The sequence below is a fragment of the Salmo salar genome, chromosome ssa02 (assembly GCF_905237065.1).
Source record: "Salmo salar chromosome ssa02, Ssal_v3.1, whole genome shotgun sequence".
In the NCBI taxonomy this organism is placed as follows: domain Eukaryota; kingdom Metazoa; phylum Chordata; class Actinopteri; order Salmoniformes; family Salmonidae; genus Salmo; species Salmo salar.
The window spans coordinates 49,186,229-49,258,317 of record NC_059443.1 but is presented as its reverse complement, the minus strand read 5'-3'; the positions used below and the strand labels follow the sequence as shown (position 1 = coordinate 49,258,317).

General features: G+C 42.8%; 2 protein-coding genes and 1 long non-coding RNA gene across 8 annotated transcripts; 1 reads left to right on the top strand and 2 right to left on the bottom strand.

Annotated features, from left to right (window-relative positions):
* Positions 1-1,863: 1,863 nt before the first annotated feature.
* On the bottom strand, positions 1,864-10,518 carry LOC106584899 (DNA-directed RNA polymerase III subunit RPC6). The gene is made up of 9 exons (XM_014170556.2): positions 10,357-10,518; positions 8,272-8,389; positions 6,955-7,022; positions 6,769-6,836; positions 6,283-6,395; positions 5,966-6,109; positions 5,483-5,590; positions 3,139-3,330; positions 1,864-2,068 (listed from the first exon to the last, which is right to left on the bottom strand). Exons 1-9 carry the CDS (start codon positions 10,413-10,415, stop codon positions 1,991-1,993), a joined length of 948 nt encoding a protein of 315 aa, XP_014026031.1. The 5' UTR covers positions 10,416-10,518; the 3' UTR covers positions 1,864-1,990.
* A 10,857-nt stretch (positions 10,519-21,375) lies between these two features.
* On the bottom strand, positions 21,376-28,792 carry LOC106584902 (cysteine-rich protein 2-binding protein). Its single transcript, XM_045705256.1, has 12 exons — positions 28,525-28,792; positions 27,434-27,719; positions 26,988-27,109; positions 26,575-26,696; positions 26,149-26,330; positions 25,354-25,779; positions 24,851-25,060; positions 24,457-24,809; positions 24,072-24,205; positions 23,394-23,569; positions 22,871-23,061; positions 21,376-21,951 (listed from the first exon to the last, which is right to left on the bottom strand). The coding sequence occupies exons 2-12, from the start codon at positions 27,690-27,692 to the stop codon at positions 21,778-21,780; spliced, it is 2,349 nt and encodes a 782-aa protein (XP_045561212.1). The 5' UTR covers positions 27,693-27,719; positions 28,525-28,792; the 3' UTR covers positions 21,376-21,777.
* A 15,793-nt stretch (positions 28,793-44,585) lies between these two features.
* LOC106584914 (uncharacterized) lies at positions 44,586-60,619 on the top strand. Of its 6 annotated transcripts, XR_001323865.2 has the most exons (13): positions 44,587-45,124; positions 47,810-49,239; positions 49,402-49,537; positions 51,582-51,704; positions 52,255-52,403; positions 52,741-52,859; positions 58,425-58,551; positions 58,751-58,791; positions 59,008-59,095; positions 59,200-59,292; positions 59,627-59,716; positions 60,081-60,179; positions 60,454-60,619. It is a non-coding gene; the product is annotated as an uncharacterized lncRNA (long non-coding RNA). The 6 variants fall into 6 exon arrangements; XR_001323864.2 differs by having other exon boundaries at positions 44,586-45,124; positions 47,810-49,537; XR_006761305.1 differs by lacking the exon at positions 47,810-49,239 and having other exon boundaries at positions 44,783-45,124.
* Positions 60,620-72,089: the final 11,470 nt, after the last annotated feature.

Sequence of the window (72,089 nt, the reverse complement as noted above, 5' to 3'; positions counted from 1 at the left end):
TCATTTGTAGAGATCAATCAAATGAGGAAGTAGTGTTTGACATTGCAGAGACCCCATCAATATAATTTAATGTGCTGATAATCTGCGACTGCAATGTAAGCAGTTTGGAACACGCCCGTTAGGTCTCCCTGTGTATCTCTTCACTCAGGATATTTTAGCCGGCCATGGGAGCGGGAGCAAATGAGAAGAAACGTTGGCACATTGTTCAGTTTGGCTCCAAGGATGACCCCTTCCTGCCTTGGGAGGAGCAGCAAGTTGTGGCCGAGGGCTTGGGCGCGGAGCTGCACAAGTACATAGAACGAGGAAACTTCCAGAACACAATTCCCTGAGCTCATTGACACAGTGAGAAAGCTGAGGGCAGCTGCTTAAAAAGCAGCAGTTGTCCGCCATTGGAATAAGAAACACAATGAGGACAATAGCCCAATTACAATTCTCTGTTCAGTTGCTCCCTTCATTCTGTGTCCCTCTGGGGAATCCTCATGTGGACCCTTATGATTACGATATGGATATTCCAATTTAACAAGTGTAGTTCAATGTCATCAACGTGCTTATCCTTTGCTCCATTACTTTGAGTGCTCTATGGAAGACTCGCCAGTTTTGATTCACCTCTGTTTCCATCAGTTTGAAAGTTTCAAGCAAATATTTGAAGAGTCGCCTACATATGCACATTTTACTGACAGCCGTGAGTTTCCATCAAACTGGCTCCTTGCGAATAAAATGCTGTGTAAAGATGTTTTTATAACTAATAAACAGAAGTTCTATGTATTTCCATCCCTTAACTATGTTGATGGTTTTGGCACAAAAAGCCTGCGACAAACAGCATGTGTGCCCACTCTGATCTTGGCGCTTGCGCTCTAACAGAATATACAGACAAATCATTAGGGTAATCACTTGCACATGCTAACATCAAACTCAGGTATAAAAACACATGCTATTGGGACCCTTCAATCCAACACTGCCAAACAGGAATAAAACTGATTACAGTGATCTAGTGTACCCAAATTATCTACATCATACCACTCCTTTTCTTCAATCAGATTGAGATCCATATAAGGCCTTCAGAGTCATGAAGGAACATACCACAGTCAGCCTTACCAGATCCCTGTGGATCTGAGCCAAAATCCCTGAGATACTTCATATTCCCAACAATCTTCCAAGATTACAAGCATGGGATTGTCTGAAGCACTACCCTTCAATCTGTAAGCAAGGGTTTTGTAGCATCGTCATAACGCTCAGTCTATTTAAGAGTTGCCTCGAGTGATCTGTTCTTGCAGACACACATTTTGATTGCAAACACATTACACTAACAGCTTTAGTTTAAGATATTTTACCTTTTTCGGTGTTTTTGGTGAGACTTTGCTAGTGTCTTTTCTCTTACGTCGCTCCCCAGAACCTAATCGAGCATCTGACAAAATTACGGAAGATTTTAGTTCTGGGCTAGATTTTGCAGACATTGCAGGTAAAACCTTGAATTTGTGATTTAGTTTTACTTACGACGGCAAGGTGGAGATGACCATCATCGCGGCCAAGGAGGGCACTGTGGGCAGTGTGGACGGACAGATGAAGCTGTACAGATGAAGCTGTAGTTGCTATAGATAATGGTGTCTACTAAATGACTGACTTGACCTTTGAAGCTAAGAAGGTTCATTTTGAAACGCTGTCTGACAAAAAGATTTAGGCTATTGCAATGCTGTGCTATATCATGTGTGCTGAAGAAGTAAAACAATCTGTTTATTTCCAGCGCAAAAGGAATGCTCTTGAAAAACTTGTCCATCTTCAACACTTTCATAAGTGCTAGATGAAAATGTAACGGCAGGATACAATTGAGCTTGTTACATTTCCAAGGAGAGTAGACGTTCTAAATCAGTCTTAAAATATTTATTAAGCCCTGTATAAATAAAACTATCTTCAGATGCATCAAAGGTTGCTAGAAAAAAAAAATATACATGAAACTTTCTCCACAGAGAAACTAAACAAGCCAAGTCACTGGTCAAAAGTCCAGCCACTCTGCCATATACACACAGTTAGAGGGGGATATCTCGCCTCCTTCATGACAGTCATCAAACACCTAAGAGAAGAGATGTAAGTAAATGTACACTCCTGGAAGAATCCTGCATCATCAAACCTACATAATACTTACTTTCCCTTTTTCTAGCACTTCCTGCTGGCTATCTGGCTACAGGTGAAGTACTTTGAATAGAATTGGTAAAACACTTAGGATCATGCAGGTCTCCTTTTTATGCAGGTCTCCTTTCTTTCTGCCAAGCCCTAGGTCAAAACATGCCTTTCTAGTATTTGACGAATGACTGGGCTCTCCAATGTCCACACTAGCATACCACTTACGGCCAAACTATACAGGGCATGTGTGTTTACGTGTTTTCTACACGCGTCTCTGAAACTTTCTCAACTGATAAAGTGGCTGGCGCTTTTGATTTGTGCCTCCATTTGCTGCTTTTGGTGCAGCAAACTATAAACAACGCTAATGAAGGAAACCACAACACTAGTGATGAAGTTTGGGTGTTATACACAGTGTACAAAATATTAGGAACACCTTCCTAATATTGTTGCACCCCCCTTTTGCCCTCAGAACAGCCTCAATTAATCTGGTCATGGACTCTACAAGGTGTCAAAAGCATTCCACAGAGAGCCATGTTGATTCCAATGCTTTCCCACAGTTATCAAGTTGGCTGGATGTCCTTTGGGTGGTTGACCATTCTTGATACACACAGGAAACTGTTGAGCGTGAAAAACCCAGCAGTGTTGCAGTTCTTGACACAAACCACTGCGCCTGGCACCTACTACCATACCCTGTTCAAAGGCACTTCAATATTTAGTCTTGCCCATTTACCCTCTGAATGGCACACATACACAATCCATGTCTCAATTGTCTCAAGGCTTGGAAATCCTTCTTTAACCTGTCTCCTCCCCTTCATTGACACTGATTGAAGTGAATTTAACAAGTCACATCAATAAGGGATCATAGCTTTTACCTGGTCAGTCGGTCATGGAAAACAGTGTTCCTAATGTTTTGTAAACTCAGTGTATATCCCGATTGCAATGTTTAATACCAAGTGATATGCTGGTATGGATATTGAAACAGAGCCACTTGGTTGCTGTTGCCTGTGAAGGGGGACTCACCGGACAGAGGCCACAGGGCGCCTTGACCAGGCCTGTGGGCTGGATGATAGGGTTGACCCCTCTGTACAGCTTCATCTGGCCGTCCACACTGCCCACAGTGCCCTCCTTGGCCGCGATGATGGTCATCTCCACCTTGCCGTCGTAGATGAGCGTGTTCAGAATAGTCTCAATGTCCTCCAAAGACAGGTCCACCTGCACAAAGTGCAATATTCAGACTTACAACGTCCATAGGAAATACAGTTGAAGTCGGAAGTTTACATACACTTAGGTTGGAGTCATTAAAACTCATTTTTCAACCACCACAAATTTCTTGTTAACAAACTATAGTTTTGGCAAGTCGGTAAAAACATCTACTTTGTGCATGACAAGTAATTTTTCCAACAATTGTTTACAGACAGATTATTTCAATTATAATTCACTGTATCACAATTCCAGTGGGTCAGAAGTTTACACTAAGTTGACTGTGCCTTTAAACAGCTTGGAAAATTCCTGAAAATTATGTCATGGCTTTTGGAGCTTCTGATAGGCTAATTGATATAATTTGAGTCAATTGGAGGTGTACCTGTGGATGTATTTCAAGGCCTACCTTCAAACTCAGTGCCTCTTTGCTTGACATCATAGGAAAAAAAATTGTAGACCTCCACAAGCCTGGTTCATCCTTGGGAGCAATTTCCAAACACCTGAAGGTACCACATTCATCTGTACAAACAATAGTACGCAAATATAAACACCATGGGACCACGCAGCTGTCATACCGCTCAGGAAGGAGACGCGTTTTGTCTCCTAGAGATAAACGTACTTTGGTGCGAAAAGTGCAAATCATTCCCAGAACAACAGCAAAGGACCTTGTAGATGCTGGAGGAAACAGGTGCAAAAGTATCTATATCCACAGTAAAACGAGTCCTATATCGACATAACCTGAATGGCCACTCAGCAAGGTAGAAGCCACTGCTCCAAAACCGCCATAAAAAAGCCAGACTACGGTTTGCAACTGTACATGGGGACAAAAATCATACTTTTTGGAGAAATGTCCTCTGGTCTGATGAAACAAAAATGGAACTGTTTGGCCATGATGACCATCGTTATGTTTGGAGGAAAAAGGGGGAGGCTTGCAAGCCAGAGAACACCATCCCAACTGTGAAGCACAGGGGTGGCAGTATCATGTTGTGGGGGTGCTTTGCTGCAGGAGGGACTGGTGCACTTCACAAAATAGATGGCATCATGAGGGAGGAAAAATAAGTGGATATATTGAAGCAACTTCTCAAGACATCAGTCAGGAAGTTAAAGCTTGGTTGCAAATGGGTCTTCCAAATGGACAATGACCCCAAGCATACTTCCAAAGTTGTTGCAAAATGGCTTAAGGACAACAATGTCAAGGTATTGGAGTGACCATCACAAAGCCCTGACCTCAATCCTATAGAAAATTTGTGGGCAGAACTTAAAAAGCGTGTGCGAGCAATGAGGCCTACAAACCTGACTCAGTTACACCAGCTCTGTCAGGAGGAATGGGCCAAAATGTACCCAACTTATTGTGGGAAGCTTGCGGAAGGCTACCCGAAATGTTTGACCCAAGTTAAACAATTTAAAGGCAATGCTACCAAATAATAATTGAGTGTATGTAAACTTCTGACCCACTGGGAATGTGATGAAAGAAATAAAAGCTGAAATAAATCACTCTCTCTACTATTATTCTGACATTTCACATTCTTAAAATGAAGTGGCGATCCTAACTGACCTAATACAGGGAATATTTACTAGAATTAAATGTCAGGAATTGTGAAAAACTGAGTTTCAATGTATTTGGCTAAGGTGTATGTAAACTTCCGACTTCAACTGTACACAGCAACTGTATGCTGAAAGGTGAGACTGTTACAGTTGTTACATTTGACCCCCTCACATTGTACCCTTTTCACCTTATTTGTACAGAGTACCAACCATACTGTAATGAAACAGCAGGGAGCAGGTCTCGAACCCTCAACCTTCTAGTCCGAAGTCCAGCGCGCTATTGACTGTGCCGCAAAAGCATGCTCGAGCGGCAGAGTCGATATCCACGCTTATAAACCAAGGTTCGTTACAATACTTTGTTGGCTCTGATATTTTCTTTTCGCATGGACCTTTCCAGCCTATTACCTGCAACTATGGCAGATTCATAACCAGGCCAATGCAGACAGTACAGCTCTGTTTGGTCAATAGTGTGAAAATAGTAATGTGGACAATTATGCCCCGGTCCTCACCAACCAGTGGAGGATTCCACCCTGGTCTTGACAACTTTGGCCGTTATCTGCAAAAACGTGACAAAATTGCGGTCAAAACCCGAACAGAATGTCGCCAGCAGCAGTCTCACCTTGCTGATGCCGAGTTCACAAATATACTTCCACACTTCGTGAGAGGTGGCGAAGGAGCTGTTTCTTTGCACCATGGGGTTCTGCTTGCTGTCCCTCGCCACCTCTGCCTAGAGGGTGACAAACAAACCAACATGAACGTAGAAATGATGTCCTAATAAACTCTTAGTTACCAGATAGCCAGAAACAACTCTGGCTCCAAGTTATAGGCTATGTCAACCAGCCCTGCATTTAGAATTGGAAGAATTTTAGGGTGCATTCCAAAACAAATGCTAGTGCCCCAGAAGCCGTATAGATTTTCTTTATGGCATAATCTATTAGATTGAAGCATGCTTCACACTGTTCCCAACATTGATGTGCTCATATAAAATCAGTTAATTAGTAACTTATTTCCAAACATTTACAGTACAGAACACACCCATTTAATTTCTGTGATTTGTCCATTGTAAGACATTTGTCCCACTCCCATTCAGTGGACCCCTCACCTTACTCTGAAGGAATTTGAAACACTGCTGATTGAGAACCTCCACAAACTCAGACTCAAAGTCCTGGTCACTGTACCAGGCTCCCCCAGTCACCGAGCGGTCTGGCTGCAGGTTGTATAGCATGTAAACCTTCTTCTTTGACGCCTGGACAAACAACAATAACTCCTTATAGGTGAGACTAAACACTTACAGAGTTTGCATAGCTTGACTGCTGATGCATTCATATTATTAAGTGGTACTTTCCTTGAGTCAACCATTTATCTCTGGTTTTTAAAACATGTATTTTAGAATATTTTAGTGTTTGGCGCTCGACTCACAGCCACTGATTTCACAGCCTTGATCAGCTTCTTGCTCTCTAGGTTCTTGAGGATCTTGTTGATCTCTGTCAGAGGAAGGTTGCTCTTATATCTTATGTCCCTACTCCAGATCCCTGTGTGAAAGCAAGAGGACAGTTCATGAATATACAAATGGAAAGAACATTTCACAAAGAAATACAATAACAGAAAATAAATGTTGTGGTGGTGGATACTGTGAAGTGTCAAGTGTGAACTGGGTGAGTTGGCCAGGTTTGAATGGACTTTGAATGGACACCCAAAGACAACACCCATGTCTTACCCCCTAGCACTTGAGTAGATCTGAGAGGATTGGATAGATGTAAACAATATGCGGAAAATGTCACCTAGCCTAGGGAAAGGTGAAGCATTTGCTTATACCTATCCAATTCCGTCTGATCTACCCAAGTAGGCTACCTAAGGGTATAGGGCTAGGGTGTTGTCTGGACAGGACGCCTCTGAAATTCCTACCTTTGTTTCCTGCATCCTCAATGACCTGATAGACCAGCTTCTCTTGATTGTCAGAGCCTTTCATTTTGCTTTGGGACATAATAAAACACAGTTAAAGTTCCCAATCATCCAGAAATAAAAGTCCTTCCTAAAGGCTTCCTTAAAAAAAAACATTGTTAAATGTTTAATGACGATGCTGACATTTACCCTGCTGTCTGGGCATCCTTCATGCGGTATAGAAGTCCTGAGCTGTTTCGTAGAAGGTCCAACTGACCCTGTGTGCACAAAATTAAACTTGGTTACAACATTCCCATCCTCAGCATTGCGCTGTCAACCAGAACTATTGAGCCAATGTTTGGAAAATCTGATCATTAATGAACACATGGATCCATCATGCATCATGTTCTTTACCCTTATGTTTTTGTTACTGACCAACATTTACATTTGAGTCATTTAGCAGACGCTCTTATCCAGAGCGACTTACAGTAGTGAATGCATACATTTCATACATTTTTTTTCTCCGTACTGGTCCCCCGTGGGAATCGAACCCACAACCCTGGCGTTGCAAACGCCATGCTCTACCAACTGAGCCACACGGGACTAACATGAACATGAGGTCATGACAACATTATCATCCAACCATATTACGACAGTATCATTTATTGAGGATAATTGACAGCTATCGTCATTGGTGACAACATTGTGATGTGACAGATGATAGCCTAATCTATTTCAACTTGACTGGCAGTAAAGTGCAGAGTCAGGCAGCCCTCAGCAGGAAAGCGCATTGGTGGACATTCTGAGTAAACTGCCTATATTCCTATTTGCTAATGCACACTCCTTAACTAACCTGTGTCTACCCATTTTAAAAAACACATTTTCCCTTTAATAGGAATACAACTTTTGGCTATAGGCGTACATTCACTTTCAGTTTTATGCATTCTGGCTTTCATGCAATGGAACAGTGAATTAATCTAACGGAGTCCCCTTTCAGAAAGTTGTTTGAATTGCTTCAAAACATAATATAGGGGATTCATAATTTGAAAGACAAACAATAGTGGTCTATAGAAAAACTGTTGAAAAAAATCCATAGGCCTACAGTTGAGCAACGCTTACTAAGAAATAAGTTATCCATGCCAGGCCAGCTTAATCGCTCCATGCGAATTGGCCCAACAGTATATCCTCCTACCAGGCCGATCACAAAAGCTTTAAGACAAGTTAGTTTAAACAGTGTATAGCCTAAGAAATTGTGCTAAAGTTGCCACTTTCAAAAATACACAAATTTAAGTCGTAGGCATGTTCTAAGTACATAATCACGATGGAACTAAGGTTGATATCGCCCAACCCTAAATGTACAAATCCACTCAACGTACCCATGACAGTGAGATCACAAACTCCTCTGTTTGTGATCTTGTCAACGCCTTTCTCATTGTCAAGCCAAACATGTTTGGCATGACAATTACATAACGAGTCGTTAAGAGAGCAGAAACGGACTGGCACCCAGGCTACACCTGTGCCACTTACCAATGACAGTAGTCTGTTGATGGCCATGGCTCTCTGTTGAGCCTCCAAATTAGGCATGTCATTCTGGATCACCTGGTCTGTTATTCCATGAGGGAACTGTTGACAGAGCGCCTTTATCCTTTATAATATAAAAAGTATAATATAACATTACATTAACGTTAGTTAGCAACCTAGCTAGTCAGGACATCAGATTTACTATAAGTTCAACTATAAATGTCTTACTGCTTACTCATAAATTAAGATTGATGTAGCTAGATAGCTAGTCTAACTAGTAGATGAAGATCATTACAGTAGCTAGTTCGTGTATTATACAGTCGTGGCCAAAAGTTGAGAATGACACAAGTATACATTTTCACAAAGTCTGCTGCCTCAGTTTGTATGATGGCAATTTGCATATAGTCCAGAATGTTATGAAGAGTGATCAGATGAATTGCAATTAATTGCAAAGTCCCCCTTTGCCATGCAAATGAACTGAATCCCCCCAAAACATTTCCACTGCATTTCAGCCCTGCCACAAAAGGACCAGCTGACATCATGTCAGTGATTCTCTCGTTAACACAGGTGTGAGTGTTGACGAGGACAAGGCTGGAGATCACTCTGTCATGCTGATTGAGTTCGAACCTGCAAGGAAACACGTGCTGTCATCATTGCTTTGCACAAAAAGGGCTTCACAGGCAAGGATATTGCTGCCAGTAAGATTGCACCTAAATCAACCATTTATCGGATCATCAAGAACTTCAAGGAGAGCGGTTCAATTGTTGTGAAGAAAGTTTCAGGGCGCCCAAGAAAGTCCAGCAAGCACCAGGACCATCTCCTAAAGTTGATTCAGCTGCGGGATCGGGGCACCACCAGTACAGAGCTTGCTCAGGAATGGCAGCCGGCAGGTGTGAGTGCATCTGCACGCACAGTGAGGCGAAGACTTTTGGAGGGTAGCCTGGTGTCAAGAAGGGCAGCAAAGAAGCCACTTCTCTCCAGGAATAACATCAGGGACAGACTGATATTCTGCAAAAAGTACAGGGATGGGACTGCTGAGGACTGGGGTAAAGTCATTTTCTCTGATAAATCCCCTTTCCGATTGTTTGGGGCATCCGGAAAAAAGCTTGTCCGGAGAAGACAAGGTGAGCGCTACCATCAGTCCTGTGTCATGCCAACAGTAAAGCATCCTGAGACCATTCATGTGTGAGGTTGCTTCTCAGCCAAGGGAGTGGGCTCACTCACAATTTTGCCTAAGAACACAGTCATGAATAAAGAATGGTACCAACACATCCTCCGAGAGCAACTTCTCCCAACCATCCAGGAACAGTTTGGTGACGAACAATGCCTTTTCCAGCATGATGGAGCACCTTGCCATAAGGCAAAAGTGATAACTAAGTGGCTCAGGGAACAAAACATCGATATTTTGGGTCCATGGCCAGGAAACTCCCCAGACCTTAATCCCATTGAGAACTTGTGGTCAATCATCAAGAGGCAAAAACCCACAAATTCTGACAAACTCCAAGCATTGATTATGCAAGAATGGGCTGCCATCAGTCAGGATGTGGCCCAGAAGTTAATTGACAGCATGCCAGGGCGGATTGCAGAGGTCTTGAAAAAGAAGGATCAACTGCACATTGACTCTTTGCATCAACTTAATGTAATTGTCAATAAAAACCTTTAACACTTATGAAATGCTTGTAATTATACTTCAGTATTCCATAGTAACATCTGACAAAAAGATCTAAAGACACTGAGGCAGCAGACTTTGTGAAAATTAATTTGTGTCATTCTCAAAACGTTGGCCACGACTGTACAGTAACGTTAGTTAGCTCACTATAGCTACATGCATCACTGTCATTGTCAAACTTGTGGGACTAGGAGTTAAGGGTTGAAAACATTGGCTGAATGAATTGAAACGCCTTCTTCAGCAGATTTGATTAGTTTTATAAGGCAGATTTAAAAGTATCTAAGTCCCTTGGTCTATGTCTGGCTAGCTAGCGTTAGTTGGCCAGATGTATCCCATTTGAGCAAGTGAAAATAGACAGCTAGTTAGCTACCTAACTAGATTGCGAGCTAGCCTATGCTAGAGACTTCTTGACAGCGACAAACCTGTTTTCAATGTCTACAGGATCTGTGGATTCTTTCTTTACTTTCTTCACGTCCGCCATCGTGGAGAGTTGTACAATATTATATAGGTAACGTTAGCTAGCTAGCAATGCAATTCATCAACAATTGAACATGTGACTCTGAATCCAAGTCGCATTTGGGTGGCTATATAGAAGCCTGGAAATTGACTTTTAAAAACGTAGAAAATACCTTTCACTGTAGTAGTTCAATTCATTTATAATTTAATTTCTTTCCTAAGCCTATTGTCATCAGTATTTCAGTTTTTAGTGAGTGATTTGGTGCGTTTTGTAACAACAACACATTCTTTGATAATGGTTTATGATAATGAAAAAGCGTGCGAGACATGCATAGAACGCAGTGGATTACATTTCTATAGCTCGACCATTCAACGTTTTCCAGGTATTTCAGGAATAGCAAGATGATAGCTAATATAATAAAAGTTGATAATAAACAATGAAAACATCGTGAATCCTGCCATTGGCTGTGGTGGTTGCTAAGGAGTAACGTTATGTTTCTCCGTTGCTGCATCGCATCTGCTTTGTAACATCAGCGGAAACTGTTCAAAGCAGCTATATCAGGTACAAAAAATACAACTTTATCCGGCTTAAGCACTTTATAATAACACATGTCACTTTTGCAATGGACTGATGAAAATGTTTTTATAGCCGAATGCATTTTTATTATAGGACCCGAACATGATAGCATTGTGGTGCCTCTCATCATACGGATTCGAATCCCCCCTCCTGGTAAAGCCAAGCATGAGATAGACACCACAACTCCTGTTGAGATCAAATCAGATGAAAACATGCGTGTATCCATAATGTGTGGAGGATGCTAGTGCATACATTAATATATTGTATGTACCGCATTTATGTTTGAATATTGTATCCACATTGTTTCATAGTTTTTTTTGTATGATATCCACAATGCACTGATAGATTACATCTGCCCTAGATTCACAGGTTTTTGACAAACAACATATATTGCTGCCTAGATATCCCAGATGTCACTATTTACTACACTCTGGATGGTACTAAACCAGAGGTAATGAAGAGACCAGGGTTTGGAGAGAACAGCACTTTGAAGTATAGTGGACCAATATGCTTACCCGAGGACAAAGTGTCAGTCAAAGCTCTGGCTATTACCAGGCTGAATTGTGAAAGGATCTACAAAAATATAAACCCTAAATAACCCTAAATACTTGACTTATTTGATCCATGTCTGGTGCTGTTTTATTATTATAATTGCTATTATGGATAATTGATGACTGAAACTGACCTTCTGTTTATCTGCCTTAGGGATGGTCGAGAGAGTGCCATTGTCACCAAGCTATTTCTGGTGGAGTATGTGCCCTCAAACGAGCCACCTTCCACTGAGGACAATGAAGAGAACTTTCTGAAGGAGTATGAACGAGGCCTCCCTAGACAGGTATAGTCAGGCATATTTGCATGCTAACACTTCATTTCAATGTCGTGTGAAGTTTGACATGTAATGACAACTTATGATAAGATATGTCACATTGCCGGTTTGCATTACATTTTCTATAAAGCTAAAGAACTTTACTAAAACGTCATGCTTCTTCACGGATTTGTTGCAGAAGCCTAGGAATGACGTGACATAACTGACACAACAGTTATTACATGTTAGGCTACATCAGGCATTCTCATGAAAACTGTATACATTACAATGATGGCGCATTCAATCAAATGGGTTACCATCTGCATCAATATGTGTTCTGAACAAGCTGAGGTGAAGCTGAGTATACTGTTACTGTAGAGACAATTGTATTGCTCTTGTTCTCATAGGAGATGGGGACAGAGAACGGTTCTGGAGATGCCTCACTGAAGCTTCAAGGTATGTCTAATTGAATAACTTTTACTAATGAGCAATTTACACTGCCTAAACAACATGACAAAGATAGCCCTTTAGGGAAATTAGTATTGAGCTATTTCCCAATGCCCTGTAAAAGTATTAGTGTCACAAAAAGATTTGTGTATACTTGACCATACTGCGGTCATGCTGTAATGTAAGTACTAAATATCCTATTCATATGCAATGCACAACACTGCTAGAAACTCAATTTCAGCATTTATAAATGCTTGTCTCAATAAGTGCAAGCTGCTGTGTCAATGCATACCATTGAATTAAGAATTAGAATAGGATCTCTAGTGCAAACACTGTCAAACTGACATTTACTATATATATATGGAGATTCATATAATACTTATAAACATTATAACATTCATAAGCTATCAGTAATACCCTTTATAATATGAAGGGGATTATTGATTGTTTATGAATGTTATGCAGTGTAAGAGCGTGTACGTTTTGGTAATAGTTGTGTGTGTCTTCTTTAGTCCCAAAGACCTGCAGGCCCCCTTAAGGTCAATTGTTCCTCAGCAGCCGTCTAGGGCTTGGGTCCCTTGCTCCGGAGCCCATGTCTTCACATCGTTCTCAGACACTGGTACATTCACAAAAAATATATTGTGAATATTATTTAAGCAATAAGGCCCGAGGGGGTGTGGTATATGGCCAATATACTACGGCTATGGGCTGTTCTTAGGCACAACGCAACGCCCGGTTTATAATTCTATTTATATTATCAATTATATTATATCATTATTACGGTGATGATGGTGACTGGTTGTAATATGGTCAATTATCAGAATCTGCTAAGAGTTAACAAATACATTAATGTGACCCATGCGGGAATCAAACCCACAACCCTGGTGTTCCAAGTTAGCCTATGGTCATTGTCATACAATTTTTTTTTTTCCTGCATGAACATTCAACATGAGCTCACAAACATGCTGCCATGCAAAGATGATCAAATCATATGAGCAAATACAGCTCCTTACTTAGAACGCCACAGAACATTAATTATTTGGTGTTGAATGATCTTTCAGAATGCAAGCTTGGAAGACAGTCCCTTCAAAAACCTAACCAGCACTCAAATGTCAAGGATCCAAAGGGAGACAGACTTTCTGAGCTGAGTGAACAGAAAGTGAGAGAGAGAGAAAGAAAGAGAAAAAGCATGAGACAAAGATGCAGAGAGATTGTTTCTAATGGAGAAGTGAATGATCTCTCACAACTTCTACCTTTTCCCAAGTGTGCTAAGTGCTTGAGCCATCGCCCCTCAGACCCCTTTGCCCGCTTTTGTCTGCAGTGTGGCATTGCTGTGCCGCCTGTGCCAGGCCAGAGGCTGCCACCCACAGAGGGCGGACAGGTATCACCCCAGTCCTCAAACCATCTTCTACTATTAATACTGCCACTGACACGGCCCGCTACCAAAACCTGCGGGCTCTCCTTCACTGCAGCCAACGTGAGTAAAACATTTAAACATGTTAACCCTCACAAGGCTGCCGGCCCAGACGGCATCCCCAGCCGCATCCTCAGAGCATGCGCAGACCAGCTGGCTGGTGTGTTTACGGACATATTCAATCAATCTTTATCCCAGTCTGCTGTTCCCACATGCTTCAAGAGGGCCACCATTGTTCCTGTTCCCAAGAAAGCGAAGGTAACTGAGCTAAATGATGAAGTGCTTTGAGAGACTAGTCAAGGACCATATCACCTCCACCCTACCTGACACCCTAGACCCACTCCAATTTGCTTACCGCCCCAATAGGTCCACAGACGACGCAATCGCAATCACACTGCCCTAACCTATCTGGACAAGAGGAATACCTATGTAAGAATGCTGTTCATCGACTACAGCTCAGCATTTAACACCATAGTACCCTCCAAACTCGTCATTAAGCTCGAGACCCTGGGACTCGACCCCGCCCTGTGCAACTGGGTCCTGGACTTCCTGACGGGCTGCCCCCAAGTGGTGAGGGTAGGTAACAACATCTCCACCCCGCTCATCCTCAACACTGGGGCCCCATAAGGGTGCATTCTCAGCCCTCTCCTGTACTCCCTGTTCACCCATGACTGCGTGGCCATGCACGCCTCCAACTCAATCATCAAGTTTGCAGACGACACTACAGTGGTAGGCTTGATTACCAACAACGACGAGACGGCCTACAGGGAGGGGGTGAGGGCCTTCGGAGTGTGGTGTCAGGAAAATAAACTCGCACTCAACGTCAACAAAACATAGGACATGATCGTGGACTTCAGGAAACAGCAGAGGGAGCAGCCCCCTATCCACATCGACGGGACAGTAGTGGAGAAGGTGGAACATTTTAAGTTCACATCACGGACAAACTGAAATGGTCCACCCACACAGACAGCGTGGTGAAGAAGACGCAGCAGCGCCTCTTCAACCTCAGGAGGCGGAAGAAATTCAGCTTGTCACCAAAAACACTCACAAACTTTTACAGATGCACAATCGAGAGCATCCTGTCGGGCTGCATCACCGCCTGGTACGGCAACTGCTCCGCCCACAACCGTAAGGCTCTCCAGAGGGTAGTGAGGTCTGCACAACGCATCACCGGGGGAAAACTACCTACCCTCCAGGACACCTACACCACTCGATGTCACAGGAAGGCCAAAAAGATCATCAAGGACAACAACCACCCGAGCCACTGCCTGTTCACCCCGCTATCATCCAGAAGGCGAGGTCAGTACAGGTGCATCAAAGTGGGGACCAAGAGACTGAAAAACAGCTTCTAACAGCCATCACTAACATTGAGTGGCTGCTGCCAACATACTGTCTCATCTAGTGCCACTTTAATAACTAAAAATGTATGTAATAAATGTATCACTAGCCACTTTAAACAATGCCACTTTATATAATGTGTACATACCCTACATTACTCATCTCATATGTATATACTGTACTCTATACCATCTACTGCATCTTGCCTATGCCGTTCGGCCATCGCTCATTCATATATTTTTATGTACATATTCTTATTCATTCCTTTACACTTGTGTGTATAAAGTAGTTGTTGTGAAATTGTTAGGTTAGATTACTTGTTAGATATTACTGCATGGTCGGAATTAGAAGCACAAGCATTTCGCTACACTCGCATTAACATCTGCTAACCATGTGTATGTGACAAATAAAATTTGATTTGATTTACTATTGTTAACATTTTGTTGATGGCCTACTCTTTGATTGTAGGCACATTTTACAGTGTGGTATTTAACATTAGGTCAATCTTACTGTTTGTTTTATCCTATTAAGATGCAAATAAATGCCACCACAAAATAATAGGATTTCAGGGAAAATCACAAAAGTATTTGGAGATACTTTTTAATATTGCAGTATATAGCTGCAAAATGGAAATGCAGTTTTGTGTTATGCAGTGTTTTAAGTACTTTTTCCACTTTAAGTCACCCAAGGCTAACAGGTCTGTGTGTTCTTTCAGGCCTTTCAATTCAATGTTCAATTTGGCCTGTGTGTTCATTCTGGCATTTCAATTCAATTCAATGTTCATCAGCCCAGGTTTGGGTTTCTCTTTTGTCTTTAGATGGGCTTGTGTGTCCACTGTAAAACAATGGTGCCTGTCAACACCCCCACAATATGAAGTTTACTGCCACAAACACTCCGCTTTCAAACATCTTGTGACTTTGCACATCTACACGTTTGAATATAGAATACTTTATTTGGGGGTGTGTTAACATTTACCTTTTCAATCCAAAGCAGTGTAAATGGATTGCACTGTGTGTGTGTGTGTGTGTGTGTGTGTGTGTGTACACCTGTCCATTCACTTTCTTTTTCTGTGCAGTAGAACAAGGTGATCTGTCCGTCATGTGGAACCAAAAACCCTCCGCATATCTCAAATTGTGTCACTTGTGAAACTAAACTACTGCAGCCACCCACTGTAAGAGCTCATTGATTGTATTATAGTAGCCTAATTATCCTTATTAGGCTTAGTTTAGACTTGTATAAATGCCAAACATAATTATCAAACATACATTAGTAATGGAAAGGAAACACAGACTCTTTGTTTAAGTATTAAAAATACTCCTTTAGTAATACCATTTGTAGGCAGAAGTTGGTACAGAGTACAGTATATGATAGTTTCTCCCCAAGTTCTGCAAAATGTCTAAGACATCCTGTAACTCATATAGCCTCCCCAATCCCCCTTGCGTAACTGTCCCTAGTAACAACATTTTAATAAAGCTAACCTCCCCCTGACAGCAGGAACCATCTTATCAGCAAGTAAAAACTCAGAAGTGGGTTTGACCGAAACTTGACCTTTCATCACAAGGTGATCTGAGTGTAAGCATCTTCTGACAGCGGGATGGTTTCATCAGGTCTGTGGCAGCCATGTGTTCGCAGAAAACCAGAACCACGGTGTGATCCAGACAGGAGGAGTCTGAATGTAGACGCCTTCTGATAGTGTCTGAAGGTCACAACACTCAAAACAGGTTTTAACACACATCATAACATAATTTAACCCTTTAAAATGTTTAAGGCCTTGGTTTAACCCTATTTACAAGCAAACTACAAATAAACTCAGCAAAAAAGAAACGTCCCTTTTTCAGGACCCTGTCGTTCAAAGACAATTCGTAAAAATCCAAATAACTTCACAGATCTTCATTGTAAAGAGTTTAAACACTGTTTCCCATGATTGTTCAATGAACCATAAACAATTAATGAACATGCACCTGTGGAACGGTTGTTAAGACACTAACAGCTTACAGACAGACAATTAAGGTCACAGTTATGAAAACTTAGGACATTACAGAGGCCTTTCTACTGACTCTGAAAAACACCAAAAGAAAGATGCCCAGGGTCCCTGCTCATCTGCGTGAACGTGCCTTAGGTATGCTGCAAGGAGGCATGAGGACTGCAGATGTGGCAAGGGCAATAAATTGCAATGTCCGTACTGTGAGACGCCTAAGGCAACGCTACAGGGAGACAGGACGGACAGCTGATCGTCCTCGCAGTGGCAGACCACGTGTAACAACACCTGCACAGGATCGGTACATCCGAACATCACACCTGCGGGACAGGTACAGGATGGCAACAACAACTGCCTGAGTTACACCAGGAACGCACAATCCCTCCATCAGTGCTCAGACTGTCCACAATAGGCTGAGAGAGGCTGGACTGAGGGCTTGTAGGCCTGTTGTAAGGCAGGTCCTCACCGGACATCACTAGCAACAATGTCGCCTATGGGCACAAACCCACCGTCGCTGGACCAGACAGGACTGGCAAAAAGTGCTCTTCACTGATGAGTCGCGGTTTTGTCTCACCAGGGGTGATGGTCAGATTTGCGTTTATCGTCGAAGGAATGAGCGTTACACCGAGGCCTGTACTCTGGAGCGGGATCAATTTGGAGGTGGAGGGTCCATCATGGTCTGGGGCGGTGTGTCACAGCATCATCGGACTGAGCTTGTTGTCATTGCAGGCAATCTCAACGCTGTGCGTTACAGGGAAGACATCCTCCTCCCTCATGTGGTACCCTTCCTGCAGGCTCATCCTGACATGACCCTCCAGCATGACAATGCCACCAGCCATACTGCTCATTCTGTGCGTGATTTCCTGCAAGACAGGAATGTCAGTGTTCTGCCATGGCCAGCGAAGAGCCCGGATCTCAACCCCATTGAGCACATCTGGGACCTGTTGGATCGGAGGGTGAGGGCTAGGTCCATTCCCCCCAGAAATGTCCGGGAACTTGCAGGTGCCTTGGTGGAAGAGTGGGGTAACATCTCACAGCAAGAACTGGCCAATCTGGTGCAGTCCATGAGGAGGAGATGCACTGCAGTACTTAATGCAGCTGGTGGCCACACCAGATACTGACTGTTACTTTTGATTTTGACCCCCCCTTTGTTCAGAGACACATTATTCCATTTCTGTTAGTTACATGTCTGTGGAACTTGTTCAGTTTATGTCTCAGTTGTTGAATCTTGTTATGTTCATACAAATATTTACACATGTTAATTAAGTTTGCTGACAATAAACACAGTTGACAGTGAGAGGACATTTATTTTTTTGCTGAGTTTATATGTAACCAAGTTGAATTGGGTAAACTTACATTAGTTTACGAGACATAAGATTTTTATGATAGCCTAGTGGTTAGAGCATTGGGCCAGTAACCAAAAGGTTGCTGCCTGGTTTGAATATCCGAGCCGACAAGATGAAAAATCTGCTGATGTGCCCTTGAGCAAGGTACTTAATCCTAATTTGCTCCAGGGGCGCCATAATACTATGGCTGACCCTATAAAACAACACATTTCACTGCACCTATCCGATGTATGTAACAATAAAACATATATACTGTACATATACTGTATACTTTTGTTATTGTATAATATGCTACAGACAGCCAGTTTAATGTAACTACACTCTGAATATTTTATAGTTGAATATCACACTTAACTTCTGAGAAGTATCGCTCTCAACATATTGAGGGCGTGAACTACCATGTGGAGTTTATACAACCAGGTTTCTCCCATTCCGCTTCTACTATTACTAGTACGTAGCCACTGGGACCGCAGGCTTTTGTTCCATCCCATCACTAACACACCTGTTTCAAATAATGATCTAGTCATGGTTTCAGTTTGGACTACTTGAATCAGTGATGTTAGTGAGGGGCTTGGAACGAAAGCCTGCGCATCCAGTAGCTCTCCAGCACCCACCCTGTGATAGACATAGTGAGTCTTGTGCATTATCAGATGTAGGCCTACATGTTGTGATTGTACACATTATAGGCTGACTACACCACTCGCATCGCGTGTGTGAGCGTTGCAAAATAATTGTAGAAATCTATATTATTCAATTATTGCACGCGCGCCAACGAGCGAGGGCTAAAATAGAAGTCAGTTCTATTTCTGACGCAGATCGCGCTGCAAGTCCTGCCTCTCCTATCTCCTCATTGGTTTATAGAAGCAGGTACCCACGTGCCATCTCCTCATTGGTTATACCCACGTGGGTGACTGAAAGACGAACGAGGTTGGTGGCGGTTAATGCACCTAATTTATGAAAGTTGCCAATCGCAATATAAAGTCAAGACAAGAAAAAGCCTAGGAGGAGAGATGACTAGAAACGATTCGGTTGACCGTTTTATGTGTGGATTAATTGTCGGAGTAGAGAACCTTGTGCATTTCAGGTAAAATAACAACTCAATGTTTATATCGCAGGACAAATTAGCTAGCAACAGCAAGCTAGCTAAATAGGACAAATTAGCTAGCCAGTGCAAGCTAGCTAGCTAAATTGCCATAAAGGTTTAATGCTTTTTGACCTGTCCCCAATTGAATGTAATTGGTGCAGAGTTTGTTTTGATATTTTAACCTGTGTGTCGTGATCGCGTTTGGTGTGGGGGGACAAAATAAATGTATACACGATGGCTCCCGGTTTGGATTCCGTGTAAGATTTCATTTTTTGAGAAGTCAAGGTGCTACCATAGGTTTTTTTAAATTTTTTCTCTCTAGGCTGCTTCCATCTGGAGAAGGCAAGATGGTGTCCTGTTCTAAGTGCAGTATTGGTTGTAGCCAAACTGACACTCAAAAAAATGGCTGACCAATGGAGAACCATCATCCACACCTCCCACTAAAGCCCGCCCACAGCTGTGGGGTCAAAAGTGCAAATGAAGAACTAGTGTTTCAATCAACAAAAAGTTTCAAAAGCAAAAAATTTAAAAAGATGCACTTCAAGCAAAGGGGGCAATCTAGCCAAAATGGAGGGTGGTTGATAGCGAAATGAAATTGGAGTTGTTTTCAAATACATTTTTTGTTTTCAAAATCTTTTGGGGGGAATAAAATGCATAACGTTTTGCGCTCTATTACAAAATATTTTATTGCAAATTGTATTTTTTTTAAACTTTTGAAGCCTCGTTTTTGCTTTCAGAACAATTATTTTTGATTGAAAATAATAACTTTTTGATCTAGACAAAAAGACACAAATGTACCTCCATAGTTTTAGCTCTGTACTCCAGAACTTTGAAATGAAACAATAACTATGAGGTTAAAGTACAGACGGTCAGCTTTAATTTTAGGGTATTCTCATCCATAGAAATTACAGCACTTTCTGTACATAGTCCCCCCCCAGTTTAGGGAACCAAAAGTATTTGGACAAATTCACAATCAGAAAGTATTCATACCCCTTGACTTATTCCACATTTTGTCTTACACCCTGAATTTAAAATGGATTTACATAATTGTTCTCTCTTACCCACCTACAAACAATACCTCATAATGACAAAGTGAAAACATGTTTTTAGAATCAGAAGTATCTAAATTTACATAAGTATTCACACCCCTGAGTCAATACATGTTAGAATCACCTTTGGCAGCAATTACAGCTTGGAATCTTTCTGGGTAAGTCTCTAAGAGCTTTGCACACCTGCATTGTACAATATTTTCCCATTATTCTTTATACAAGTCTTCAAGCTCTGTTAAATTGGTTGTTGGTCATTGCAAGACAACCATTTTCAAGGCTTGCCATAGATTTTCAAGCATATCTAAGTCAAAACTGTAACTCTGCCATTCAGGAAGATTCACTCTCTTCTTGGTAAGCAACTTCAGTGTAGATTTGGCCTTGTGTTTTAGCTTATTGTCCTGCTGAAAGGTAAATTCATCTCCCAGTGTCTGGTGGAAAGCAGACTGAACCAAGTTTTTCCTCTAGGATTTTACCTTTAGCGTCATTACATTTTTTTTCTTTCTTGAAACTCCCCAGTCTGTAATGATAACAAGCATACCCATAACATTATGCAGCCACCACTATGCTTAAAAATATGGAGAGTGCTACTCAGTCATGTATTGGATTTGCCCCAAACAAAACTTTGTATTCAGGACAAAACATGTATTGCTTTGCCACATTTTTTGCAGTATACTTTTTTTATTCTGTACAGGCATCCTTTTCACTGTCAATTGCGTTAGTATTATGGAGTAAAAGTACTGTAATATCTAAACTGTTCACCCAATATGGATGACAATACCCTCATACTAAAGCTGACAGTCTACACTTTAACCTCAGTCATTGTATCATTTCAAATCCAAAGTGCTGGAGTACAGAACCAAAACAACAAAGAATTTGTCACTGTCCAAATACTTTTGGATCTCACTGTACAGTATATTCCAGCAAGCAAATGAAGACAGAATTTGCAATGGGAGTGATTTTTTTCTTTATATAATTGCCACTTGGGCCGCAGAATTATTCAGAAATGCAAGTGTACAATAAACGATCGTCCTTCAGTCTCTTCTGTGGATCAACAAAAATACACCTCACCATAGGTTCTCACAAATATAATGACCACAAAGAAACGGTGTAACATAAAATGGATACACTGAATAGCACAGGCATTTCCAGATGTATTTTTTCCTCCTTCTGACTGGTTGCCTGTATAGAAATAGAAACACTACAACAGACAAAGCTCCACAGACAACGACAATGACTAGTACACTCAATATGGCTACCAGTTCACCAATGGAACGTCAACTTACATGGGAATGTCCATTCTAGTAATTATATTTCTATGGCCTGAATACTGGCCTGTCCCGTTTCCTGTCTCACCGCCGTAGCCGCAGGAAGAAGGCGTGTCGGCACTCCTTGCTGTCCAGCGGGTAGTATTTGTCGTAAAAGTCCAAGATGTACTCCTCAGTCTTGAAGCCAAACTTCTGGTACAGCAGCATGGCGGGGTTACTGGCCGAAACGTGTAGAGTGACGTCTTTTCCCATGCAGGTCTGTGGGGGAAAGAGAACCTTGCTTGAAAAGACATCTTCCCTTTTTTCAACCACTTAACCTGTGCTGTTGTAGATCGATCCAAACAATTTAAGTGACTTGCATGGTTATTTATTTATAGTTATTTCTAGCAGTCTCGAGCTGACTCGACTAATTCTAATGTAGCCGTTGGGTCAAGTTAGTCCCTCGTTTAAAAAGCACTAACCACCAGTACAGTGACTTTACACAGTGTACAAAACACCTTCCTAATATTGAGTTGCACCCCCTTTTGCCCTCAGAACAACCTCAATTTGTCAGGGCATGGACTCTTCGAGGTGTTGAAAGTGTTCCACAGGGATGCTGGCCCATGTTGACTTCAATGCTTCAATGTTGTGTCAAGTTGGCTGAATGTCCTTCGGGTGGTGGACCATCCTTGACACACATGGGAAACTGTTGAGTGTGAAAAACCCAGCAGCATTGCAGTTCTTGACAGACTCAAATCGGTGCGCCTGGCATCTACTACCATACCCCATTCAAAGGCACTGAAATATTTTTGTCTTGCCCATTCACCCTCTGAATGGCACACATACACAATCAATGTCATAATTGTCTCAAGGCTTAAAAATTATTCCTTAACCCGTCTCCTCCTCTTCATCTACACTGATTGAAGTAGATTTAACAGGTGACATCCTTAAGGGATCATAGCTTTCAACTGGTCAATCTGTCATAGAAAGAGCAGGTGTTCCTAATGTTTTGTACACTCAGTGTCTATTACAATGACGTGTATATGATGGCAATATGGCTCTATACAATGTGGCCTAGAGACTATTAAAGCTGCACTTCAGCACTTTATGTAGACGCTAGTATAGTGCCCCTTTAATTGCTGCTTGCAACTGTAGTATTGTTGTTTTTATAATCATTATTATGATTTTGTTACCATACCTGAATGAGATGGTAGATCATGAATGTAGCGATCCCAGCCCTCCTCCACTCGGGATGCACCAGCAGGAAGGAGATGTAGGCCTCGTTGTACTTCACATCCGGCACCATGAACCCAAAGCCGATCACAACCTTCTTATAAAGGACCACTACGCTGAAGTCTGGGTACTGGAGACACTCAGAGAGATCCACGCCTGATAGGAGAGCCAGAGAGAAAATCAGCCATCAATCTAAAACTGAGGGAAATATGCCTCAACCCCAAATGAATGGAAAAGATAAGCACTGACTAAAATCAGGAAATTAGATGGTGCTCATCTTTTCCATTCATTTGGAATTGAGGCATATAGCTGGATCTACACAACGGATGGCCTGGAATATAACGACACTAGCATACTTTTGAGGTCTGGAACATCTGACAGACCTACATTTTTTAAAATTAAATGTCCCTTTTAAGTTCCCAGTCTGACATGTAAAAATTATCAAGTAAAATAAAAATGTGGTAGTATGGCCCTGTTCAGTCTCCTACCTGGCCAGAAGATGTCGTGGCACATGGAGTTAACGGAGGGGATGTGGTTGGGCCGGACGTAACAGTAGTCGATGGGGGCCTCTGGCTTGGGGACCCAGCAGGGGTCCTTCCTGTGGGGGTAGGCACGGATCTCCGCCAACAGCTTCAGCTTCATAGGCTTGTTCTCGTAGTCCCTCCTGGTGATGGATTCATTAGTGCACACCGTAGCAAAACATTTTGCAATGGAAAACATTTCGCAACCAAAACGAGAGTTTCTTATTGGAGAAGTTCAAATAGTCACTCTCTGTTTCATTCCATTTTTTTCGGTTTGGTGTCTAGTGAATATAACCAAGGAGATGGGATAGAAAATAAATGCCATGAATAGAGCCAACATGATTTCTTAATTTGTGTGTCAGAGAGGAATGACTTCTTCACAATGTATTTCAATCTGAATGTAACAAAGATATTGGCCACGTTCAGGAGGGCTACATACTGCACGTAACAGATAAAAACGGCATGAATTGAGCCACAATAATATTGATTCCTTCCATGCTGTTTGTTATACCTCACCTTGAGTATCAGGGTTTAATTACAGGTTAATGTCATAGGTCAGTTGGTCACAAATGTCTCTTACCATATTAGGGGTATAAAGGCTGCATGTGGTGTGCCTCATGAAGGAGGTAAGGGCATGTGGCATACCTTATGAAGGGTTTGAGGGTGCGGGAGGTGTACGGGCTCTTGATGCCTTGGTCTACGCTGGCGTCGGAGCCCATGAGGCGGTGCCAGAAGGACACTGTGGGCTGGTGGTACCCTCTTCTGCTGGACACCGTTGTCTAAAGGGATCAAATGCATTCCATAGACGTGTGATTGAGGCAAAAGACGTATCACGCATGTGATGTAATGTGTTTGGAAATATTCAGACCATTCTTCTCGTTCGTGACCACTCATAACAAATCGGATTTTCATCATAAATGCCACATAGCAGAGTTTTTATCCAAAGCGACCAACAGTACAGAGAGTGCATACATTTGTGTATGATCTGTGCACAAATTTGACACCTGTGCTTGTGGTAGTGAAGGTGTACCTGGAAGCGGTCGAGGATTCGGAGGTCCTGGCTGGTGGTGCGGTACTTCCCCGCGCCGGAGCCCTCGTAGCGGCCCTGTCCCCCCTCCTGGGCCCCGTACAACCCTCCCACCAGACTGAGGGTGGCGCTAACCGCCTGGTCGATGTCCAGCAGGGGGAGTCCTCTCTGGCGCTTGGCCTTCCTCACCAGTAGCTTCCTGTGCAGCCGCTTGGCCTGCGCAGTCACCGCCAGCGCTTGCGGACAAGCCTCCAGGCGCCGCAGCAGCACACGCTCCTCATACAGGCTGAGGTGGGCAAACCGGGGCTCTGAAGGGGGGAACCCTTCCCCTTCTCTGTTAAGGCCCCCCTCCTCCTCTCCCCACCACCCCGCGCCCCCCTGGCCACATTGGATTGGCCTTCGCCGTGCCCCCGCCTCTCGTCGTCTTCATCATCCCGGCCGCGGCCCTCCTCGTCACTCTCTGCTTCCTGCTTGATGTGCGCCCCTGCCACCCCAGGCCGCAGCTTCTTGCGAACGACAAGGGCGCCAGTGCCCAGAGACATACTGGGTGAGGGGATGTACTCGATGCCGGGATCGATGACGCCTTCGCCGTCCAGCTCCTCGTCATCTGGAGTTTCAAATCAGAAAGGGGAAATATTAACGATACATTGTGAGATTTCCAGCCATTCACTGATCATTTCAACTAATTAAATACCACTTTTGAGTCATTCATTCCTATAGCACTACAGACAGATACTGTATATCATAGAAATCAATTGATAATGGCATGGAATGCACCTCGGAATATTGCTTCATTGTTGACGTTCATTGTGGAATTAAATGCTATCAGACGCCATTTCTCATCTTACCTTTTCTATCTAGACTAAAAACTCCAATATCAAGGGGACCCCGACTTCTTACCGTGAAAGAGCGCCATCGGTGGCATGACGTCAGGGATGAGGTCAGCCTCCGACAGCAGGCTGGGCGTGGCTGAGTGGGAGGCGGGGGTGCCGGGTGCAGAGAAGTCTGGAGAGGGCGACGGCGAGGGACTGGTGAGTGGCGTTCGGTCCGATGAGCTCATTGAGGAGAAGTCCACCACCTCGCCTTTCTCCAGGACCAAGTCGGGTCGCCGCCCGCCGCCACGGCCGCTGAACTTGACAGGCGTGGAGGAGGCGCTGTGATCCATGTAACCCGCCGCCTCCTTCTGCGCCCGCCGGATGTCCTTAGCCTCGTGGGTGCGTGAGCGCTTTTCTTTCAGCTGCATGGCGCTTTCCACCGGATTCCGGCCCACGCGCTTCCGTAAGCCTTCCACCGTGATGATGGGGTCCAGGGTTGGCTTGGAGGCGGCTGAGAAAGTAACAAACGCCAGCTAAGCAAATTGTTAAACAAAAAGGGCTCTAAATGCATGCATGTACAGTCGCCTGGAGGGGTGAATTTATTTTATACAACAGTAGCTGGTTAGCCCTCAAAAACATGTAAGTGATTCACACAACAGACTTTGCACAATTCTGCAAACTGCTTAGGGTTATCTACCTCTAACAATAGAAGTGTGAATTTATCCCTGTCATTTTTAAAGTCATATCCCCCCTTGACTTTTCATAAATAAGTCTATTTAACACACTGATGTTAATACAATTTCTTTATCACAAAATAATCCTTTGGTTGTGTCTGAATATTTGAAAACTTAAGGTTATTTATGAGTGTTCTGCAGTTCACCTTTAGACTTTAGGGAGGCCACCGAGGACTTGTCTCCATCTGGGCGCAGGGTGGGTGGACGGTTCTGCACCAGCTTCCACCAGCCCGGCTCGCCAAACTCCTGGGCCCCTGAGCGGAAGAACGTGGGGCTCCCCACCGACAAACAGCCCGCCACCGTGCTCCACCACGTGGAAGTCTTCTTTCTGCAGGTGAAGGTGAGGCGTCAAAAACACTAACCATTTACAAAATACTAGACTTGAAAAGAATAATTAAAACATAGCTCTTGTTTCCACAAAGGTTGGGTCAAGTTCCAAATCTGTCCGCTCTTGATATTCTGATAATTGACTTAACGATTATCAGGTTTTCTGTTTACATTTTTAGGGTTGTATGCAAACTTATCAAAACCTTACCAACTGACAACCAAATTAATGTTGTTTTCTTTCTAACCTGGTGCCCAGTAGGAAGGTCCAGTGTCTGCCAATAAAGGCACAGATGTCCTCCTTCCATCTAAAGTAGCCTTGACGCCCCGTGCCCTCCAACGAAAGGTTGTACATGGCCAACATAACCACCTGAAATAAAACAGAAAACACAACGAACTGCAATGAAACCAGGAAAATAAAATGACATTTGTTCAGTACTCATTTCAGAGTGCTGTTGCCCAGAACAAATATAATCACTGAAATAAAGTCTACAGCAATATACCATACTTTGCAATTTTATACTTGTTCATATTGTAGATAAGGATCTTGCCCCATGTTTTTATTAAGGTGTTCCTCTTTTGACCCTGTTCACGTTCTTATTATCTTATGTAAGCTGCACTACAAATCAGTTCTTTATTGTAAACACTGTGGCCCATATACCTGTTGCCAGGTGAGTCTCATCCTCTCAAAGGTCTCCTTGACATCTTCTGTACAGTCATAGCAGGTGAACTTGAAGAAGTTGTCTCCTTTCAGGTAGCTGGGTTGCTCTCCGTGCAGCTGTGCTGAATGGTGGGGATGAGAATAAAAAGACCGCTAAGAGACAAGGCATTCTGTTCATTTCATTCTCAATCTTTATTTGAAAAGCATGTACGGTGCAAATTTGTAGAGAAAAGCTGCAGCCCATTTTAATATCTATGGATGGACAGATAAGGCCAACCCCACTGAAATTACTGAGGAAATAACTGAGCAAAATATACTCTGTCCAAATCGTTGTGATTTGCAATTGTTATGTGATATCGAGAAAGAACAACGCCCCGTCACAGGGAGAGGTTGCTCTCCCTCCCTGCTTTCGGTGCGCCCCAGGGGCTGCCTGGCCTTCCTCTCACCGATAGGGATCCACTTGTGGCACTTGTCGCAGTAGAAGGCCATGTCCTCGTTCCAGCCACCCTCGGCGTCCTCCCCCAGATCGCTGTTGAGCGAGTCACCGCTCTGGTCGTGCGAGAGATCCACCGAGGCTTGGTCTTCCGATTCCACGATGAGCAGCGTCTCACCCTCCACCTCACCCTCCTCCAGCCCCTCCGAGGCAGAGGTGCACATGGCCTCATCTTCCACTTGGCCCCTCTGCTCACCACCGCTTTCCATCATCACCAGGTGGAGTCAGACAGTCTAATCCTGTGCAGAGAGTCAAGAGTCCCAATTGTGTAAGGACATCATAACATGACCTACTACCTAACTAAACACTATGTATAGCCTACCTTTAGGGAACTAACTGCATGCTACGCATAGGCCTACATGTTTTTCAAAACCAGTGACAATCAATAGCTATCCAGAAGGGTGGCAATGGCTTCTGCAGTGTCAGCTAGTTTACTTTTCCTCCAAACCTGTAATTGATAAATCATTGGCCAGAGAATCTACAAAGATGTCTCTTGTAAAAGGCATGGGTTCCATTTGCATAAAGACAGCCCAGCTTGAAAGAAAACCATGGTGTACTACGTCGCTTTATCAATATTCTAAAACGAACATTAGCCATAGCTACACTACATGTCGCTACATAACAATTGTGAAGGCTGTTGTCAAAGTAGTTGTTGTTATGCCTGTGGTTGGTCGGAGCCCTACTGCCCTGATTCTCTCCTGTCGCGCTCTGCCTTGAGCTCCTTGGTCAGACTTTGTTGATCGAGCACTCGCAGATTCTCTCTCTGTCTAAAAGTATGGCTAGATGTGCTGTTGCTAGCTAGCTACAGTTAGCATCTGCATGCTTTTCTGCTAGCAGACAGCTAACTCTAGTGTTAGCTAACGTCGGCTAAGCAAAAGGTAATGTTTCGTCCGACAACTTTCTCAATGTAGCTAGCTAAGTTGCAACGGACTTTTGCATGGGAAACACTGTACCCTACTATGACACATGGCTAGTTAGCTAACGTTATCTGGGAATTGAAGCGTACAGTAATTGAGCTGGTCCGCAGGCGAGCTAATTGTTTACCTCTTGGTCCCAGTTTTGCTTGAGATGCACTCCTGCAACAGTGCTCACCGTAAGTATCTCAGAAACGCCGAGTACAACTTTAGAGGTTGTATACATAGCTAGCTATCTAGTATTGCATGTAGTTTGGAGACACGGGGAATTGCTAATCTAGGAGTTGGATAACGTTAGCACAGGACATCTCAGAAATGTGTGGATGAGTTTAGGCTGTAGAGTAGAGTACCGAGCAGGGTACCGACTGTAGAGACAGTAGAACAAATCGATTAAATCGTCTTTGTAAACAATTATGCAATTCATAGTAATAAGTCATAATAATTTGCTAATTTTCTGGACATAAAACACGAATTAAATAATGTAAAACATACAAAATGTGTTTAAAGTCTAAAATATAAGTGGCTAAATGAGATGCATACAAAGCTCGCCCACCATTTGGCAAATCTGACCATAATTCCATCATCCTGATTCCTGCTTACAAGCAAAAACTAAAGCAGGAAGCACCGGTGACTAGATCAATAAAAAAGTGGTCAGATGAAGCAGATGGTAAGCTACAGGACTGTTTTGCTAGCACATACTCGAATATGTTCCGGGATTCCTGCAATGGCATTGAGGAGTACACCATATCTGTCATTGGCTTCATCAGAAAGCACATCGATGACGTCGTCCCCACAGTGACTTACGTACATACCCCAACCAGAAGCTATGAATTACAGGAAGCATCCACACTGAGCTACAAGCTAGAACTGTCGCTTTCAAGGAGCGGGTCTCTAACCCGGAAGCTTATAAGAATTCCCGCTATGCCCTCCGATGAACCATCAAACAGGCAAAGCATCAATACAGGACTAAAATCGAGTCGTACTACACCAGCTCTGACGCTTGTCGAATGTGGCAAGGCCTGCAAACCATTACAGAGTACAAAGGGAAGCACAGCAGAGAGCTGCCCAGTGACACGAGCCTACCGGATGAGCTAAACTACTTCTATGCTCGCTTCGAGGCAAATAACACTGAAACATGCATGAGAGCACCAGCTGTACCAGAAGACTGTGTGATCACGCTCTCCGCAGCCGATGTGAGTAAGACCTTTAGACAGGTCAACATTCACAAGGCCGCAGGGCCAGATGGATTACCAGGACGTGTACTGCGAGCATGCGCTGACCAACTAGCAAGTGTCTTCACTCACATTTTCAACCTCTCCGAGTCTGTAATACCAACATGTTTCAAGCAGACCACCATAATCCCTGTGCCCAATAACACAAAGGCAACCTGCCTAAATGACTACAGACCCGTAGCACTCACATCCGTAGCTATGAAGTGCTTTGAAAGGTTGGTAATGGCTCACATCAACACCATTATCCCAGAAACCCTAGACCCACTCCAATTTGCATACCGCCCAAACAGATCCACAGATGATGCAGTCTCTATTACACTCCACACTTCCCTTTCCCACCTGGACAAGAGGAACACTTATGTGAGAATGCTATTCATTGACTATAGCTCAGCGTTCAACACCATAGTACCCTCAAAGCTCCTCACTAAGCTAAGGACCCTGGGACTAAACACCCCCCTCTGCAACTGGATCCTGGTCTTCCTGACAGGCCGCCCCCAGGTGGTGAGGGTAGGTAGCAACACATCCGCCACGCTGATCGTCAACACTGGAGCTCCCCAGGGGTGCGTGCTCAGTCCCCTCCTGTACTCGCTGTTCACCCATGACTGCATGGCCAGGCACGACTCCAACACCATCATTAAGTTTGCAGATTTCAAATGTGATCCACACTGGACACTGATGTATATACAAAATATTTTATTCAAGGAAAATGCTCTCAACCATTTTACTTTGTAGTCTTTGTAGTTGTAAATATTTGATGCAAGGCAAATTGTTAATATTTGTTCATTGTGCTGTTTGACACTTTCAGGGTACAGAAGGTGATAAGGCAGATACCTTTCATCTGTGTTATCGTTCTATCACTTAAAAATAAACTGAGAAACACATCCTGAGATGTAGTTGAAATCTGCTAAAATTATATTGCCTGTTTTGGTTAATTGTTTTTGCTATGATAGTCATGGCATGCAACTGCCAACCCACTCATTTGTCAATGACAAATGGTGGCATCCCGACTGGCGTCACTACAGTCCCTGGTTCGAATCCAGGCTGTATCACACCCTACACCATGATTGGGAGTCCCATAGGGCCGCGCACAATTGCCCTAACGTTAACTGACTTGCCTAGTTAAATGTAAAAAGAAAATCCTGGTCTGTTTGTGATATTGGGATCTCAAACATTTGTTTGCTCATTCATACAACCCAACAACATACAAAGCCAGGGACAGGCAGCATTCAGTAAGTTAAACTCAGTTCAACTTGCAGAATAACTACTGTAAGCAGGTAGTAGAAAGCCTTGTAAAGCTTTGAATAGTCATCCATTGAAACTAAAGACATGTCTTGCTCCTCTGGGACTGCCGTGCAGAGGAAATACCATGCTGCGCAAATACGCAATAGATTGTACTTCACCGAGTTCGCACTATATAGATCAACTAGATTTTCTGTGATAGAATCAACATTATATCAGACCCTTTTCAATGCAACAAACCAAAACAAATCTAACTTTCCATGATTGAGTCTGTGATTTTGATGTAGGCGGAGCCAGAGCGCAAAATAGAAGCATTATATTGGCTGTGTAGCCCACGTCCTTCAATCACCCGGAAGTGAATGCTCTTTTTAGATCAGAGCACACAAGCCGCCTGTGTGCACATTTGTTGATATTCTTTGCTAGTTAGCGAGTTTTATTAGCCCAGTTATAGATACATATTGGTCAGCAATGGGGAGTTACTGCTTCCTACAAGAGCACCAAACTTATAGGCTATATTTCAAGCTGTCTATGAAAAGCCAGTCAGATAATCGTCTTCTTCTGAAGTTTAACGGCAGTTGGCATCCAATTTGTTGCATTACCTCCACCTACTAGAGTGGATTACAACTCCCTTATACTTTGCTTGAAAAATAAAAATGGTATAAATAAATACCTTACCATTTAACACTACACTCACTAATTTCTAAATTATATAAAATAGAATTAACACCACCCTACTCCACTAATTAAATGTATTTATTCCTACCTCATGCAATCATCCTGAAAGGATGGGTCATCACCACTTAACACACCCTGTAACTCTTGATGTCAAGTCTCGAACTCCCAAATAGCTCTCTGCAGCTGCCACCACAACCTAAATTTTTTGCGACTTCCATTCCATCCCTGTAATACAGTTGATAACCATTTCTATAAATCCAATCTTACTGAAACGTATCACTTTTTGGCCTATCCCTCTGTACTGGTATATCTCTACTACTCTCACCACTTCTCCCCCTTAACCCATTTTCCTCTATTTTCTTCACTGCCTCAGCATATGACAACTTCTGCACTACTCTAACCCTGGAAACCTCAACCTGCCTCTCTCACACGGGACATTTCCGATCCCCAGCTTCACAGGCACCCCTACAATTAACACATTCCACTACTTTCCCCAATACTACACATTCCTTTATCTCACGCCCTTCTGCACACCTTGGACCCTCCCTCCTACACATTGCTGCCACATGCCCATAAGCTTGACACCTGTAACATCGTAAAGTATTCAGGACATACATTCCTACAGGATAACTTATATATCGTAACTTCACTTTGTCGGGTAAAGACAACTTCAAAACTCAAAAGAACAGACAATGACTCTTCTGTTTCCCCCCTCTCGCCACCCTGTCTGCGTCGCACCAAACGACGAGCATCACATACACCGGGAATCTTTCCCCTCAGCTGGTCAACTTGTATATTTACTGCTACCTCAGTTATCACTCCTTTCATTGGTGCCCTTTTCTTGCGAGCGAAACAATGAACTTTTCTTGCCCCCATTTATTTTACTCTGAGAATCTTCTCTCTCTGGCCAACAGAAACACAAACAGTTATCACTAGACCACTTTTAATTACCCTCACCGATTCCACATTACCCAACTCTTTTTTTCACCCACCGTGAAACCACAAATGCATCAGCCAAAATAATTCCTTTTTTCCATAAACTTCACTCCTACTGTCACAGACTCATCTTTTTCCTGACCCTTGGTGCACACCTCAGTCTCCGATAACTTCACCCTCATTCACTTCCATTTCTCCTCCTGTCTTCAGATCCCTCTGCTTACACTTTCTACCATTCTTCTTTAACAAATCATCTCCCTTTTTTCCACCATTTTGTATCCGATTCAAGCTCACCCTCTCCTTCCCTCTCTGACCTCCTCTCCTTTTACCTCCATTTTCCAAGTATACAGTCGTGCCCAAAAGTTTTGAGAATGACACAAGTATTAATTTTCACAAAGTCTGCTGCCTCAGTTTGTATGATGGCAATTTGCATATACTCCAGAATGTTATGAAGAGTGATCAGATGAATTGCAATTAATTGCAAAGTCCCCCTTTGCCATGCAAATGAACTGAATCCCCAAAAAACATTTCCACTGCATTCCAGCACTGCCACAAAAGGACCAGCTGACATCATGTCAGTGATTCTCTCGTTAACACAGGTGTAAGTGTTGACAAGGACAAGGCTGGAGATCACTCTGTCATGCTCATTGTGTTCGAATAACAGACTGGAAGCTTCAAAAGGAGGGTGGTGCTTGGAATCATTGTTCTTCCTCTGTCAATCATGGTTACCTGCAAGGATACACGTGCCGTCATCATTGCTTTGCACAAAAAGGGCTTCACAGGCAAGGATATTGCTGCCAGTAAGATTGCACCTAAATCAACCATTTATCGGATCAAGAACTTCAAGGAGAGCGGTTCAATTGTTGTGAAGAAGGCTTCAGGGCACCCAAGAAAGTCCAGCAAGCGCCAGGACCGTCTCCTAAAGTTGATTCAGCTGCGGGATCGGGGCACCAGCAGTACAGAGCTTGCTCAGGAATGGCAGCCGGCAGGGCATCTCCGGCGCGGCTCACTCTTGGTTTGCGTCCTACCTGACAGGTCGCTCCTACCAGGTGGTGTGGCGAGAATCCGTCTCCGCACCACGTGCTCTCACCACTGGTGTCCCCCAAGGCTCAGTTGTAGGCCCTCTCCTATTCTCGCTATGCACCAAGTCACTTGGCTCTGTCATATCCTCACATGGTCTCTCCTATCATTGCTATGCAGACGACACACAATTAATCTTCTCCTTTCCCCCTTCTGATAACCAGGTGGCAAATCGCATCTCTGCATGTCTGGCAGACATATCAGTGTGGATGACGGATCACCACCTCAAGCTGAACCTCGGCAAGACGGAGCTGCTCCTCCTTCCAGGAAAGGACTGCCCATTCCATGATCTCGCCATCACGGTTGACAACTCCATGGTGTCCTCCTCCCAGAGTGCTAAAAGCCTTGGCGTGACCCTGGACAACACCCTGTCGTTCTCCGCTAACATCACGGCGGTGACCCGATCCTGTAGGTTCATGCTCCACAACATTCGCAGAGTATGACCCTGCCTCACACAGGAAGCGGTGCAGGTCCTAATCCAGGCACTTGTCATCTCCCGTCTGGATTACTGCAACTCGCTGTTGCCGGGGCTCCCAACCTGTGCCATTAAACCCCTACAACTCATCCAGAACGCCGCAGCCCGTCTGGTGTTCAACCTTCCCAAGTTCGCTCACGTCATCCCGCTCCTCCGCACACTCCACTGGCTTCCAGTTGAAGCTCGCATCTGCTACAAGACCATGGTGCTTGCCTACGGAGCTGTGAGGGGAACGGCACCTCCGTACCTTCAGGCTCTGATCAGTCCCTACACCCAAAGAAGGGCACTGCGTTCATCCACCTCTGGCCTGCTCGCCTCCCTACCTCTGCGGAAGCACAGTTCCCGCTCAGCCCAGTCAAAACTGTCCTTATGCCTTGCCATAAGGCAAAAGTGATAACTAATTGGCTCGGGGAACAAAGCATCGATATTTTGGTTCCATGGCCAGGAAACTCCCCAGACCTTAATCCCATTGAGAACTTGTGATCAATCCTCAAGAGGTGGGTGGACAAACAAAAACCCACAAATTCTGACAAACTCCAAGCATTGATTATGCAAGAATGGGCTGCCATCAGTCAGGATGTAGCCCAGAAGTTTATTGACAGCATGCCAGGGCGGATTGCAGAGGTCTTGAAAAAGAAGGGTCAACACTGCAAATATTGACTCTTTGCATCAACTTCATGTAATTGTCAATAAAAGCCTTTGACACTTATGAAATGCTTGTAATTATACTTCAGTATTCCATATGACAAAAATATCTAAAGACACTGAAGCAGCAAACTTTGAAAATGTATATTTGTGTCATTCGCTGTACTCTCTGCCACGACTGTACGTCTCCTTATGATAATACTGCACTACTCCTGACAAACATATTGGTCTTGCTTTCTCTAGGGACTCCATTTCCCGTCTCGCCAGTCAGGTAAAAAGCTTATGTCTTAATTAAAGGGGCAGTGTTGTATTTTGAGACAGGCTTGAAAATGCAAATAAGCCAATAGGCAGAGGGGTAGCCTACATTGTCTAATTCTCTGTATGGTAATAATCATTATTTTTTTCTTGTTTGTAAAGTGTTTTTTTACATCATACAATGCAATACAATGTACAGGCACCTATTTGGCCCATGGTGTTACAGACCAAGTAATAAATAATTAATTCATGTCAAGCCCTTCATAATGTAAACTTTTATAAAAGCTATTTCCATGTGAAAATGTTATGGGATTTGCTCCATTGGTTTTGTTGGTAGGCCTACATTATGCTCAAATAACCACAATAGCCTATTGGCTACTGTCTAAAACTGTGAGGGTACAGCCTCAGTGTTCACTGTAAACGAGCGCTGGAAGTTGCACAAAGTTCTCCCAATGTTCCAGTTTCCTCTCACAAGACCTAAAATTAGCTCGGTGCCCCAAATAAATTGAGGGAACATGGCTCTTTTCTATCACTGCCCCTATCCCATGAGCTTCTATTGGTACATGTAACCACAGGAGCTCCCCTTTGTGGACATTAAGTAACATTACATAAAATGCAGCCATGGCAACTCACTTTCAGGGGAAAAGCTGAAGAATGTACAGCACCTCCCGTCTCCTATCTAATAATGTGCATTCATGCACTCAGCCGTCCACAATATCCAACATTGCTCTGACTGAATTTTGAAAGGATAGGTCTGAGGTGCAGTTTTTGTTTACCCCATTTTACCTAGAATTCAGTTTACTGCTTGAATGTGTCTACTCTGTAATGTATCCCACATCCCCCTCCATCCCATCAATGCGTCTTGAGCTAAAAACCTAAGCAGACTTCTCAGCAGAGTACCAGTTCCAAATCACACTACTTAAGGAACTCAGCATTTTCCTGAAAGAGTATACTTTTTGCTTGCAAAGATTGATGTGTTGCAGCATCTAAGAATTATTTATCAGAAATTGATGTTTGATGTTTTTTCGCTTCCGGGTGACTTTCGTAAATATTGTTTTTAGAATTTTGGATGTAGCCCAATTGAAAGATGGAATCACACTTTGAGTGTACTACTTAAGTTCATAACAAATAAGAAAGCTTCTCAGAAATAGGAACTGATCATTGCTAAAGTGCTTCATACAGAAACTAAATTAACCGTTCTCTCTGCCATTGTTGTTGTTGAAATATTTAGTTTGATATGATATTCAAAATGGATCGCAAAGCAGTCACTAAGTTCACACTTTACTAAGATGACACCAGACCTTAAACTTTCTCTTGTCTTGACAAGCCGTTGGCATGTTAGGGCCATTTATGTACCAGAGGTTTGCTCACCTTTGCCTTTGCTTTGTGTGCAGGGGGGTAACTTTTCCCTGGAATTATCCACGCCTGTGACAGCTAAAGCAAACAGTCAGACTGCCACCCCAACAATGCCCCTCTAACTTCCTAAAAGTGCAGTTAACAGATGTCACATTTCCCATGAGCCTCAGGGATTTGTGTCATGTTTATGAGGGCATGTACTGAAATGCTCTTAAAACGTTTTACAACAGAAAATGAGAATGAGCATTTCTTATTGGACAAGGGCAGGTATTCCCTCCTGGTTTGGGTCCATTTTCTTCCATTTGGTGCATAATGAACATGACTCAGGTCTGCATGCCATGTAGTGTACTGTATACAGAGTCAAAATCCTGCCTCATAATTGGGATTTCTGGCAGATGTTTCACCGGTTTATCAGCATGGTCATTGTGTTCTTGGCACACGTTTGCACTGTGCAAACTTCTGCTCTTTTGGCAGGATATCAATTAGGAGTGGGCAAACTTGATTACAAACAAACTTACTAAAAATTTCAACTGTTGCATATCTTTTTTTTAATAATGACACACTACAAAATAGGCCAACTTCTTTTCTCGTGATTCCATTCAATACTAACCCGCAATAGCAATTTCTATGTGTATCTTTGGCATCCATCTGCACCCACCAAAAATTATAGAAACTAGCAAGCGTGCTGAGCAAACATTTAATGTCCCATGGTGTAGCCTCTGGGCAAATAAAAAAAAGTCCTTTGTCCTCCCCAGAACTCCAATAGAAATGATCTTCCCAATGGTCCGTTTTCCCAGGTTCTATCAGAGAAATGTGGAGTGTTGGGTCTATTTCTGAGTATGTGAGGTCTATGTGCCGAATCAGTTCATAATTATTGCATAAACATTTCGATTGACTGTAGACCACACTTGTTCAGGACAGAACTGTTTTCATCAAGTTTTCCCCCTGGATGTTTACTGTAAAACACATATTGAAAACCTTTTGATGAACCACAGTCTCTTATACAGTGTATTTCTCCTTCTGCCTCTCTCCTCTAGGTTCATTTTAACAACAATGAAAATCTACCTCTTTATCAGTGTAAAATATAAAGTGGAATGACAGTCTGAGGTACAAAGGTTTACCAGTTCTGCAGGGAGGAGAAAAGAGAGAGCATGAGAGAGGGAGGCGGGAAAAGGTTCCACAAACATGTTTGATTTTTCACCCCAATGACCATCACATCTACCCCAGTAGGGCACTAGCACGCCATCCACAGTATGGACCCGGGGAGGCCCGGGGAGGGAGCTAGGCTGTGTCAATGTACTCAGCACAAAGGTAGGTCTGTATGCCGGGTCTGCTGCCTGTACACTAAGGGCCTCTTTACACTACACTACTTTGACGACACAAACTAGATCCAGGAGAGACAGATCTAGATTTTGAACAGAAAAGTTGCAAATCTGATGTTGAAGAGAGATAGTCTCTTCATCATCACAGGTGTAAAATTGCCTGTTTTAATTTAGTTTCACCTTCAATTTAACTATTTAAAAATGTTAACTTCTTACACACAACTTTACCTTACATACATATACAACATGACCAAAAGTATGTCGACACCTGCTTGTCGTACATCTCATTCCAAAATCATGGGCGTTAATATGAAGTTGGTCCTCCCTTTGCTGCAATAATAGCCTCCACTCTTCTGGGAAGGCTTTCTACTAAATGTTGGAACATTGCTGCTGGGACTTGCCTCCATTCAGCCACAAGAGCTCTAGTGAGGTCGGGCACTGATGTTGGGCGATTATGCCTGGCTTGCAGTCGGTGTTCTAATTCATCCCAAAGGTGTACGATGGGGTTGAGGTCAGGGCTCTGAGCAGGCCAATCAAGTTTTTCCACACCGATCTCGACAAACCATTTCTGTGTGGACCTCGCTTTGTGGACAGGGGCATTGTCATGCTGAAACAGGAAAGGGCCTTCCCCAAACTGTTGCCACAAAGTTGGAAGCACAGAATTGTCTAGAATGTCATAGTATGCTGTAGCGTCCCTTCATTGGAACTAAGGGCCCTAGCCCGAATCATGAAAAACAGTCCCAGACCATTATTCCTCCTCCACCAAACTTTACAGTTGGCACTATGCACTGGGGCAGCAAGCGTTCTCCTAGCATCCGCCAAGCTCAGATTTGTCCGTCGGACTGCCAGATGGTGAAGCGTGACTCATCACTCCAGAGTACGCATTTCCACTGCTCCAGAGTCCAATGGCGGCGAGCTTTACACCGCTCCAGCCAACGCTTGGCATTGCTCATGGGGATCTTAGGCTTATGTGCGGCTGTTCAGCCATGGAAACCCATTTCACAAAGCTCCCAATGAACAGTTCTTGTGCTGACGTTGCTTCCAGAGGCAGTTTGGCACTCGGTAGTGAGTGTTGCAACAGAGGACAGACAATTATTATGCGCTACGCGCTTCAGCCCTTGGCGATCCCCTTCTGTGAGCTTGTGTTGCCTACCACTTCGAGGCTGATCCGTTGTTGCTCCTAGACGTTTCCACTTCACAATAACAGCACTTACAGTTGTCAGGGCAGCTCTAGCAGGGCAGACATTTTATGAACTGACTTGTTGGAAAGGTGGCATCCTATGACGGTGCCACGTTGAAAGTCACTGAGCTCTTCAAGTAATGCCATTCTACTGCCAGTTTTTGTCTATGGAGATTGCATGGCTGTTTGCTCAATTTTATAAACCTGTCAGCAAAAGGTGTGGCTGAAATAGCCGAATCTACTAATTTGAAGGGGTATCCACATACTTTTGTATATGTAGTGTACAGTGGGGGAAACAAGTATTTGATCCCCTGCTGATTTTGTACGTTTGCCCACTTACAAAGAAATGATCAGTCTATAATTTTAATGGTAGGTTTATATGAACAGTGAGAGACAGAGTAACAACAAAAAAATCCAGAAAAACGCATGTCAAAAATGTTATAAATTGATTTGCATTTTAATGAGGGAAATAAGTATTTGACCCCTCTGCAAAACATGACTTAGTACTTGGTGGCAAAACCCTTGTTGGCAATCACACAGGTCAGATGTTTCTTGTAGCTGGCCACCGGGTTTGCACACATCTCAGGAGGGATTTTGTCCCACTCCTCTTTGCAGATCTTCTCCAAGTCATTAAGGTTGAGGCTGACGTTTGGCAAATCGAACCTTCAGCTCCTTCCACAGATTTTCTATGGGATTAAGGTCTGGAGACTGGCTAGGCCACTCCAGGACCTTAATGTGCTTCTTCTTGAGCCACTCCTTTGTTGCCTTGGCCCTGTGTTTTGGGTCATTGTCATGCTGGAATACCCATCCACGACCCATTTTCAATGCCCTGGCTGAGGGAAGGAGGTTCTCACCCAAGATTTGACAGTACATGGCCCCGTCAAATGATGCGGTGAAGTTGTCCTGTCCCCTTAGCAGAAAAACACCCCCAAAGCATAATGTTTCCACCTCCATGTTTGACGGTGGAGATGGTGTTCTTGGGGTCATAGGCAGCATTCCTCCTCCTCCAAACACAGCGAGTTGAGTTGATGCCAAAGAGCTCCATTTTGGTCTCATCTGACCACAACACTTTCACCAGTTGTCCTCTGAATCATTCAGATGTTCAATGGCAAACTTCAGACGGGCATGTATATGTATTCTTGAGCAGGGGGACCTTGCGGGCGCTGCAGGATTTCAGTCCTTCACGGCGTAGTGTGTTACCAATTGTTTTCTTGGTGACTATGGTCCCAGCTGCCTTGAGATCATTGACAAGATCCTCCCGTGTAGTTCTGGGCTGATTCCTCACCGTTCTCATGATCATTGCAACTCCACGAGGTGAGATCTTGCATTGAGCCCCAGGCCGACGGATATCGACAGTTCTTTTGTGTTTCTTCCATTTGCGAATAATTGCACCAAATGTTGTCACCTTCTCACCAAGCTGCTTGGCGATGGTCTTGTAGCCCATTCCAGCCTTGTGTAGGTCTACAATCTTGTCCCTGACATCCTTGGAGAGCTCTTTGGTCTTGGCCATGGTGGAGAGTTTGGAATCTGATTGACTGATTGCTTCTGTGGACAGGTGTCTTTTATATAGGTAACAAGCTGCGGTTAGGAGCACTCCCTTTAAGAGTGTGCTCCTAACCTCAGCTCGTTACCTGTATAAAATACACCTGGGAGCCAGAAATCTTTCTGATTGAGAGGGGGTCAAATACTTATTTCCCTCATTAAAATGCTAATAAATTCATAACATTTTTGACATGCGTTTTTCTCGATATTTTAGTTGTTAGGCGGAGGATATATGGCTCCCTCGGGAACAGGCCCCAACCCCAGTGATCTGCGTGAAGAGGAGGCGGAGAAAGAGAGGCCGGAGGGCGGGCTGCCTTCTGAGGAGTAGGAGGTGATCGAATAAACCCCCACTCCCCTCAATTCTGCTCGCAAACATGCAATCTTTGGACAAGAAAATGGACGAGTTATTGGGAAAATTAAACTACCAACGGGACATTAAAAACTGTATTATCTTATGCTTCACGAAGTCGTGGCTGAACAACGACAATATCAACATACAGTTGGCTGGTTATACGATGCACCGGTAGGATATAACAGCGGCGTCTGGTAAGACAAGGAGCGGCGTTCTATATATTTTTTGCCTATGTAACAGCTGGTGCACGATATCTAAGGAAGTCTTGAGCTACTGCTCGCCTGAGGTAGAGTTTCTCAAGATAAGCTGCAGACCACATTACCTACCGAGAGAGTTTTCATCTATATTCTTTTTAGCTGCCACATACCACCACAGTCAGAGGCTGGCACTAAGATAGCATTGAATGAGCTGTATTTCGCCATAAGCAAACAAGAGAACACTCACCCAGAGGCGGCGCTCCTAGTAGCCGGGGACTTTAATGCAGGGAAACTTAAATCAGTTTTACCTCATTTCTATCAACATGTTAAATGTGCAACCAGAGGGAAAAGAACTCTGGACCACCTATACTACACACACAGAGATGCATACAAAGCTCTCCCTCACTCTCCATTTGGCAAATCTGACCATAATTCTATCCTCCTGATTCCTGCCTACAAGCAAAAGTTAAAGTAGGAAGCATCAGTGACTAGATCAATAAAAAAATGGTCAGATGAAGCAGATGCTAAGCTACAGGACTGTTTTGCTTGCACAGACTGGAATATGTTCTGGGATTCCTCCAATGGCATTGAGGAGTACACCACATCTGTCATTGGCTTCATCAAAAAGCGCATCGATGACATCGTCCCCACAGTGACCATACGTATATACCCCAACCAGAAACCATGGATTACAGGCAGCATCCGCACTGAGCTAAAGGCTAGAGCTGCTGCATTCAAGGTGCGGGACTCTAACCCGGAAGCTGATAAGAAATCCTGCTATGCCCTCCGACGAACCATCAAACAGGCAAAGCGTCAATACAGGACTATGATTGAGTCGTAATACACCGGCTCTGACACTCGTCAGATGTGGCAAGGCCTGCAAACCATTACAGACAACAAAGGGAAGCACGTCCGAGAGCTGCCCAGTGACACGGGCCTACCGGATGAGCTAAACTACTTCTAGACTCGCTTTGAGGCAAATAACATTGAAACATGCATGAGCACACCAGCTGTACCGGAAGACTGTGATCACGCTCTCCACAGCCGATGTGAGTAAGACCTTTAGACAGGTCAACATTCACAAGGCCGCAGGGCCAGACGGATTACCAGGACGTGTACTGCGAGCATGTGCTGACCAACTAGCAAGTGTCTTCACTGACATTTTCAACCTCTCCCAACAGAAGGTATAGGCAGATGAGAAAGCAGACCTCTGGATAAGAGCGTCTGCTAAATGACTAAAATGTAAAATGTAGAAAGCATACAGACAACAAGCACAATGCAGCTATTAGTATTCTGAAAGCTTGTAGGCCAACTTGGTCTCAGAGCATTTTGTATTATTCTGTACGTAAACCGAGACACTTTTTATTTGTATTTATTTATTAAACCTTTATTTAACTAGGCAAGTCAGTTAAGAACAAATTATTATGTACAGTGATGGCCTACCAGAAGGCAAAAGGCCTCCTGCGGGGACTGGGATAAAAAAAAATATATATATATATATATAGAGAGAGAGAGAACAAAACACATCACGACAAGAGAGACACCATAACACTACATAAAGACTAAGACAACAACATAGCATGGCAGCAACACATGAAAACACAGCATGGTAGCAACACAACATGGCAGCAACACAACAAAATAGCAGCACAAAACATGGTACAAACATTATTGGGCACAGACAGCAGCACAAATGGCAAAACGGTAGAGACAACAATACATCACATGAAGCAGCCACAACTGTCAGTAAGAGTGTCCATGATTGAGTCTTTGAATGAAGAGATGGAGATAAAACGGTCCAATTTGAGTGTTTTTTGCAGCTCGTTCCAGTCGCTAGCTGCAGCAAACTGAAAAGAGGAGCGACCCAGGGATGTGTGTGCCTTGGGACCTTTAACAGAATGTGACTGGCAAAACGGGTGTTGTATGTGGAGGATGAGGGCTGCAGTTGGTATCTCAGATAGGGGGGAGTGAGGTCTAAGAGGGTTTTATAAACAAGCATCAAACAGTGGGTCTTGCAATGTGTATCCAGAGATGACCAGTTTACAGAGGAGTATAGAGTGCAGTGATGTGTCCTATAAGGAGCATTGGTGGCCAATCTGATGGCCGAATGGTAAAGAACATCTAGCCGCTCGAGAGCACTCTTACCTGCCGATCTATAAATGACGTCTCCGTAATCTAGCATGGGTAGGATGGTCATCTGAATCAGAGTGAGTTTGGCTGCTGTGGTGAAAGAGGAGCAATTACGATAGAGGAAACCAAGTCTAGAATTAAGCTTAGCCTGCAGCTTTGATATGTGCTGAGAGAAGGACAGTGCACCGTCCAGCCATACTCCCAAGTACTTTAGTGTGATATGTTACATTTCTTATGGTATGTATTCCTTTGTGGATGTCCATCACCCATTTCGTATGTTATGTTACGAATTCTTATTATATGTTACAAATTAAAAAAATGTACTATATGTTACGATTCAGCAAAACGTACAATATGTTACGAATTCTAGCTAGGTGGCTAACATTAGCTAGGCTAAACAGTTAAGGTTAGGGCTAGGGAAAGGGTTAGCTAAAAGGGCTACGATTAGGGGAAGGGTTAGCTAACACACTAAGTAGTTGCAAAGTATCTAAAAAGTAGTAGAAGTTGAAAGTTGCTAGTAGCTAAAATGATAAAGTTGTCCATGATGAGATTCGAACTTGCAACTTTTAGGTTCGCTAGACATTAGCATTATACGCCTACCCATCCACCCCTACCAACCACCATACTTTTATTTTTGCCTTAAGTAATTAAGTCTTATGTAACCATACTAAATGAAGTATCCGGATTTAGCTCCATTATGTTACGTTTAGTCTATGAGACCAGGCTGTGTAAGCACAGGACAATGTCTTTAAATCCAGTTTAATCAATCCCAGACTTCAGACTGGACTGCTATTAAAGAACTACAATATTTGAGCAACTGTAGCAACACAACCATATCCAGTTCTCGGATGTAATTGTACTGGATTTCAAAGTTAATTTGGTCCCACTTCCTTTGGATAGTGCTCCACAAATGATTTGTGAATGCCCAAAACTGACTATCAACAGACTTGCAGATTTACTGTATGTGGTGATAACCGATGGCTTAAGGTGCAATGGGCCAAAATTGGTAAAGTAAATGCTAACTGCAAGTCTGATGACATGCAGGTATTTATGTCACAGACATCTAGGAGATATTTTACCACTCAAAAAAGTAGTTGTTGTGTTGTCTTTTGTTGGGTTATGTTGTTGTTTTGTGTTTGTTTAGTAGGCCTACAGTAGTCTCTCTCGCCTGACTAAGGTAGAATGCGACATTGAGTATGGCTTGCATGATAACATGTTTAGCTGACTCTGAATCTGTGGATATAGTATTATGTCTGTAGATAGTCTATTCAAGTAAAGTGTTGCCTTATTTCTTTCTTAATACAACTCTACTTTCTTCCCTGCAAGAAAGGTCCAATGCCAGTACTCCTTGTTGTGTTTGGAAAGTGATGATAATGATTAATGGGCCAAGAACCAACGGTTCTACCTGGCCTGCTTGCCTAACTGTGTTTGCCTTACAATTGGGAACAAACACATGTCAAGGATGTGTGCTGTGCTTTGAAGGTGTGTGTCTGCAATTGGGTGTGGGTGAGGTGTGTCTGTTTGTATGAGTGTGTATTGCAATGTGTATATTGTTACAGGCGTCTTTGCATGTGTGCTATGTGGATATGCATAGTACTTGGGAATTCAGGTTCACTTAAATGGGAGGGAATAAAGTGAAGTGTGTGGGGGAGGGAGAGATAAATAGATACTGCTGGAACAGTCCAACAGAAATAGATATGGAGACCTAGATATGAGACTACAAATCCCAAAAGTCGGGCTTTATTGGACAGTCACACCTCTGTCTCGTGCAGCCTAAAACTGTGTCTTCATTACTTACCACAGCCACAAAGTCGTAAACCCTTTACCACTACCATTTATCTTTTTAAAATCAGATTTTAAACCTAACCCTAACCTAATGTTTTCATATATATATATTTTAACGATATATTGACTTTGTGGCTGTGGTAACTAGTTGAAACCTTAAAAATGACGTGGTTAGTTTAAATGCCTTTGACTGATCTCCCTCTACTCAATGAAATCGCTCTTTGAATTTAGTTTTTTGGGCAACGGGATGGCTTTTCGCCAGCTCAGAGAAAGTGCCACGACTCCACACTCAGCGGCTATTCAGAAAGAGTGAATATTGGTGGTCGGGGGTAAGAGTTTCTTTGTAAAACAATTTATGAGTCATTAAAAAAGGAATAGGAAATTGTCTTAACTGAGCGTAGTGTAAGGAAGTTGTAACTCAGCCTCGTACAAATAGACATGCATGTCGGGAAATGAACTGATTATTTTTCACGTTGAGAAAAATAGATATTCTTAACTTTGGTTTCGGAACTGTCAATGATACAATGTTGCTTGATCTTTTTATTTATATATACCAAGTGACGATAAATTGATGGTATCGGGAAAGCCTTATTTCCTCGCTCATATACTTGAGTTAATTAAAGGACTCAACAACAAACAAATTGAGATGCTGCGGTCAATGCGTGATCAATCAACGGGCTCTAATGATTGGAGGACGCGTACCTAAGGGTACTGTACACTGGAGTTAAGTTTTCTTAGCTAGAGGCAACGAAAACAAATTTCCCAGTTAAATGTATTTCGTGTGGAGGAGATGCCAGATGTTTTAAAATGTAAAACTTTACAGAATGAGACTAAGGACCAGTAACGTTATATAAAGTAGGCCTGCCTGTGGTGAAACACCACATAAACCTATTCTCAATAATATTCTCTAAAACGCTTCTAAATGTATTAATTGTCTAACTGTAATGGGTAGCATATTTGAGCTACTGTAAGTTGTAAAGTTGTTGTATGATGCCAATAAACTTTGTGAAACTGGCAAGTGGTCAAGTAGGCTATGTGTAGAAACGTGAAGGAAACTACTCTGTCTGTAGACACGTAGCCCCTTCAACACACTCTGGAATTCAGCATTATCTACAGTTAAGGTGAGTGTCTGTAACGTTAGTGTATTTTGATACATTAGGCATTTTTACATTTAGAGATGTTAGCTACAGATTGTTACACCAGAATGTGATTTATCCAACAATAATGTTGGTATCGATTACTGGGAGTTCCAGGTTAGGTACTGTTTGGTGTAGTACAGATCATTTTCGACCATTGATTGAAACAGGTGGGTCCACTCCCTAAGTGTCATGAGACTCAATTGTCTTGATCTAAGGGAAGAATTGAAGTAGAAAATATGGCGGCGTACGTATTGTTGGATTACTTCATGGAGTCACATTTTTATTTTAGTAACGGAGCATTGTTCTAAATTAAACCCGACCATATGCAACTGGACACGGACATTTTAGAAGATGCATGTTTGGCCGTATCGAGAACGAAAATAAGTATCGGCAAGTTAAGGTTGGTCGAAAATTCTCTGTTTTACACCAAACAGTACCTAAGCTGTAGCTCCCAGTAATGGATACCAATAATATTTGGTTAAATCGCATTATCTGGTGTAACAATCTGTAGCTAGAGAACGATGTGAAAGCTATGGATACTTTTATTTAGTTTTTTAGTTTTCATTTTATCTCATCAATATGGGCTGCTACTGCATAATCACTGCACACCCACGTTTTTGTTTTGTTTTAAAGCATCATTGGAAGAGTAGTTGTTGCCCATTGCAAAACCTGATTGTTCGGTGACCATATTTATCTATAAAGTTACATGCTGAACTCTCGGTCCTCTGTGAGAAGAGCTTTTCTCAGACATCTGTTTTTCTTTAATTAACCCTACTAGAAGTTCAGGAGCTGGTAGTATGGCAATGGAGAGATTGTTGTTTTTACGGAATGTGTGAGACGCATAGGCCCTATCCCTATTTTTGCCCATAAACATTATTCCCCCAAAAATGTTTCCCTTTCCTCAGACTCCGACCGAAGCTGGGCCACTAAAACAAGAAAGCCTAACCCTAAACTATAAGAATCTTGTTATTGTTAGAAAATCCCAATAAATTAATCTTTTTTAAAACATTTTTAGCAGACACTCTTATCCAGAGCGACTTACAGTAGTGAATGCATACATGTCATAATTTTTTTCCCGTACTGGTCCCCTGTGGGAATCGAACCCACAACCCTGGTGTTGCAAACACCATGCTCTACCAACTGAGCCACACGGGACCAGTAATCAGTACAGTAATCAATGGATAGATGACCATTAGTTTAGGTTGATAATCAATTACTTAATTTTCAATAGTACGCAAAGGGTTACAGATTCAGTAAAATGTATGAATGTTGTGATTAGTGCCTTTCGTGTGTCAGTCTTCTCCTGTACCGCAGGGGACGAATAGCCTACTGGTATGAACTTCTCAAGACCTGCGAGACACTCATCGTGCCATCTCTACCCCTGCTTGTAATTTTCCTATTTGACTGATCATTGTAATATATTACATCAGTGAGCCAGCCAACACATTTTTCTAAATAAAGGCTTTTAAACATTATTACACATGAGTGAGCACATTTTTGGAAGTTTTGCTACCAGCATCAACTTAATTTTGCTTGTCACTTTTCTAAATATTCTGAAACCACAAATGTTTTCTTAATTTATATCTCCAAGAAAAACTGTAAACTGTAATGGCATAGATCAGCATTCTTGATAAAACCAGAAATATAGGAATTATATTTTAGAGGTTACCAAAGTTAGCTGGCTAACTACTTGATCCTCCTTTGTGAAATGTCACCCTGGTGATTGATAAATATATTGAGAGGGGGGAAAAACTCAACTGTGATGGCGCCTGTATTGAACCCATTTACTAAAACATTATGTTGTGACTTTTTTGATGATTATGGCTCGCATCCTTTGACACCTAGCTAATCGTGACCTCTGCTTTTTTGTGCTAGGCTTTGCGAAGGGACAAGATTGAAAAAGAGACATGGAGGTTTACGACTCCCAAACCCTCGGTTTCATGGTCTTTGGTGGATTCATGGCAGTCTCCGCCATCGGCATTGCTCTGGTCTCCACACTCTCCATGAAAGAGACATTGTACGAGGAGGCCCTGGCTAAGCACCGCCGCTTCTCAATGAAGAAGAAGCAGAAGGCGTTGGAGAACAAGAGCAAAGGCAAGAAGAAAGAAGAGCGGCCCAACGGGAATTTCCCAGAACCGGTTGCAGAGTCTGCTAGCGAGCCCGAACCTGAGCCTCTCGCCGCCCCCGAGCTTGAACCAGAGTCCGTCATTGCTGCCCCAGCGCCTGTCATGGTCGCTTGTGCTGCTCGTGGCCGTGGAGGCCGTTGCCCCCTCCCCGAAGAAGAAGGCGGCCTATGTGGCGCCTGCCGTAGTCAGGAAGTTCATTGAATATAACATTTAGGAATTAAAAACTTAACATAAATAACTTCTCCTTTTATGTTTACCAAGAAATCATTGAAAATAAATGAAATGTTAAATTTACCCCAACCCTGCTAACAACCGCTGCATTCCTAGAGGAAGTTGTTCGCTCGGCTTCTCTCTAGTGAAGTGTTGGTATTATGATGAAAGGCCAATTGAAGCAATGGGTTCTGGTTGTGGATTAGACCCTATATCTATGCTGAACAAAAAATATAAACGCAACATGTAAAGTGTCAGCCCGATGTTTCATGAGCTGAAAGAAAAGGTCCCAGAAATGTTCCATATGCACAAAAAGCTTTTTTCTTTCAAATCTTGTGCACAAATTTGTTGACAACACTGATAGTGAAGAATATTTCCTTTGCCAAGGTAATCCATATCAAGAAGCTGATTTAAACAGCCTTATCGTTACACAGGTGCACCTTGTGCTGTGGACAGAAAGGCCACTCTAAAATGTGCAGTTTTGTCACACAACACAATGCTACAGATGTCTCAAGTTTTGAGGGAGCGTGCAATTGGCATGCTGACTGCGGGAATGTCCACCAGAGCTGTTGCCAGAGAATTGAATGTTCATTTCTCTACCATAAGCCGCCTACTAACGCCATTTTAGAGAATTTGGCATTACGTACAACCGGCCTCACAACTGCAGACCACCTGTAACCACACCAGCCCAGGACCTCCACATCTGGCTTCTTCACCTGTGGAATCGTTATAGGGGGCACCCATGGGGCAGGGGCGCACCCATGGCTGAACCCCTGCCCAGTCATGTGAAATACGTAGATTAGGGCCTAATGCATTTATTTAAATTGACTGATTTCCTTATATGAACTGTAACATGTTGCATTTATATTTTTGTTCAGTATAGAATTAAGGATCACATGGCCCTTCATTCTCCCAAGACCACCTCCTCTAACCATCCCCAACTTATTTTTTGTTTCCTACTAGTCAACAGTAAGTCATACAATTAAGTAATTAATCGAAGTTATAGTGAAGTATGTTTACTATTCAATTTATAAACTAGTAAGTCATCCAAAGGATACTCGAGTAGTACATCCTGTAACCCCTGACATAGATAAGTCTGCCAGGGAGTTCACTAACTCGCTCTCCTTGTAGTGGTTGCTGCCGTTGACTGACTGCTCCCCTCCTCCTACCATACAAGACTCTACTGTCTACTGTGAGCAGCAAGGGAGAGACCCAAAGGCTCATCGAAGTGCTCAGTGACAAGGCTGGCCTCGACTCCTGGCAACTGGTACAGTATTTCCCTCCAGAATGACACACGCAAGCATTACAAACAGTGGCCTGTGGCCGAGTCACCTCCGCATTCCCTTTCGAAGAAATGCAGTCATACAGTGCATTCGGAAAGTATTCAGACCCCTTGACTTTTTCCACATTTTGTTATTTCTAAAATGTATTACATTTGTTTTTCTCTCATTAATCTACACACAGTACCCCATAATGACAGTGAAAATAGGTGTGTAGAATTTTTTGCAAATAAACATACCTTATTTACATAAGTATTCAGACCATTTGCTATTATTCTTGAAATTGAGCTCAGGTACACCCTGTTTCCACAACTTGATTGGAGTCCACCTGTGGTAAATTCAATTGATTGGACATGATTTGGAAAGGCACACACCTGTCTATATAAGATCCCACAGTTGACAGTGCATGTCAGAGCAAAAACCAAGCCTTGAGGTCGAAGGAATTGTCCGTAGAGCTCCGAGACAGGATTGTCGAGGCACAGACCTGGGGAAGGGTGACAAAATTCTGCAGCATTGAAGGTCCCCAAGCACACAGTGGCCTCCATTCTTAAATGGAAGCAGTTTGGAACCACCAAGACTCTTCCTAGAGCTGGCCACCTGGCCAAACTGAGCAATCAGGGGAGAAGAGTCTTGGTCAGGGAGGTGACTGAGAACCCGATGTTCATTCTGACAGAGTTCCTCTGTGGAGATTGAAGTACCTTCCAAAAGGACAATCATCTCTGCAGCCCTCCACCAATCAGGCCTTTATGGTAGTGGCCAGACAGAAGCCACTCCTCAGTAAAAGGCACATGACGCTTGGATTTTGCCAAAATCACCTAAAGGACTCAGACCATGAGGAACAATATTCTCTGGTCTGATGAAACCAAGATTGAACTCTTTGGCCTGAATGCTAAGCGTCACAGCTGGAGGAAACCTGGTGGTGGCAGCATCATGCTGTGGGGATGTTTTTCAGTGGCAGGGAGTGCATGACTAGTCAGGATCGAGGGAAAGATGAACGAAGCATAGTACAGAGAGAACCTTGATGAAAACCTGCTCAGGACCTCAGACTGGGGCGACGGTTCAGCTTCCAACAGGACAACAACCATAAGCACACAGCCAAGTCAATGCCGGAGTGGCTTCGGACAAGTTTCTAAATGTCCTTGAGTGGCCCAGACTTGAACCTAATAAAAGATCTTTGGAGAGACCTGAAAATATCTGTGCAGCAACGCTCCCCATCCACCCTGACAGAGCTTGAGAGGATCTGCAGAGAAGAATAGGAAAAACTCCCCAAATACAGGTGTGCCAAGCTTGTGGCGTCATACCAAAGAAGACTCGAGGCTGTAATCGCTACCAGGTGCTTCAACAAAGTACTGAGTAAAGGGTTTGAATACTTATGTAAGTAATATTATAGCTTTTTGTTTTTGCATATAGATAAGGGGGGGAATGTAATACATTTTAAATAAGGCTGTAACGTAACACAATGTGGAAAAAGTCAAGGGGTCTGAATACTTCCCCAATTCACTGTATACATGCATAAATAAAAAGGAGCAGGCGTTTTCTGAGACAAGATTGAGAAACCTTGGTTACCGTTAAAATGACTCGGACATGATTGTGCCTGATGGAGTATTTTTTTATTTTTTTTTGTCTGAGTCAAACAGTCATTATACGCACACTTCTAAACTGTAGAAACCTTAGAATTATTGAAGCATAGCAACATTTCAAGTAATGAAGAACACTAGCATTTCACACTTGTTAACAAATTAATTTAATATTGTAATTTTTACACCCTTAAGTTTGAATCATCCTAGTCGTTTTGGAAGCGCCTTTGTTCTGATATTTTCCAACTGAGAGGTTATATTGACCGTGTCCCAAATGGCACCCAATTCCCTATATAGTGCCCTACTTTTGACCAGAGCCCTATGGACCCTGGTCAAAAGTAGTGCACTAGATGGCAAATAGGGTGCTTTTTGGGATGTAGTCATTCTCTGGCTTATCTTAACATCAACTGTAGCCAATCAGTGGTGGTCAACTTGTCTCGTATCTGATGCTTAGGCCTCTCAGAAGGGGGATCCCATGGCTGCCCTGAAGAAACAGCTAGAGGAGAAGGTGACGCAGCTGTCTACCGAGCAGGAGGGCGTCGCCATCGCCAAGAATCGACTGAGGGAGCTCACCAAGGTAAAAGACCATGGCTCCATCCCAATAATATCTTATTTTTCCTGAAGTGTACACAAATCTAAAAAGCATTGGATTGTTGGAGGGATGGACTACTCGGTATTTCCACCTTATTTCTTAAACCAGTAATGTCCTTTCAAATCAGTGAAGGGAAATAAACAAGTGCGCACTTTGGGAGGAAGGAGAGATAATTGGGTAAACCAACATCCTACTGACTTCCAGGCACAGGGTACAAACAATGCAATAATACACCTTGTTCGACTAATGAAATGCATGATGATAGGTTGATGAATTTAATTGTTGGGCAAGGTAGCATCTTAAACAGGTCTTGGCCTCAGTGCAGTAGGCCAGGATTTGGTAGCTGGTGCTTACAGTAAGTATCTCCCTGCGGTATTTATGCCACTGGCTCACACTGCCTGTTGGAACACTCAGGAGAAACAGATTAATAAACCAAAAAAAAGGGTAGAACAAAATGTGCACCCCAGGATTGGGGGAACACCAACTTTAACCCAATGTTTTTCACTGTCACTAACAATCCCCGATGCCCACACAGGAGCTGAGCGCAGAGAAATCGAAGATGGCGACGGTCGAGACCCATCTGAGCTCAGAGTTGAGTGCTCACACTCAGGAGATGCCCTCCAGGCTCGCATGCAGGCCTCCTACCAGGACCACGTGGCTGAGACCCAGCAGCTCAATCTCAAGGTCAGAGTTCACTAACCCATAAAAGTCAGGGTTGTGTTCAGGAGGGGTGATTTAATGTACTGAACAGTCCAGACAGAAATGCAATGAATAGAGCTGACTTGAGTCCTGACTCCGCATCAGAGGTATGTGTTTCCATCTGAACGTTCCACAATGTTCTCGTGCCTGACTGAATGTGGAGCTGCTGCTTCCACTACTTCCTTTTTGTGATATTGACAGCAGCCTCTAAATTTGACAGTAATAAGATATTGTGACCCCTAGGTAAAAATGTGTTGGACTTGTTTATAAAAGTACAAGGCAGACAAGACGATAAAAATCAACTGTTAACACCCCCATACAGATAGCGAGCCTGCAGGAACAGCTGGACAATGGCCCAGTCGCTCAGATGGCCTGCTTGCAGCAGGAGAACTCCATCCTGAGAGACGCCCTCAACCAGGCCACCAGCCAGTCCGAGAGCAGGTAGATGGGGCAACAATACAACTTCTATTCTCTATTCTATGTGTAAATCTGAGTCTTGTTCAGGCACCCAATGTAAAAAAATAAAATAATTGTAAAATGGAGTGGAACTACCTGGACTTTTCCCAATAAGAAATATTCCTTTTCTTTTGTTGAAACATTCTGCTATGGTTTGCCCTAATGAACACAACCCAGTTGAGGTCTACTCTTAAAATGCCCTTTTCTCAATTCGTCGTAACTTGATTCCTTACCTCTCTCCCTGCCACCATCTTCTTAGTGTTGAGGAGGCGGAAAGGAGACAGGACTTGAGGAATCAAGGAAATCTGAATTGAGAGAGTATAAAATGTCTGTCTTTGGATGCTGTAGCCTCCGTAGTAATCCAACTTGAATAAGACATTCAAGACGTCCAGCACTCACAAGTAGACTGTTAGACTGCTTTCATTACAAAGAATTAGTGCGCTAGTTTTCCCGCAAAGTTTGGGATTTATCCTTGAAATTTGGTGTGTGCATTTCCATGCAAATCTCAGACCATGAGTATTCACAACTTCTGGTGGTTGATCAAATATTGTTATTTTTGGGGTAATGGCGGTGTTTGATGCACAGGAATTAGAGTAATGTTAGGCCTAATGATAAAACAGATCGCATAGCAGCATGTCGCCTAATTAGGGCTATCCCGACAATCTTGGTCAACCGAGAGTCTGTTCTTTCGACCAAGCAATTGGTAGAAATTTTAAAACGTGAATTTTTCATATAAACACACCCTATGTTTGAATAAAATCAACTATATGTAGCCTACTGAGCTTGTCTGATGCTAAGCACTGCGATTTAAAAATTAATACACAATTTACTAAAGGAGCTAAAGGATCAATATAACCTAACCAGAAATTTCTGCTGTTATGCTCCTGAAGTTGGCTACACCAACTGTCGGCAACCTTTTCTATTTGGAGTGCCAAGTTATCGTACCATTTCTACTGGTCTGCATGCCAGTTATGATTTTCATATGCACGTTTTTGTGGAACAGTCATTTAATTTATAATAGTCTTCATATCTCAGTCAATATCATATGGTTAAAATTATATCTAAATGATAATTATACAAATCTAAGTTATTTCTTGCCATTGCCAATATGTAAAAATAGCCTATATAAAGTCAACAAATAAAAACATTGCATCCCGCAGGTAGAAAATATCCTGATTAAAAATCCTATAAATCACATTGGCTACGCATAGCCTGTCTGCAAGTAACTCAAGCTAGAAAACATTGTATAAAATATTACGGGCCCTCAATTTCCTGTGTGCTCCAGACAAACACCGCTGTAGGCTACAGTATTTGCGCAAGGCAAGTATCAGGTAGGCCTATTTTATGATGTTTCCAACGGGTCAGAGCATGACTCCCCCCCCCCCCCCATTTCATGCTGAGTGGTTATCAAAGGGAGAGTGCTGGAAATATTTCTCAAATATTCTATGTTGAACTATTGTCCTCCTCAACGGATGTAAAAACAGACTTTGTTTACTTGCTGTTTGAGGTGAAAAATGTACTTTGTCTTAACTCAATCAGAAATATTATCAGATCCCCAAAAGGGCAAATTTTATAGGCCTACATCTATGCATAATCAGGTGCGTGTCCTTACTCAAGATTGACAGGAGCGCTCCAAAGAAAAGACAATGAATAAATTGACAACTCATACATAGAATAACCCCCCCCCACAAAAAAAAAATCTCACAAGTGTAGCCTAGGTTGTGCGCTCTGCAAACGTGTCCACTACTACAATGACAACGGTAAGACTGTAATAATAGATTGAATGCATTAACAGATGCCATCAATTGTTTGTATATATTTTCCACTGCTTGACAAAAAAATCTTGGTCGACCAAACAATCGACCAGTCTACTTAATGGGGTCAGCCCTACACCTAATGTATTTATTTTACTCTTATATAGGCCTGATTCGTAATCATATTGCAGGGTATGTCTTTTCTCGTTTGAATTGACTGGTTTATTCCCACTACATAGCTTAATATTTGTTATCATTTATCCATCGTTCATTCAATAGCCAACCATGCTCGAAAATAAATAGACCGGTAGTAGCCTATGACAGTGTAGGTAGGCTACAGTATTGCTGTGCGATAAGACTGTGGCACATAATAGCATATTTAATATAAGAGCCTATACCAAGGCAGGAGATGGACACAACTATAGGCAGCATGTTGTTTGTCTTTGAAAAAGTCACTGCAAAGGATTAAAAGATTATGCCCACACCTCAACAGAAATTGTATCATATTTGCTGTTCCACCAAGCTCCAAAATTTCCAAATCATAGAGCAAATGAGGGTGTTCTTGTTACCATAAAAAGTGAATGGAGGGTGTTTTCCAGATGGGGTTGCAGCTCTGACTATATCAATGAAAACATGCGTGTGACAGTTTGGGATTTATCAATCATTTTTGGCTTACGCAAATCCTAGAATCTTGACGTATGCCAGAATTTAGTAAGCCATTTAAAGTCATGATTTTCCTAAGTAAGTCTAACACACTGTCGTTGTTAGAATCTTAATATCACAAACAGAACTTGAGTTATAACCAGTTTTAGGAGGGCATGTCATTTTGTATTTCTCCCATTGCCCCTCGTGACTGTAGGGCTGCTCCCCTCCTCTAGCCAGTTGCCGAGCCCAGTTGATAATCACCCCGATAATTGCCTTTTTCTGAACCTAAACTCAGTGGAGGCTGCTGAGGGGAGGACAGCTCATAATAATGGCTGCAATGGAGTGGTTTCAACCACATGGAAACCACGTCTTTGTGTTTGATACCATTCCATTGACTCCATTCCAGCCATTATTATGAGCTGTCCTCCCCTCAGCAGCCTCCACTGCCTAAACTATACCGAAACTAATTTCACACATGTAACAGACTAAATAAATGAAGTAAAGTATGATATGGGTGAGTTGAGTGAGGGGAAGTAAACGATGCACCAATTGTGAATGAAGAACAGGGCGGGCCATTGTATTGATCTATTTGAATTATAATCTTATCAGTCTTCTTGGAGTACACAATAAGTGCGTGCGTAGTTTTTACAATGGCAAGAAGACCAAGAAATGCTGCACATGCTGCGTTAGCATTGCTATAGAATCTGAACGAAAAATACACTGCTCAAAAAAAGAAAGGGAACACTAAAATAACACATCCTAGATCTGAATGAATGAGAATCTTATTAAATACTTTTTCTTTATATAGTTGAATGTGCTGACAACAAAATCACACAACAATAACCAATGGAAATCCAATTTATCAACCCATGGAGGTCTGGATTTGGAGTCACACTCAAAATTAAAGTGGAAAACCACACTACAGGCTGCATGAGGCATGCCGATTAATCGTTTTTTAAAATTTATTTCTTTTTTGTTAATTTAAAAAAATGTATATATTTTTATTTATTTTTTTACATTTATTTGTAATAATGACAATTACAATACTGAATGAACACTTATTTTAACTTTATATAATACATCAATAAAATCAATTTAGCCTCAAATAAATAATGAAACGTTCAATTTGGTTTAAATAATGCAAAAACAAAGTGTTGAAGGTAAAAGTGCAATATGTGCCATGTAAAAAAGCTAACGTTTAAGTTCCTTGCTCAGAACATGAGAACATATGAAAGCTGGTGGTTCCTTTTAACATGAGTCTTCAATATTCCCAGGTAAGAAGTTTTAGGTTGTAGTTATTATAGGACTATTTCTCTCTATACCATTTGTATTTCATATACCTTTGACTATTGGATGTTCTTATAGGCACTTTAGTATTGCCAGTGTAACAGTATAGCTTCCGTCCCTCTCCTCGCTCCTACCTGGGCTCGAACCAGGAACACATTGACAACAGCCACCCTCGAAGCAGTGTTACCCATGTAGAGGAAGGGAAACAGACTTGGAGTAGTTCAGAGCGAGTGACGTTTGAAACGCTATTAGCGCGCACCCGGCTAACTAGCTAGCCATTTCACATCGGTTACACCAGCCTAATCTTGGGAGTTGACAGGCTTGAAGTCATAAACAGCTCAATGCATTGCGAAGGCCTGCTAGCAAACGCACAAAAGTGCGGTTTGAATGAACGCTTACGAGCCTGCTGCTGCCTACCACCGCTCAGTCAGACTGCTATATCAAATCATAGACTTAATTATAACATAATAACACACAAATACGAGCCTTAGGTCATTAATATGGTCGAATCCGGAAACTATCATCTCGGGGGAAAAAAAACGTTATTCCTGTCAGTGCAATACGGAACCGTTCCGTATTTTATCTAACGGGTGGCATCCCTAAGTCTAAATATTCCTGTTACATTGCACAACCTTCAATGTTATGTCATAATTACGTAAAATTCAGGCAAATTAGTTCGCAACAAGCCAGGCGGCCCAAACTGTTGCATATAACCTGACTGCGTGCAATGAATGCAAAATGACACAATTTCACCTGGTTAATATTGCCTGCTTACCTGGATTTCTTTTAGCTAAATATGCAGGTTTAAAAATATATACTTCTGTGTATTGATTTTAAGAAAGGCATTGATGTTTATGGTTAGGTACAGTTGTGCAACGGTTGTCCTTTTTTCGCAAATGCGCTTTTGTTAAATCATCCCCGTTTGGCGAAGTCGGCTGTCTTTGTTAGGAAGAAATAGTATTCACACAGTTCGCAACGAGCCAGGTGGCCCAAACTGTTGCATATACCCTGACTTTGTTTGCAAGAGAAGTGACACATTTTCCCTAGTTAAAAGAAATTCATGTTAGCAGGCAATATTAACTAAATATGCAGGTTTAAAAATATATACTTGTGTATTGATTTTAAGAAAGGCATTGATGTTTATGGTTGGAGCAATGTGTACCTAATCGATTATATGCAACGCAGGACAGGCTAGATAAACTAGTAATATCATCAATCATGTGTAGTTAACTAGTGATTATGATTGATTGATTTTTTTTTATAAGATAAGTTTAACGCTAGCTAGCAACTTACCTTGGCTTCTTACTGCATTCGCGTAACAGGCAGGCTCCTCGTGGAGTGCAATGTAAAGCAGGTGGTTAGAGTGTTGGACTAGTTAACCGTAAGGTTGCAAGATTGAATCCCCGAGCTGACAAGGTAAAAATCTGTCGTTCTGCCCCTGAACAAGGCAGTTAACCCACCGTTCCTAGGCCGTCATTGAAAATAAGAATGTGTTCTTAACTAACTTGCCTAGTTAAATAAAGGTCTAAAAAGATTTAAAAAAAATTAAAATCGGCGTCCAAAAATACCGATTTCCGATTGTTATGAAAACTTGAAATCGGCCCCGATTTTTAATCGGTTGACCTCTAATCGTGACGTCCCTCGAAGAGCAACCGCAGACGTTGCGAGCCAAGATGGAGGTGAAGATCACTGATGCTGTAAGTTGGCAAACCTATTGGCAACTTAGTTGAAATTCAACATTGCTCTCTTACAATCCTGTATTTGTGTATGTACTATATGTTCCATTCCACAACAGAAGTTCCCTCATGGGACAAATGTATTAATAATTTCAAGTCATTTGAATTGTATTGAATCTGTTGTGCAGGTGGAGAGCTCAGCAGACACAGAGCAGCTTCAGAGCAGTCTGAAGGAGAGGGAGAGCCAGGTGGCCTCATTAGAGGAAGATCTCAAACAGCTTAGAGGAGATGGCGCAAGGGAAGAGTGCAAACGCTGTAAGGCTTCTATTCTCCTCTGTGTGCGCACAAGTGTGCGTGGTGTTAAGCCTTACTGATTAAGGTTGTCTTACTCTGTAAGGCCTAGATTTAGTCTTTTTGTGTAAAATTTAAGTTTTATATACGTGCTTTTGTCAGATGAAAAGCATGACCATTGGCATCTTGAACATTGCATATTCTTTCAATTTCCCCAACACAGGAGTCAGGAAGTGAGACAGAAGCTGAACAGCCATTTGAAAGGTATGTGTCCATTCCTAAGCTGAGGTGTGTTCTCTGACCCCCCCCAAAGTGCATGCATTGTCATATGAGCAGGGTTGGGGGTCAATTCCAGTTAAATTCCTGTCCTTTGATTTGGACATGGTAGTTCCCCATTGGAATGAATTTAAATTCCTGAACTAATACTGGAATTGATCTGGAATTTTCCCCCAGCCCTGCTAATGAGTGTTATATTTTCAGCCTTGAGAAAGATTCCCAGATGTTATGTCTGGAAGAGGAGCTACAAAGGCTAAAGGAGGAAATGGAACAAGTTAGGATCAAAAGCAATGTAAGTTAGTTTAATGGTGGTTTGATGATTTTGCGTTGCCCAAAGAGAGGTATGCTTGTTGCCCCATGATTGTTGGCTTAGCTCAATTCTGCTCTACCCTACAGGATCTTCACAAAAACAACTGGGTGGCAATGGAAGCCTTGACCGCTGCTGAGAAGTTGAATAAGGAAAGACTGGCTGTGGCGAAGGGTGCACAGGTCAGTGGCATGCAACACCCAGAGTCGTATATATGCACTCCACTTCGTGCTGACTCTTTCCTTTCATGGCAGCCATGGTGCCTCCTGATCAATATTGGCAAATAGGAGGTCAGGGATCTACTGAATTTCCAACAACGTTATCTGAATGGCTAAAATTGGAACTTGAATTCAAACGCACATCATGAATGAAATGCTTAAAGACAGCAACATGTCTGGCACTGAAGTTGGTTGAACTCTCGCTAAATACTCTGGCTACACTCCCATTGACAAACACAGTTGTGAATACGGTGTGTGATGGATGGCATTCATGCTTTGACTTTGCGTCTATTTGTAGAGCGTAGCCGAGGAAGCACTAAGCTCGTTCCAGACAGAAGCTTAAAAGGCTCTTCAGATCTGCCCTGACGTCTCTTTAGAAGCTTAGCAGGTAAGTTAGTTGTGTTTGCAATTGCCGACAGACTTGGTGTTGGAAAGTGTTATTTTCTTTCTTCAAATTATTATTCTCCGACACAAAGTTGTTGTTCTGTGTGGATACTCTTTGCTTGTCTGAATTGGAGTTCATTCCTTACATACCCACACATTACCAACAGGGTGGTCAGTAATATATTATGTCAACAGGAATGGATTTGGAAAATAAAATCACTCTGGAAACTTGCCAATCCTTGCAGATGTAAAAATGGAATTCACCTTAAACATGATTACACCAGCAGACAATTTTTTTTCCCCCAGCTCTGTAGTTAAAATGCCTCAATTACTAATTGTAACCATAAGATATGTGTTATTCTTTACAGAATAACTGGTTGAAGCTACTCATCCAGAAAGCACAGGCTACTGAAATTCCACAGAGCCAAGAAGTCCAGCGAGAGAATTTGCAAACCACAGACTCTGGGGTTAGGACCCTGTGTTTTTACTCTGATATATTGTATGCATTGCATTTTGAAGCGACCAACATTATTGTAATGTTGGACTGCTTCAAGATACCACTTATTACCAATAGAGGTTCCTCTACACCTGTTGCTGTAAGAATACATTTAGTTGCCTACTGCTGACCATTAATTACATGTTTGTCTCAAACAGACAACAAAAGTGCATCTTGGCTTTTCCTGCCCTGGTGTTTCATATGAGCCCTAGACAGTCATGACTGTGTGCTTGTTTTCTCTTAAGGAGCTTTTGTCAAAACTCAGAGAAGCTGAGGAGTCTCAGACACAGGCGGAGTGTGAGCAGTACAGTGTGAGCAGTACAAGTCCAAGTCCAACCATGGTCCTGTGTGTGAACGCCTAACTTTCCATCCAACTTCAGTCCGTTTGAGGGGGACACAGCTTGACTTTGGTGTGTGTGTGATAAAACCCTGGTGTCTCCCAAATAGCACCCTATATCCTACATAATGCACTGTATATGGAAATGATTGAGTAATACAGAAGGTGAGGGACATGAATAATGTGTAAGCTTTAACGGAAACAGGGAAGAATCACTAGCTGCACTAACATACTTGTACTCTTGCTTTACACCTAGAAGTAGGTATTATGATGTAAGATGACTGCATTCCCACATTATCCTACTTCCTTTAGGAGGGCATGCTGAAAGACCTTCAGAAGAGTGTGGAGGAAGAGGAGCACGTGTGGAAGCTGAAAATCGCAGAGGCTGAGGAGCAACGGCAAGCAGTGAGTTAATTTTCTTATATTCTCTCTCTGGTCTTACTGAATAGCAGCAGACGAGATGGTTTCCTATAAGATGACTTGATACGGAGTTAAAAGCAATTTTTTGTCTTGCAGGCTTTGGATCAGGTGACAGTGTTGGAGCAAGCTGCAGAGGATATGAAGATGGACAATGAAAGCACAGACCAGGTAGAGCTTCAGCAACGGTTTAGTGATGGGTGTATACAAAGCTCAATCTAAACCCTAATATTTGTTGGACTCAAGTAAACCAATGAGAGCTTTTTGATTGGTTTTAGTATGATATTAAAAAGTGATGTATTATCCTGTGTTTTGTGCAGCTGAAAGAGCAGGTGTTGCTTCTGGAGGCCCAGTTGGAGAAACAGCTGGAGTCCATCAGCTTTAGTCAGACCTACGCCGAGGTGGTCGCCCAGGTAGGCAAACCATGCCATTACACATGAGTCATTATGTTTTCAGGTTGAAAATGTTTTCACTTTGTCATTGTCACGTTGTAGTCTGTGCCTAATGGGCACAACCTACGTTAAGCTTTTTTCATAGGTTTTATTTTTGATTAGGATCTCTCTTAGCCCACCATGGGCTAGTCTTCCAAATAGTAGTTTAAACAGATTTTACATTGTTAACTTTGACCGATGCCTCCCGGACATGGCTAGAATCCACTATTCCACCGGATACTTGCCATAAGCTCTGGAGCTTTGAAGTGGATCATCGCTGCTAGCTAGCTGCTACCGAGTGGCTATAGTGGCTAAGGCCCCTGCCCCGAAGCTAGCACCAGTTAGCCGCGAGCCAGGCGCATCTCCCGGTTAGCAAATGAAATTACTACAACACCTCTTTCGCCATCTGGCCCGGACCCTTTGTCGACACGGCGCCCTGCCGTTCCACCACGACTGGTCTGCAGACGTAATTCCGTCCGCTGTGCCCTCAAACGGCCGTTGCCGGACGTTGGAGCAGATGCTTCTACTTACCCCGGCCTGCTAACTTTAAACGCCGTGTGTCCCGTGTGCTAGCGAAGTAACGACTACCCCGCGGCTTCCCTGTTCCCTCTATTGCTGTTCACTAGACCCTATGATCACTTGGCTACATAGCTGATGCCTGCTGGACTGTTCATTTATCACGGTACTCCATTTTGTTTATTTTATTTTATCTGTCGGCCCTAGCCCCAAACTCAGACCCTGTGTGTAGTTAACTGACCCTCTGTCCGTTCATCACCATTTTACCTGTTGTTGTCTTACCCGTTGTTGTCTTAGCTAGCTCTCCCAATCAACACCTGTGATTGCTTTATGCCTTGCTTTGAGCCTCGCTTTGTTTCTCTCAAATGTCAATATGCCTTGTATACTGTTGTTTAGGATAGTTATCATTGTTTTAGTTTACAGTGGAGCCCCTAGTCCCACTCTACATGCCTCATATTCCTCCTTTGCTCGACCCCTCACACATGCGGTGACCTCACCCAGTATAACCAGCACGTCCAGAGATGCAAACTCTATCATCACTCAGTGCCTGGGCTTACCTCCACTGTACCCGCACCCCACCATACCCCTGTCTGCACATTATGCCCTGAATCTATTCTACCACGCCCAGAAATCTGCTCCTTTTATTTTCTGTCCCCGACGCACTAGATGACCAGTTTTGATAGCCTTTAGCCATACCCTCATCCTACTCGTCCTCTGTTCCTCGGGTGATGTGGAGGTTAACCCAGGCCCTGCGTGTCCCCAGACACTCTCATTTGTTGACTTCTGTAATCGAAAAAAAGCCTTTGTTTCATGCATGTAAACATCAGAAGCCTCCTTCCTAAGTTTGTTTTACTCACTGCTTTAGCACACTCTGCCAACCCTGATGTCCTTGCTGTGTCTGAATCCTGGCTTAGGAAGGCCACCAAAAATTCTGATTTCCATACCCAACTACAACATTTTCTGTCAAGATAGAACTGCCAAAGGGGAGGAGTTGCAATCTACTGCAGAGATAGCTTGCAGAGTTCTGTCATACTTTCCAGGTCTATGCCTAAACAGTTTGAGCTTCTAATTTAAATATTAATCTCTCCAGAAATAAGTCTCATTGTTGCCACCTGTTATAGACCCCCCTCAGCACCCAGTTGTGCCCTGGACACCATATGTGAATTGATTGCCCCTCATCTATCTTCAGAGTTCGTTCTGTTAAGCATATCCCAGTTTAGGTCACCTAACACCCCGGCAGTCCTACAATCTAAGATGGATGCCTTCAATCTCACACAAATCATCAAGGAACCCACCAGGTACAACCCTAAATCTGTAAACATAGGCACCCTCATAGATATTATCCTGACCAACTTGCCCTCCAAATACACCTCTGCTGTTTTTAACCAGGATCTCAGTGATCACTGCCTCATTGCCTGCATCCGCTATGGGTCCGCGGTCAAACGACCACCCCTCATCACTGTCAAACGCTCCCTAAAACACTTCTGCGAGCAGGCCTTTCTAATCGAACTGGCCCGGGTATCCTGGAAGGATATTGATCTCGTCGAGGATGCCTGGTTGTTCTTTAAAAGTGATTTCCTCACCATTTTAAATAAGCATGCCCCTTTCAAAAAATGTAGAACTAAGAACAGATATAGCCCTTGATTCACTCAGGACCTGACTGCCCTTGACCAGCACAAAAACATCCTGTGGCGGACTGCAATAGCATCGAATAGCCCCCGCGACATGCAACTGTTCAGGGAAGTCAGGAACCAATACACGCAGGCAGTCAGGAAAGCAAAGGCTAGCTTTTTCAAACAGAAATTTGCAGCCTGTAGCTCTAACGCCAAAGAGTTTTGGGACACTAGTCCATGGAGAACAAGAACACCTCCTCCCAGCTGCCCACTGCACTGAGGCTAGGTAACACGGTCACCACCGATAAATCCATGATAATCAAACATTTCAATAAGCATTACTCTACGGCTGGCCATGCCTGGCTACCCCAACCTTGCCACGGTCATCCCCCTCAAAGGGGGTGACACTCTCGACCCAAACTGTTATAGACCTATATCCATCCTGCCCTGCCTCCATCCTGCCTTGCCTTTCTAAAGTCTTCGAAAGCCAAGTTAATAAACAGATCACTGACCATTTCGAATCCCACCGTACCTTCTCCGCTGTGCAATCAGGTTTCCGAGCTGGTCACGGGTGCACCTCAGCCAAGCTCAAGGTCCTAAACGATATCATAACCGCTGTAGATAAAAGACAGTACTGTGCAGCCGTCTTCATCGACCTGGCAAAAGGCTTTCGACTCTGTCAATCACCGTATTCTTATCGGCAGACTCAATAGCCTTGGTTTCTCAAATGACTGCCTCACCTGGTTCACCAACTACTTCGCAGAGTTCAGTGTATCAAATCGGAGGGCCTGTTGTCCAGACCTCTGGCAGTCTCTATGGGGATACCACAGGGTTCAATTCTCAGGCCGACTCTATTCTCTGTGTATATCAATGATGTCGTTCTTGCTGCGGGTGATTCCCTGATCCACCTCTATGCAGACGACACCATTCTGTATACATCTGGCCCTTCTTTGGACACTGTTAACTAACCTCCAGACGAGCTTCAACACCATACAACACTCCTTCCGTGGCCTCCAACTGCTCTTAAATGCTAGTAAAACCAAATGCATGCTTTTGAACCGTTCGCGCCCGACTAGCATCACTACCCTGGACGGTTCTGACCGAGAATCTGTGGACGACTACAAATACCTAGGTGTCTGGCTAGACTGTAAACTCTCCTTCCAGACTCATATTAAACATCTCCAATCCAAAATCAAATCTAGAATCGGCTTTCTATTTTGCAACAAAGCCTTCTTCACTCACGCCGCCGAACTTACCCTAGTAAAACTGACTATCCTACCGATCCTCGATTTCGGCGATGTCATCTACAAAATAGCTTCCAATACTCTACTCAGCAAACTGGATGCAGTTTATCACAGTGACATCCGTTTTGTTACCAAAGCCCTTTACACCACCCACCACTGCGACCTGTATGCCCTAGTCGGCTGGCCCTCGCTACATATTCGTCGCCAGACCCACTGGCTCCAGGTCATCTATAAGTCTATGCTAGGTAAAGCTCCGCCTTATCTCAGCTCACTGGTCACGATAACTCCCACCTGTAGCATGCGCTCCAGCAGGTATATCTCACTGGTCATCCTCAAAGCCAACACCTCCTTTGGCTGCCTTTCCTTACAGTTCTCTGCTGCCAGTGACTGGAACGAATTGCAAAAATTGCTGAAGCTGGAGACTTAAATTTTCCTCACAAACTTTAAACATCAGCTCTCTGAGCAGCTAACCTATCGCTGCAGCTGTACATAGCCCATCTGTAAATGTCCCACCCAGTCTACCTACCTCATCCCCATATTGTTTTTATTTACTTTTCTGCTCTTTTGCACACCAGTATCGCTACTTGCACATCATCTGCTCATCTATCACTCCAGTGTTATTCTGCTAAATTGTAATTACTTCGCTACTATGGCCTATTTATTGCCTTTACCTCCTCACGCCATTTGCACACACTGTATATAGACTTTTCTATTGTGTTATTGACTACGCTTGTTTATTCCATGTGTAACTCGTTGTTTGTGTCGCACTGCTTTGCTTTATCTTGGCCAGGTCTCAGTTGTAAATGAGAACTTGTTCTCAACTAGTTTACCTGGTGAAATAAAATAAATATGTATTTTTTGCTACTTGGGTTGTCCATTGATTGCTTGTAGCTACAGTCTACATCTTGTTTGCCTTTGCAGCTAAAGGCCTTGTTAACGAAGACCCAGAGTCAGCTGGAGACGGCCCAATTGGAAGAACAGAAGCAGGCCGAGGAACTCTCTGTGGTAGGTTTGACGTACCAGTCGCTATTTTAGTGCCATAGAATGATGTCATATCTACTCCAGCAGTGATGGACTTGGCTGTTTGGGGGCTTAAATGACCAATCTACTATTGACCTCCTGCTTGAAGTAGAAGTTTCCCTCAACCACATCTCTAGGATCAGATTACACTAACCTTTTTCAATAGGCCAAATTAACAGATTACCGACCATTTCGAATCCCACCGTACCTTCTCCACTATGCAATCTGGTTTCAGAGCTGGTCATGGGTGCACCTCAGCCACGCTCAAGGTCCTAAATGATATCATAACCGCTATTGGTAAGAGACATTACTGTGCAGCTGTATTCATCGACCTGGCCAAGGCTTTCGACTCTGTCAATCACCACATTCTTATTGGCAGACTCAACAGCCTTGGTTTCTCAAATGATTGCCTGGTTTACCAACTATTTCTCTGATAGAGTTCAGTGTGTCAAATAGGAGGGCCTGTTGTCCAGACCTCTGGCAGTCTCTCTGGGGGTGCCACAGGGTTCAATTCTCGGGCCGACTCTCTTCTCTGTATACATCAATGATGTCGCTCTTGCTGCTGGTGATTTTCTGATCCACCTCTACGCAGACAACACCCTTCTGTATACTTCTGGCCCTTCGTTGGACACTGTTAACCTTTTACGGCCAGCATCACTACTCTGGACGGCTCTAACTACAAATACCTAGGTGTCTGGTTAGACTGTAACTCTCCTTCCAGACTCATATTAAACATCTCCAATCCAAAATCAAATCTAGAATCGGCTTCCTACTTCGCAACAAAGCATCCTTCACTCATGCAGCCAAACATACCCTCGTAAAACTGACCATCCTACCGATCCTCGACTTTGGCGATGTCATTTACAAAATAGCCTCCAACACTCTACTCAACAAATTGGATGCAGTATATCACAGTGCTATCAGTTTTGTCACCAAAGCCCCATATACTACTCACCACTGCGACCTGTACGCTGTTGTTGGCTGGCCCTCGCTTCACTCTCGTCGCCAAACCCACTGGCTCCAGGTCATCTACAAGTCTCTGCTAGGTAAAGCCCTGCCTTCTCAGCTCACTGGTCACCATAGCAGCACCCACTCGTAGCACGCGCTCCAGCAGGTATATCTCACTGGTCACCCCCAAAGCCTGCCAAGCCCAGGATCATAGCCACCATCATCTCCCTCAGCAAATCTGTGAGAAAAAAAAAAATGTTCCTTCCAGTTCTCTGCTGCCAATGACTGGAACGAACTGCAAAAATCACTGAAGCTGGAGACTCATATCTCTCTCACTAGCTTTAAGCACCAGCTGTCAGAGCAGCTCACAGATCACTGCACCTGTACATAGCCAATCTGTAAACAGTCCATCCAACTACCTCATCCCCATACTGTATTTATTTATCTTGCTCATTCATTCATTCATCTTCTGCACATCTACCATTCCAGTGTTTAATTGTTATATTGCAATTACTTTGCCACCATGGCCTACTTATTGACTTAACTCCCTTATCTTACCTCATTTGCACTCACTGTATATAGACTTTTTGTTTTCTTTTTTTTCTACTCTATTATTGACTAGCACCATGTAATATTCTGATTTGTGATGCTCATCTTAATTTGATTGTAATATCCCTTTAAGCACTAGGCTAGGGCACCTTACCAATTTTAGTGTTCACTCGCAAACAGTTCACTCACATATTAGAGACCAATCTGTATATAAATAATAATGTGCGGCATGATGGCACGCTGATTATGCCCTTATACAATTAAATAATATTTCATATTTTCAGTTATTAGCTATTATGACAAATATTTGACTTCAGCAGAATCCAGTGTAAAAACTATTTCACACCACACCTGATCTATTCAGTCTGCTACTTCTCAAAGGCAGCAGCTTTTGCTATACGCTAACCACACTTTAGTAATAATTGAGAATTAAATACGTAGAATTAAGTTAAGTGTTTTCTAAGTGATTACCTGGTAATTAGTGGGGCGATACCAAATAAATGTTGTACTAAAAGTGTGTTACTAGTAGATTATTTTTTTACACTGTAGTGTGACATTAAAGCTACTGGACTCACAATGGCAACCGTGAATTTGGGATTTGGCATAAAGCCAGCAATTTCCCACCACCCAGAGGGGAACGTCAAGGCCTTCAGAAAAGGCCTAGGGATTTATAAAAATAATTATTTTTCATCTTTACAATAATTGATAATCTGACTTGATCGCTTCAGTTTGTGATGGAAAGAGAACGCTAAATCACTGAATAGAAAGAAAAAAATGGTGGTTCTCAGCCAGTCATTGATTAGGCCTTCAGAAGCTGGACAGAAGGCCTTTGCCAATCAATTGTATTAGGGCAGAATTTTTGTGACAGAAATGGTTTGTCGATTGGTGTGGAAGAACTTGACTGGCCTGCACAGAGCCCTGACCCCAACTCCTTTTGAGATTAATTGGAACGCCGACTGCGAGCCAGGCCTAATTGCTTAATCAGTTCCCGACCTTACTAATGCTCTTGTGGCTGAATGTAGCAAGTCGCCGCAGCAATGTCCCAACATCTAATCAAATTGTATTAGTCACATGCGCCGAATACAACCTTACAGTGAAATGCTTACTTACGAACACCTAGTCAACAACGCAGTGAAAAAATACACTTCAAAAAATTATAACACAAGTAACAAGTAATTAAAGAGCAGCAGTAAAATAACAAATGTGAGACTATATACAGGAGGGTACAGAGTCAAGGTGCGGGGGGCACTGTTTAGTTGAGGTAATATGTACATGTGGGTAGAGTTATTAAAGTGACTACTGTATGCATAGATGATAAGAGAGTAGCAGCGGTGTAAAGGGTGGGGGGGGGGAGGGGAATGCAAATAGTCTTGGTAGCCATTTGATTAGATGTTCAGGAGTAGAAGCTCTTAAGAATCCTCTTGGACCTAGACTTGGCGCTCCAGTACAGCTTGCCGTGCAGTAGGTGAGAGAACAGTCTGACTAGGGTGGCTGGAGTCTTTGACAATTTTTAGGGCCTTCCTCTGACACCGCCTGGTGGAAATCCTTCCCAGAAGAGTAAAGGCTGTTATCGCAGCAAGGGGGGGGGGACAAACTCCATATTAATGCCCATGATTTTGGTATGTGATGTTCGAGCAGGTGTCCACATACTGTTCATGTAGTGTACCTTTTTTAAGGTGCATAACGGGCTTTGCACACGGGGTTTGCGCACGCTGAATAAATGTAATTCAACCGCTGAAAACCCTCTCACTTGCTCAGCAAACAGATTTTCTCAGTACATTTATCTTAAGCCATTCCTTTAAATACGGTGTACCTTTTTTAGTTTGAATTTGAGAGAAAGGGTTCAGAATATTTGGGTTCAATGAAAGAAAGACATCTAAAGATATGCATTTTCATTTCTGTTTCAGCACCAATTGGTGATTAAATAATACTCTGATCTTGCGGATTATTTAGGCTTACGGAAGTATTTATGAATCATAAATGTGTTTGGAGACCCTTTATGCAAGAAAGAAATACTGGTTTGATTCCTAAAAATGTTCAGTTCTTTAACCCATGGGTATGTTTGAAGATTAGTGTACATAGAATTATAATAAGGAGAATAGAGTACAATAGTAGGCTATACCCTTATCTATTGCCTGCACTAACCATGGAATTATGTGATAACACAGCCAAGTATTGCGCCATGCGTCAGTTTCAAACTGTTGGTCTGCGCTTCTCCATAACGATTGAATTAGATCATATATAAAAATAAAGGTTAACTATTACTCATGATCCTCAGCAACAACCACATGGCCATGATGCCATTTACAGAGGAAGCAAATGAAGTTAAACAAAACAATGGAATTAAAGGTAGTTCCCGAAGAAATAAAAGGTAGTTCCCTAAGACCTTATACATGTTTCCTTGGCGTAAAGGTGGTTAAGTTAAGGTCAGAATATGGTGTATCTGTAGACACACCTCTGCCACACCACCATTTATTCGATCTCCACGCAAAAGGAATAGCAGGTGAATAGCATGCTATTCTCATGTATTCTGACCTTGAACTTAATTATAAGTGCCAAAAAAGGGAAATGCATTCCATTTACGCACACTTAACTCTGATCGAAATTGGGCCCTAGGTGATTAAGAAGGGCTAAAGTAGCACTTGAATAGATTGAGACACGTTATCGGCTGTTTCCCGGACCCAGAACAAGCCCCAGTCCTGGACTAAAAGGCACTTTCAATGGAGATTCTCAATTGGGAATATTCTTTGGACCCAGGACTAGGCATAATCTGTTTCTGGCAAACTGACCTCAAGGGTTGGATAATTTCAACATAAAACAACTTTTTTTGCTGCACATTTCAATTTTGATATCATACCAAGTATTTATCAGGCCATTGCCGATATCGATACCATTGGTTTAAAAAAGGGAGGATTAAAAATGCATGAATACTGAAGAAACACACCTGCAAATACACCAATGCTTAAATCAAGAGAAGGTGAGCAGAGTATCGATACCAGAACATCAGTTTGATTTGGCAGTATTGATATTTTGGTATACTGTACATATGCCCATCCCTAGTTGTCGGAATCCAGGCAGTGGTTTAGACTTATTAGGGTCCTCTTTAATATTTATCAGATGGTCTTCATATGTTTCTGGACAGTGATTATTCAAAGTGCTATTTGTTTTTGGTACTTTCTCTCCACCAGGAGGAGCCCGAGCAACCAAAGGAAGGGACATCCGTCTAAGACCGAATGAATATCCCACAACTTGCCAAAATGCCTTAATTTTTTTACTTATTCCTTTTTTCCACTCTTTTCTCTTGTACTGTAGTTTGTAGTCAAATTTATAATTTTGTTAATGGATGTGGATTTCAGAAGCGTTTAATATTGTTTACCTTTTTGTTATGTTGGAACCAACAATCTCTGGCTGTGTCAAACTTCTGTTTTATTTGTCCTGACATTCCTAGAACAGCCAGTGGTTCAGTGTTATTGAAAAGGGGAATTGTCTGTGCGTTAAATGTGCAGCAACTAGTGCAATCACTTTCTTGTTGTCCTTTGTAGGACGTTGAAAAGGGAGGTGATTTCATGGAACGCAGATGCAATACAATGTAATGCCTTATACTTTACACCTGGCACACTGGTCAATCAGACAGTTGTCTAGACTCCACATGGGATTGTTAACTATGATTTGAACAATGTTTTAAACCAGTGGTGATTTTTAGCATGTAAATCTTGGTGGGTCAAAAACATAACTGTTGGATGTATGTCAGCAAAGCCACTAAACAATACATTAATTGCACTATACCACTGCTACACCTGTCTATCAGCGAAGTCTTGTCTGGCAGCAAAACAGTTGATTCAGCCTCTTTAACTACTTTGTAAAAAGAACAGCTGATATGGCTGACTTGCCTAAACAAATGTGGTTTCTACTGACAATTGATGTACAAACTTGCTATGTATAATAAGGGGACGACAAGCGGATAAGAGGCAATCCGTAATTTCGACTAAGACATTGAGCGAGCCAGGACGGATATAGTCAATATAACTATTTGTACAGTGACAGAATTCATAACATGGGCCGATCTTAGTTTTTTTCCCTGTACAACAAATCAAATTTCATTGGTCACATACACATGGTTAGCAGTTAATGCGAGTGTAGTGAAATGCTGGTGCTTCTAGTTCTGACAGTGCAGTAATATCTAACAAATTCACAACCTTATACACAAATGTAAAGGGATGAATATGTACATATAAATATATGGAAGTGCGACGGCCGTATGGCGTAGAATACAGTTGAAGTCGGAAGTTTACATACACTTAGGTTGGAATCATTAAAACTCGTTTATCAACCACTCCCCAAATTCTTTGTTAACAAACTATAGTTTTGGCAAGTCTGTTAGGACATCTACTTTTTGGATGACAAAAGTAATCTTTCCAACAATTGTTTACAGACAGATTATTTCACTTAACTCACTATCACAATTCCAGTGGGTCAGAAGTTTACATTAAGTTGACACTGCCTTTTAAACAGCTTTGAAAATTCCAGAAAATGATGTCATGGCTTTAGAAGGCTAATGGACATCATTTGAGTCAATTGGAGGTGTAACTTCCAGCTCAGTGCCTCTTTGCTTAACATCATGGGAAAATCAAAAGAAATCAGCCAAGACCTCAGAAAATAAATTGAAGACCACAAGTCTGGTTCATCCTTGGGAGCAATTTCCAAATGCCTGATGGTACCACGTTCATCTGTACAAACAATAGTATGCAAGTATAAACACCATGGGACCACGCAGCCGTCATACCGGTCAGGAAGGAGACGCGTTTT

Bases quoted from the DNA above. Each gene is read 5' to 3' on its own strand.
- LOC106584899 (XM_014170556.2), bottom strand. From the start codon at position 10,415: ATGGCGGACGTGAAGAAAGTAAAGAAAGAATCCACAGATCCTGTAGAC. The intron at 5,591-5,965 runs GTGAGGGGTCCA...GTCACCCTCTAG, and splicing joins TCAAATTCCTTCAGAGTAAG to GCAGAGGTGGCGAGGGACAG. The intron at 2,069-3,138 runs GTGAGTCCCCCT...CTCTTCTCTTAG, and splicing joins CGCCCTGTGGCCTCTGTCCG to GTGTTTGATGACTGTCATGA.
- LOC106584902 (XM_045705256.1), bottom strand. From the start codon at position 27,692: ATGATGGAAAGCGGTGGTGAGCAGAGGGGCCAAGTGGAAGATGAGGCC. The intron at 23,570-24,071 runs GTATGCCACATG...ATCCATCACCAG, and splicing joins ACCCTCAAACCCTTCATAAG to GAGGGACTACGAGAACAAGC. The intron at 21,952-22,870 runs GTATGGTAACAA...TTTCCCCCACAG, and splicing joins TGATCTACCATCTCATTCAG to ACCTGCATGGGAAAAGACGT.